At 37.0% G+C, this 72,089-nt stretch overlaps 1 protein-coding gene and 1 long non-coding RNA gene across 2 annotated transcripts; one reads left to right on the top strand and one right to left on the bottom strand.

The window, feature by feature from the left end:
- Positions 1-3,116: 3,116 nt before the first annotated feature.
- On the bottom strand, positions 3,117-4,012 carry LOC121376937. The gene is made up of 3 exons (XR_005958558.1): positions 3,976-4,012; positions 3,558-3,624; positions 3,117-3,183 (listed from the first exon to the last, which is right to left on the bottom strand). It is a non-coding gene; the product is annotated as an uncharacterized LOC121376937 (long non-coding RNA).
- Positions 4,013-39,724: 35,712 nt separating this feature from the next.
- LOC121377572 (veficolin-1-like) lies at positions 39,725-63,478 on the top strand. Its single transcript, XM_041505622.1, has 5 exons — positions 39,725-39,822; positions 44,619-44,683; positions 51,210-51,354; positions 52,313-52,433; positions 63,322-63,478. Exons 2-5 carry the CDS (start codon positions 44,620-44,622, stop codon positions 63,337-63,339), a joined length of 348 nt encoding a protein of 115 aa, XP_041361556.1. The 5' UTR covers positions 39,725-39,822; position 44,619; the 3' UTR covers positions 63,340-63,478.
- The last annotated feature ends 8,611 nt before the right edge of the window (positions 63,479-72,089 follow it).

Raw genomic sequence — 72,089 nt, 5'->3', positions numbered from 1 at the left:
ATTTGACTAATAATTATAATAAATTTACAAAGCAGTTTTAAAATATATTAATACAATTATTAAGTACCTCGACTTACCAGAGTCCCATGCTAAAATGGTATTCGATACTGATCCGACAACACCGTTTACATGTCGGTTGAATACTTCAACAAAATAATTTAAATTTAACATATAAACATGGGATAATGATCGAAGCCAAAATGATAGTGCGAGCAATGACTGTCAACGTCCTCCCCCACTGCCCCCCCCCCCCCCCCCCCCCCCCCCCCCCCGAATCGTAGGTCACGTAAAGGCTGGTTCAGTCGAATTGTTAATAACAAATATATGCGAATGTGACCAGTTTAGTGTCATTGACAAGGCATCAACCCATAAACCTGTTATTTTTTTTTATTATTATTTGTTTTTTTAGCAAGATATATATTTTTTAATTTCTTCAATTTGTAAAATCAAATTGTCCAATTCTTCCTTGATTTGAGTCAATTGTCTTCTGTCCCTGGAAAAAAAGAAAAAGAAATAGTTTTTCAAATTTGATGCAATAGCTCTCAAAAAAGTTAATATTCCTGAAAATTTCAGCTTAATATATATGTAATAATTACACGATTCTCACTTTAATACCATTTTAATCAATACGTTATAAAATCATGTCTAGACATTGTAGTGGTATAGAGAACATCCCCTCACCCACTCCACCTCCTTAATGTCAGATTAATTCTGACGTCCCTATGACAAATATCAGCCACTGGATATAACACGGTTTTACAAGAACAGTAAGGTAGTGTGTTTTTAGTAAACATATTTACATATCAGTGTTCTGAGGGGGGGGGGGGGGGTGTAAAAGAGCCCTCAGTGTAGGGTATGTAGTGGTGACGGTAGTTGGTGCGGTGGTGGTGGCTGCTGCTACTGCTGTGGTGGTGGTGGCTGCCACATCATTATAAAAGTCGTCACTGGAAATATACAAAAATTACATAAAAATACAAGCATTGATCAAAGCCGTGTATATTGTATCAATAACCGAACATCGTCGTGTGGAACATAAAACATGATGTAAAGTTTAAAAAAATCAACTATGACGATAGTGAGCTATAACAAAAATCTTACCTCCACTGGTCGAGCAACCCCTCGAGGTCAAACTGATCTATTCTGAAAAAGAGAAAAAACATTTATTAGTTTTATCGTGAATGGGATTTTTAAAGTGAACTTTTGATTGAAAAAATAATTTGTACTGGAACAAAACAATACTGATTTTAAAATGATAAATTTTACATGATTTAACTAACTGTAATTTTGCCAAAAATAAAGAATCAAAGCAGTAAATATTTCTTTATATATTAGTTTATCAAAATGTATATATCATAAATAATTTTTAAACTTACGCGTTGTCACTGAAGGTATCCATGTTGATCTGTTGTAACAAAAAAATGTGTTTGAATTTATACCCATCATTGTTCCAGTAACCTACTGAGGAACTAGGTCAATGACCTAGAAACCTTGAATCTCCCTGACCAAATGAGATTTTTTTTTCATAATTACACTTTCCAAGCAGCAACTGGGAGGGGACAAATTATTTATAAATAAAATACAAACTTCCTGTGATACCCTACAATATTATAATAAATTCGAGTAAACCATGGTCCCTGTGACCAGGGCCCCCCCCCCCCCCCCCCCAAAAAAAAGAAGACAGTACTTCGACAGCACCACCCCCCCCCCCCCCCACCCACCCCTGCGTGTGCATTAACCTCACCGTGGTGCAGGGGTGAACATTCTTTTATAGAATGGCCAATAAATGCATAACTCCTCGTATGAGGCACCTTGTTTGCCGTGAGGTGCAACCCGTGAAAATGGATGATGGGATCCTGGGGCCCGTTTCACAAAAGTTCGTACGAACAGTTTTACTCTTAAGAGATAAGGTACGAACAAAATGCGTTTCTTAAAGACAGATCGTATTTGTTAGAGACACTGCAAGACAGTGATTACATTCCAAGATATCGATTTCCTCGGACAACAATATTACAACTGACCGATTTGATAAGAGAGGACATCGTGAGACCGAGTTGCAGAAGTCACCCCATTCAACCACACATTCAGGTAAGAAACGCTGCCGGTGAAATATGAAACTGTTACCTTTGAAAACGTATATATTTATCTCCCTTAGATTATACGGTGCTGTTAAAATTGTGCGCTTTGTAATATTTAGTAACCACATTTGTACTTGAATTCAGTGATTTTTTCAAATGTACTTGTAACGAAAGATACTACACATGTATCACTCCTAACTATTTCTATAATCAGTCATCAAAGTTTATCAGTGAATTATAAGCATTTTCTAACAGCAATTTACAATGAAAATAATAAAATTATATATTTCAAATATTGGTGGCAACATTTACATAACTTAATTGTGTGTGTGTGTGTGTGTGCGTTTGTGTGTTAATTTTTAAATGTGAAGTAATTTGGTTTACTGCAGTATGTTGCGGTAGTAATATATATTATTGAAAACGAGAGAAAACAAATACTGATGTGAAATGCACATAATGAGTAATAAATTATTATTTAAAATCAACAAAAGTTCTATAAACATTGATGTTACAGCTTGTTAATGATTATAACTATATTTTCAACTGGAAATGTAAATGTTTCTTTTAAATATTATGCAATCATTTATATCTACATCGGTTAGTAAATTTTTAATGATGTTGATGGTGATAAATAATGGGATGATCAGTTTATTACATGTTGATTTATTTATTACAGTGTATTTGATATATCACAAAATAATTCAAATATATAACTTTAATTGAAGACATTGTCATGGTACATATTTCAAATTTTCAAATTTGTTTCTGTTAAATTTTAAATTTTAAATTTTAAATTCCTACAAGTATATAAATGACATTTTATGATTATACATAACATAACTTACTGTTTGTTGTATGCTATGCAATCATTTATATGTGAATATGTATTAAAAATGTTCCAATGATATGATTGGTGATACAGAAATGGGCGAGTCGTTTCTTAAATGTTTTTCAATTGATTTGAGTGAGTTCGAAATTTCACACAATAGTTCAATTTTTGTTTGTTCTAATTGTATGATTTTTTCATGATACATCTTCTCATGATACATCTTCTCATTTTCCAATTTCTCTCTCTTCAATTTCAAAATGTCCTCACAGAATTCATTATCTGAAAAAGTAATTTGCAACATTGTAATGTACTTAATACAGTATGAATTACAAGTGTTTTATGACTTTGCATGAATTATCAAAAGATTGAATAAGCATAAAATAAGCAACATCAAAAATTGACATTTTATATTGAATATTGAAATATATTAATATATGACATACAGTTAATGTTGCAATGGTAAGTTAGCCATTGATTTCATCTTCTAATACACTATATACTTGTAAATGAAGAATTGTGAAATTCAAGCAACAATAGAAAGGACTACTTGATTCAAGCTCTATTACAATTTCTGAAGGCATGTAATGATATATAAAATATAATAATAAACATGATGTCATTCCTTTATCATAATTATACGTTTAATAACATACCCATTGTCCTTTTATTCTTTTTTTCCGCTTGAAATATGTGGAACATTTGATTCTGTAGTTGGGTCTCCTGAAAATCAAAATTTCCATCAGTTTTTAATGTATGTAATTTAATATTGAATATAACGAATTATATACTTGTTGCATACATATAATTATGTATATAAACATTACACACTGATAACGTGTCATATGAAAAATTGTATGTAACCTGTATCTATATATTGTAATAATCAATATCATCAATTGCAATACACAAGTATGCAATGGACATTATAATTATAATCATTACCAATTCATAAATAAGAAATTAAGTGACTTTTGTATATATTTGTAAAAAGTAAAATGTCAATTGACATGACATATCACTGTAAAGTATGCAACAAATTCTATGTATTATATTTGAAAACCAAATAATTACCTAATGCATTATCTTCATAGCTGGGCCCGGATTCACAAATGTACACTGTTGTTTCTATATATAAAAGTAATGATAACAATATTAATGTTAATAAATGTAACAGTGTACAAATCAATCAAACCGACAATATTATCACTGATAAATATTACTGTAATGGCAATTAATAATAGTAATTGACAATAATACTAATGACTGAAACAAAATGATGATGACAATGATAATGTTAATGATATTGATGATAATAATAACAATAATAATAAAAATAATAGAAATGATATCAATATTTATATCAATAATGACAGTAATAACAATATATATATCAGTAATATTTATATCAATAATAATAATAATCATAATAATAATAATAGTCAGTATTAGTAATATAAAAACATAACAAAAGCAATAACAACAACATTGTACAACATGGTATCAATTACCTTCCACATTGTCATTGTTGTTGATGTCTGATGGAACAGCTGCAAAGAAATTAATGTAATAAATGAGTACAATATGTTTTTTGGTGTTAATATCATTAGTCAAAGTCTATGAATTAAGTGATTTTGTTGTTATTATTACTATTAATATGACTGTGTGTTCAAAATACCAATGATGCATCATTTGCAGCTAGTGTTATACAAAAATCCAAAATGACTGCTATGCAATAAATTGATGTAAAAGATTATTATCTTTATTTTGTAATTGTCATGAAAATTGACTGAAGGTAAAGTATAACAAACAATTACACAAATTTGTGACAAGTAATGATACCTTGCACTGATGGAACACTTTCTTCACTTGTATCGACAGCACCAGGAATTCCTGATATTGCGGTTGGTGAAAGTGTCTGTAAAATCTGTAAAATGACATTTTGAAGACATTAATAGTACTAATTTTGTACACAAGTGTGTAAATATCTGTCTTCATTTCTTTCTCCATATGTCTGTCTGTCTTTCTGTCTATCTCTCTCTTTCTTTCTATGTCTTCTTATCTTTATCTTTATCTTTATATATCTAACATTGATATATAGGTACGTATATATTTATATATATGTGTTTATATGTGTGTGTGTATATGTATGTGTATGTATGTGTCTCATACTGTGTGTATATGTGAGTTTGTGTATGCAATTTGTTTTTTTTTTTTTTTTTTTTTTTTTGGTGCTCTCACATTTTGTCAAGCAGACATATAAGCTACTCCTACTGCCCTTTTTGTCCAACACTCCCTCCTTACAAACATCCTGCACCCACCCATGGCCCTGCATATGACTGCATTTACTTACTTTTCTGTTATTTTCATCCATACACTCTGTTTCTTTTCATGGGTTAATGAGGAAGAAAATTTCCCTCTGATAATGTTAATGTCGCACACCACAGCGTCTGCTAACACTTCCAATTCATTTTCATTCCAGTTGGCCTTCCTCTTTTTCGTTTCCATTGCCATGTCTGCTGTCATTTAGCTTTACTGACGTAACGCAGCGGCATAATTGCAGACGACAAGTAGAAGGTGCAAAAAATATGCGTTCAGCATTAACGATCGATACTAACGTTTTTGAATAGTTCTTACACGCTTTATTCTGTAGATATGAGTATGCTACAAAGTGTTAACAAAAAGTTACTGACAATACACTACTACCGGAAGTTTACGTTGTCATGAATTATTTTATCTCATCTATATAAGAGTGATAAAAATAAAAAATTCGTAAATTAAGAAGTTCTTAAGATAACAACTTTCTTACGAACACTTTCGTGAAACGCACCGTTTTTCTTATCTTTTTTTCTTAAGTTTGTTTCTTACCTTAACTTACGAAGTTTTGTGAAACGGGCCCCTGGTGATTGAGTTGGGGCATACCTGCGGGTATGACTTCTGACAATACATCACTTTGGCCCGGAGTTCATATAGACGGGTGTTCAGGAAGGCCCGACCTGATCAATCGGCTGGTCACGTCACGGTCGAGGGCATACAACCCTTTGCTTTGTTACATTTCCCCTGCGTGTGCTGTAACCTCACCGTGGTGCAGGGGTGTAACATTCTCTTTGAGAATGGCCAATACAGCACAAATTGAAGTTTAGAGTAAAATTCGGTGTCCGTAAATTTCTGTGATATTTTTATTTGTATTTTTGGACAGTTTTTACACTGTTTTTGTTTAAACCTTGAATTTTTATATTGATGTTGATCATCACTTTATTTATTTGCATTACCATAGTTTGACACCCAGTGGCCGATGTATTTTTCGTGCTGGGGTGTCGTTAACCATTCATTCATTCATTCATTCATTCATTTATTTATTTGCATTACCATAGTTTGACACCCAATAGCCGATGTATTTTTCGTGCTGGGGTGTCGTTAAACATTCATTCATTCATTCATTCATTGTTACATTTCCAAAGAACAAACATTGTTTCAATGGTCATATGTTGTGTTGCTCTTGGGGCGGTGGCTAGGGTCAATCAGGTGATTTATTATTTCTTATTGCCTGAGTATCTCAACCATGTATCCCTGGCATGATTGTCTGCTGGTTATCCGCAGCATCATGTCCCCTTGTTGGACTCCGTGGTGGATGGGGAGCATGAGTGATGAATTATATGAACTATATTATGGCTCAAACAACAACACAAACTTTTGATGGGACCCTGAAAAGGGTCCACACCGAAGTTTCGGACTCTTCATCATCAGATGAAGAGTCTACGACATTGTTTGTAAAGAAATCCAGAGTGATTTCTTCAAAAACCTGGCCACGGTTTCTTGTCATCGGGTCTACTGATGATGAGGCCTTGAAGAAATTGTCGCCTTTTGCGATTCGAAAAGGGCTCGAAGGCTTGGCCGGCGAGCCTAAAAGTGTTAAGAAATTAACAAAAATGGCTCATTGTTGATCGAATGCTCAACAGAGAGTCATTCCAGAAATTTTCTTAAATCAAAACATTTATGTAATATTTCCATCAAAGTCAGTCCTCACGCCAGGCTTAATTCCTCTAAAGGAGTGGTTCGGTCTAGGGATTTGGAAGGAGTCAGTGAGGATGAGATTTGCGAAAATCTCTCCTCACAAGGTGTCACATCAGTCAAGCGGATTAAGGTCCGTCGGAACAATGAACTGGTTTCGACGAACACCTTAATCCTTACATTTAATATGCCAACCCTTCCAAATTCTGTCAAAGCAGGTTATTTAAATATACCTGTCGTGCCGTATATTCCTAACCCTTTACGATGTTTCAAATGCCAAAGATTTGGACATGGACAAAATACATGCCGTAACAGATTGACATGTGCTCGTTGTGGTCAATTTGACCATGACAGCAAGGCATGTCAAAATGATATGGCATGTACCAACTGTAAAGGGAAACACTTTGCGTACTCGCGAGAGTGCCCAAGGTGGAAAGTGGAAAAAGACCTCTCTTCACAGGCTAGAAAGGTTGTGGAAGCATCAACACCTCCAGCAACTGGTAAATCGTATGCCACTGCTGTGAAGGTATCTACAACCAGTATAGCCATTCAGACAGACCTTACATGGCCTAATGGTGAGGACAAATTTAAGAAGATTTCTAATATTGAAAAAGTTCAAAAGCAAACTACAAAAGCTGCTAATAAACAAGTTTCCAAATCATCCCAGGTGTCTTTGGATTCTACCAATCCATCAAGAGGTTCATCTTCTGGGGAGCCAGGTCCCAGTAAGCCTCCGCCACGGAAAGACGTTAAAAAACCCAATAAGGATTCTTCTTCAGGACGTCTGAAGAAATATGAAAAACAGTTGGTTCCGAACAACAATCCTTTTGAAGCTTTGACTGATGTGGATGATCAAATGGATATAATGCCAGATGATTGTCCACAATCACAAAGATCTCGAAAGCCAAAGATAACTCCCGTACTTCCCCTAATGGCTAATTCAGTCATTCAGTGGAACTGCCGTGGGCTTGGGCCCAATTTTGATGAATTAAGTCTTTTAATTCAAAAACATAATCCTCTTGCAGTGTGTCTTCAGGAAACTTTCTTGAAGGACACTGATCATATTACTATGAGAGGATTTAACCTCTATCATAAATTTCAAGAAACTGAAAATAGAGCATCTGGGGGGTGTTTCCATTTTTGTTAATGAAAACATTCCTCAGAGTATAGTAGCATTAACTACAAATTTACAAGCTGTGGCTGTAAAGGTCACGGCTCATAAAACTATAACTCTGTGTTCAGTTTACTTGCCACCTCGAAACCATTTTAGTTTTAATCCTAGGGACTTTCAATGTCTCTACTCCCTTTATTATTATGGGAGATTTTAATGGTCACCACACTTTGTGGGGGTGTGAGGATGTAAATATTAGAGGTAAACAATTAGAAGACTTAATTCTCAAAAATGACTTACTTTTCTTCAATGATAAAAGTCATACATATTTTCATTCTGCAAGTGGTTCTTTCACTTCTATAGATTTAACCCTTTGTAGTCCTTCACTTTTTCTTGATTTCTCCTGGAAAGTTGGTTCAGACCTTTGTGGTGTGACCACTTTCCCATTATTTTGGAGAATGATGGACCACCATCACTTGAAAGGGTTCAAAGGTGGAGGTTGGCGAAGGCAAATTGGGGTCAGATTTGAAACGTTTTGTAGGGAAGCTTTCATCGATAATCATCAATGGGCAACTGACAATGGCTTTCGATTGTATGTAACTTTATTTTCTGTGAAAATTAACAGCATCTCCCAGTGTTTAACACCTGGTGTGGATTGCTCGTTATATGTCGATGATTTTCAGATTTGTTACAGATCGTCCAATATGAGTATCACTGAACGTAAGTTGCAGCTTTGTTTGAATAAACTGACAATGGCTTTCGATTCTCAAAGGCAAAAACGGTTTGTATGCATATCTGCAAGAAAAGAGGTCTCCACTTAGATCCACAGTTGTTTTTGGACAAAAATCCAATTCCATTTGTGGAGGAGACTAAATTTCTGGGGGTTATATTTGACAGGAAGCTATCTTTTGTACCCCATCTCAAATATGTAAAAAAGAAGGGCTTGAAAGCTCTTAATATTTTAAAAGTTATTGGTAATACAGAATGGGGAGCAGACTGCAAGGTTATGCTGCGACTGTATAGATCTCTTGTGAGGTCTAAACTTGATTATGGATGCATTGTGTATGGGTCGGCACGCAAGTCTTACTTGCAGATGCTAGATCCTATACACAATCAGGAACTTAGGCTTTGTCTTGGTGCATTTAGAACATCTCCTGTAGAGAGCGTGTACGTTGATGCACACGAACCTTGTTTGGGAGCTAGACGTGCCAAGCTTTCTCTGCAGTATGCTGCCAAGATTAAATCATTACCAACACATCCAACTCATGATGCGGTGTTTGACAACAAATATATGAAGTTGTTTGATGCACGGCTAAATGCTATTCGTACATTTGGTCTTCGCATTAAGCGTTTTTTGTCGCTTTCCAACATTGATTTAACTGACACTTTGGAAACTCCTTCATATTTTGTTCTACCACCCTGGTGTATTACACCACCTAAAATTGTGTTTGATCTTTCGCATCTAAAGAAAGATCGTACAGATACTGTTGTTTTTAAACAGCTTTTCATGGAAATTCAGGACAAGTACCGTGATTACATTCCTGTGTATATAGATGGATCATGGGATGGGAATTCTGTGGCTTGTGCTACAGTTTTTCCATCAGACACAATACTTTCCATGCGACTTTCCATGCGACTGCCTGACTCAGCATCGAGTGTTCCATGATCCATCGTTTGGTGCAAAAATCATGGTCATAGGTTAACAGAAACTGGGATAAATATTGACCAAGTGTGGTAGAGATTACAAAAAAACTCACCCACTTAATAACGGGTATGACCACCTCTTGAATTGAACACTGCGGTGCATCGCAGGCGCATAGAATTGACTAAAGTGTTGATTTCTGCCTGTGGAATATTGTTTCATTCTTGAATGAGCGCTTGACGAAGTTCGTTGACGTTAGCGGGTGGGTTGGGACGACGCCTCAATCGTCTGTCCAGACTATCCCAGACATGCTCGATGGGGTTGACATCAGGACTTTTAGCGGGCCAGTCATCAATGAAATCAATGTTATTTGTCCTAAGAAAATTGATTATGGATGCATTGTATATAGGTCGGCACGCAAGTCTTATCTGCAGATGCTACATCCTATACACAATCAGGGACTTTGTCTTGGTGCATTTAGAACATCTCCTGTATAGAGCTTGTACGTTGATGCACACGAACCTTGTTTGGGAGCTAGACGTGCCAAGCTTTCTCTGCAGTATGCTGCCAAGTTTAAATCTTTACCAACACATCCAACTCATGATGCGGTGTTTGACAACAAATATATGAAGTTGTTTGATGCAAGGCTAAATGCTATTCGTACATTTGGTCTTCGCATTAAGCGTTTTTTGTCGCTTTCCAACATTGATTTAACTGACACTTTGGAAACTCCTTCATATTTTGTTCTACCACCCTGCTGTATTACATCACCTAAAATTGTGTTTCATCTTTCGCATCTAAAGAAAGATCGTACAGATGCTGTTGTTTTTAAACAGTTTTTCATGGAAATTCAGGACAAGTACCGTGATTGCATTCCTGTGTATACAGATGGATCACAGGATGGGAATTCTGTGGCTTGTGCTACAGTTTTTCCATCAGACACAATACTTTCCATGCGACTGCCTGACTCAGTATCGAGTGCTGAAGTTTGGGCAGTCATTAAAGCCTTAGAAGAAATAAAGGATTCTAGTGCATCCAAATTTATTATTTTTACTGACTCACTTTCGTGTCTCCAAGCTTTACGTAATATGAAGCTGGACCATCCCTTAATTGGGATGGTGATACGAAAGTGTCTTTTTATCTATGGCCAATAAAGACATTGTATTTTGTTGGGTACCCAGCCATGTTGGCATCAGGGGTAATGAAAAGGCAGATTTAGCTGCCAAGTCTGCTTTGGATTTGCCTCATGCCAGGGTTGGTGTACCGTATACTGATTTTAAATATGGTATTAACAAATTTATCTTTTCGATTTGGTAACGTGATTGGGACGGTGAGGTTGCGAACAAGCTTCATGCTATCAAGCCAGTCTTGGGAGAGTGGCAGTCATCCTATAGACAGTGCAGGAAGGGTGAAATAGTCATGTGTCGTGCCCGCATCGGTCACACTTACTTAAGCCATTCATTTATCTTAAAGAAAGATCCTCCACCTCAGTGTGAGCACTGTCAGTGTCTTCTGACTGTGCGACACATTTTGGTGGAGTGTACCCATCTGAAAGCATTTCGAAAAGATATATTTGGACTACGAACTGTGATGGAATCCTTTCGATTCCATCCAGAACTTATATTACAATTTTTACCTGATACTGAATTGTATTCAAAATTTTAATTATATATATATATATCTGTGATATTTGCATTTTTACACAGTCCTTTACACTGTGTTTTTATTTAACTGTTGAATTTTTATATTGAAGATGCTCATCACACTGTTGTTTCATTTTACCATAGTTTGACACCCAATAGCCGATGTATTTTTCGTGCTGGGGTGTCGTTAAACATTCATTCATTCATTCATTATGTTCCATCGGGAGGAAGTATGGGTTTTATCTTTGGCTTTGCTGGTGGTCTTTGTGATCGGCAATGATCTGAAGATGACAGTTTCGTACATATTGCTGATCGGGACCGAACGTAGTTCGATCTTTTTCAGCCGACCTGAAAGTACTTCTTTTGGTTTCTTTGGAGATTTCTTTGTGTCACTGCCTGTCTTAGGGAGACTAGTGCTCGACCTATTTGGTGGATTTGTAGCATGCAGTAACACTTGGGTTTCTATTTGTTTGTGCTGGGGAGTAACTTTTTCTTTTTGTGATGCTTTTTGCATCTGCTTCTGTAGTCTTTTTGACCATGACAGCAAGACGTGTAAAAACGATGTACTTTGTCTTAATTGCAAGGGCAACTACTGTGCATACTCACGAGAGTGTCCGCGGTGTAAACTGGAAAAACGGGTTCAACAGGTAAAGGTACAAGATAAACTATCCTTCATGGATGCCAGGAGGTTGGTGGAGACACCAACAGTGGTTGACAAGTCATATGCAGCTGTGGTTGCTGCCAAAGTCGCCACTAAAAGTGTTGCGGTCAAAACAGACTTAACCTGGCATTGTGATGAAGCGAAATACAAGAAACTGTCGGACATTGAGAAAATGAATGAATGAATGAATGAATGAATGAATGTTTAACGACACCCCAGCATACAAATACACATCGGCTATTGGGTGTGACAAATTTTAAGTATATGAAAATAATAGTTATATATATTTATGTAAAACCACAGTGTAAGGAGCTGTGGGTGAAAAGTATAATACAATACATAAAATCAAGGTAAGTATATATCATTTCTCGTCGGCTTGAGATGATCATACTCCACCAAAATGCCCCTGCGCGTGCTGTAACCTCACCGTGGTGCAGGGGTGTAACATTCTCTTTGAGAATGGCCAATACAGCACAAATTGAAGTTTGGAGTAAAATTCGGTGTCCGTAAAATTCTGTGATATTTGTATTTGTATTTTTGCACAGTTCTTTACACTGTTTTTGTTTAAACCTTGAATTTTTATATTGATGTTGATCATCACTTTATTTATTTGCATTACCATAGTTTGACACCCAATAGCCGATGTATTTTTCGTGCTGGGGTGTCGTTAAACATTCATTCATTCATTCATTCATTCATTCCACCAAAATGTGTTGCACAGCAGTGTACACTGACAATGTTCACATTGATGGGGAGGGTCCTTCTTTATAGTAAATGAATGTGTCAAATATGTATAGCCAATGCGGGCACGGAACAAGACTACATCATCCTTCCTGCATCGCCTGTAGGATGACTGCCACTCCCCAGGACTGCCTTGACATAATGAAGCTTGTTCGCAACCGCACCGTCTCAATTGTCATGCCAAATCGAAAATATATATTGGTTAATATGAAATTTAAAATCACTGTAGGGGCACCAACATGGACACGGGACAAGTTCAAAGCAGACTTGGCAGCAACATCTGCCTTTTCGTTACTCTTAATGCCATCATGGCTGGGTACCCAACAAAATATAACATCTTTATTGGCAATTGATAAAAAAAAACACTTTCGTATCACCATCCCAACTAAGGGATGCTCCAATTTTATGTACTGTAAAGCATGGAGACACGAAAGTGAGTGTAAAAATAATATATTTTGATGCACATGAATCCTACTTAATAAATTGTAAAACATCAACTCAATGCTCCTAGGCTTATGCAACGGTTGTTTCTGTGTTCTGTTTAACGATACCACAAGAGCAAACCGATTTATTAATAATCCACTATTGGATTTAAAATATTTCGTCATTTTAACATATAGTCTTAGATGTAGGAAACCCGCTAAATTTTTCCATTAGTAGCAAGGGATGCTTTAAATATCCACCATCCCACAGACTTGATGATAGCACATAACACGCCCTTTGATTTACGTCGTGATGTACTTGCTAGAACGAGAAATAGTCGATAAGGCCCATCGACGTGGATCGATCATCCCCTGCGCGTGCTGTAACCTCACCGTGGTGCAGGGGTGTAACATTCTCTTTGAGAATGGCCAATACAGCACAAATTGAAGTTTAGAGTAAAATTCGGTGTCCGTAAAATTCTGTGATATTTGTATTTGTATTTTTGGCACAGTTCTTTACACTGTTTTTGTTTAAACCTTGAATTTTTATATTGATGTTGATCATCACTTTATTTATTTGCATTACCATAGTTTGACACCCAATAGCCGATGTATTTTTCGTGCTGGGGTGTCGTTAAACATTCATTCATTCATTCATTGGATCGATCATAGACCAACCTCGCATCAGGCGAGCGCTTTACCCCTGAGCTATGCACCAATATCAAATTATCTTTATTCGATCATCATTTGTTTTGTTAAGTTAAACAAGTTTCCATCTTCAATGGAAAATTAACTGATGTGAGGTGGGTCTGAAGTAATGATTTTTGTTATAAAAGATGAACCTGTTGAAGACCAAGCTTTGCAATGTAAACTCCGCATAACTCCTGTCATGTTAATCGGAAGTAAGGCAAGCAAGGGATGGTAGACAGATTCTGGGATCAATCCGTTCACCAAACATTACGAGTTATTTCTTTTCTGCAAATTTGCAAGGGTGGATCAAGAAAAGGCTTGGTCCACTTGGGTCCGTCCCTAATTCATATACCCAACAACCTCATCTAGATTCGCCACTGAGATTTATGTCTGCTTTTACAAACATCAAAATCTCTCCAATAATATAATTGTGTGAGTGCATTGAAGGGACATTGCTGAGTATCCTGCAATTTTGAAGATGTTATCGACTAACAAAGACTTTTTAACGATTGTAATTACAAATCAAATATATGTTTCTGCATAAAATATTAATGGCTGTATATTAAACGTGCTTCTGATCGTTCTAATATTTGTACTAGGTTAAATTTCAATTTATTTCCAAAAATATAATTGTTTCGTACGTACGAAATTATTTGAAGACAAAATCCAGTTTGGGCTTCTTACAAATATTAAGACCACAAAAAACATATTGAATGTAGACACTGATATTCTAAACCAGAATATATAATTAATATGCAAGTTTAATCGTAGACATATTTTATTAGTTTCAAACATCTTACAATGCAGCAAACTCAGGATTGTCCCTTTAATATGCAAATTTAATCGTTGAAATATCTTATTAGTCGGAAATACCTTACAATATAGTCTGGGGGAGTGCATATTATTCAGAGGGAGTGCTTATTATACATATAATACAGACTGGGAGAGTGTATATTACATGTATAATATGCACTGGTATTCTACGTATAATGTTGACTGGGTAGTGCAAATTATATGTGACACCGGTCTAAGTGGTGTCGTGGTTAAGCCTTCAGACATAAGGCTGGTAGGCACAGGGTCCGCAGCCCGGTACCGGCTCCCACCCAGAGCGAGTTTTAACGACTCAATGGGTAGGTGTAAGACTACTACACCCTTTTCTCCCTCACTAACCACTAACTCACTGTCCAGGACAGACAGCCCAGATAGCACAGGTCTGTTCCCAGAACAGCGTGTTTGAACCTTAATTGTATATAAGCACGAACCTAAGTTGACATACAAATGTCAGTTCGCTATATATTGGATACTTACATTGAAGGAAACACACATCAATAGTTATCGGTGGCTTTTAGCAACAGTGATGACGACAACAACATACTCATTTTACAAATTGTAAATGATAAATAATATAAGACTTTCATATTGTTTTGGGGTGGATACAATGAATTTGCCGATTTTCTTTTTTCAATGACAAAAATCCATTAATTAATTTCAGGTGAGATGCCGTCTTTTTAATTGTATTTACGTTTTCATGCTCCTCAATAAATGTATTTACATCCACTGGAGCGAATCGATTCATGTCAGTATTGAGTCGTTTATAGAGCCGGCGTTATTTTTGTTTGTTTACGAACAGCGGATAGCAGACGTCTCGCGTTATTTAAGAGTTGTCGCCCTTTAAACAAGTCACTACGCGCATGATATCCCATGAGAGATAGAACATTCTTACATAGGTTTCTTTCATGGGGCAGCTCTATCCTACATACATAGGGATGAGAGAATACTTAATATTTATTTAACGTCTGTATTTAATGCACACAATTAAGGGGGCTATTTTTGTAGTTCAACGTGTAGCCAAAAAAAAATGTGAAATTAAAAACAAGTTTATAAATCGTCTTCTCTACATCCAGCAATGATATAACCGAAAAGTCTACATACTTGTATTGGTTAGCATATGGCTGATCAAATGTGTTAATGTCATTAATGCTGGGTCCCCCGTTTGTTGCCATGGCGCAGTTGACGTTTACTATAGTTGTATAGAAAGATGTATTTAAACTGTAGTTTCTTTATAGGTGTATAGAAAGATGTATTTAAACTGTAGTTTCTTTATAGTTGTATTTAAACTGTAGTTTCTTTATAGTTGTATAGAAAGATGTATTTAAACTGTAGTTTCTTTATAGTTGTATAGAAAGATGTATTTAAACTGTAGTTTCTTTAACTTCTTCTCCAAAACGTCTTGACCAATCCCAAACATATTTGGTTTGAAGCTTCCTTGTCCAATGGAGAAATACATTTATGAATTTGGTCAATCTGACCCACCCCAGGGGCACGAGGTGCGGGACACACATGAGGACAATTAAGCTATAACTGGAGGGTGTATACTGCCAAATCAAATCACATAGACGACAATAGTAACATATGTGGCTAAAACGCCTACCTGCAGCGTATCAATCGACATAAACGCCACGGATATAAATACTACCACGCCTCACCCTTAAAGTGGATCAGAAAAAAAATGGGCGTCAAGCCCCTCATTTCTGAGATAACAGGTAGCGTCTATGACTACCCTAGTTCCGCACATAATTCGAGTACCTTTTTTTTTACAGATACCTCATACATGTTTCAAGCACAAGGCTACTTGACACAATGGTACTAGTTGAAATAAAACTGCATTATTTTTGTTTTTGCCCATATGAAACTAATTTTTTTTACAACCAACACACTCACATTTATCACCAATCACAGGACTTGTGGTGTTCACTTCTCTATCAAACGTTGAGTGCACCTCGAACTTTGACTCAGCTGGAAGTTATTTGGTTTAGACTATCTGGATAGTCTTCCTGTATGTAAAGGTCTATAGACGGTTTATCTGGTATGTGAATGTCATATATATTGAGGAGGGAGGGCCGTGTTATATAGAGAATTGCTATTTCTTCATCTTCTCCAAACCCACATAACTAACTTCAACCACATTTTGTGTGAACATTCACTGACCAATGGAGAAACAAATTTATGTATTTAGTCATTCTGGCCTCTAAGGGACGCAACGAGTCGACCCAAAAGAGACAAATGAAACATTTGGAAATAAAAACACAAACAATTATATTTTGATTTAACATTTGGAGGCTGTAACTACTGAACTGCAAACATGATTGCTGATGATATTCCATATTTCGAACTGGTGCACATCTTTTCATATCTTTGATGAAACTTTGCACATTTTGTTTTCATCGTTTTAAATGTGACAGCTGTGGTAGCAATTCTCATGTCAGGTGGCACCGATGATGCAGACTATACTCACTTTTGACGAACACATGCTATCAATACTGTTTTGTGACACTGATTCATGAGTGCATGTCATTACAACTGTACGTATTCTAATAAGCTACGATGTGTCTGTATGGGCACAGCTAACTAGAAAAAGTTATGTTTCGTTAGCAACAAAGTGTCAATACATTATAACAAACCATATAACAAAAGTTGCTGTGGCCATTGTTCCGAAAATAATGTTCTTGATGACATTAAACAGCAGATGGAAAGGAAATTGCTAAACATGGATGACAAATGCCACGAAGCAGATTTTCTCTAGATATTTATTAACTGTATTTAACTGTGGGTTTTTTTTTTCTTCTACAATACCGCAGAATTTGATACACAACGATCTATGCTATGAAAGAAAAACGCCCACCGAATAATTAAGTGAATAAATCGTTTTGATGAATCACCAGTTGGATATAAACATACCTGCCAGTTTTTGTTCTTTTTTCAATTAAATGTATTACTATATAACATCTGTGGTACTGTTCAATTGTTGCATTTTTCAACTTGAGCTTCCTTTCTTTTCATTTCGATTTCTGAATGTAATTGGACACGTTCCCTTTCTTACAAAGTCCAGCCGTCACTTGCCTGACTCAAAGTATGGAGGTTCAGAAAATAAACTTTATAATAAAGAAATATTTACTTATGTTCAAACAAAGTCAAAGAAATTCGACCCTAAAAAGATTTATTCTAGATGCAACTATGCTTTTGTCTTTCGACACTTGTCTAATACATGACACAATCGACCAACTATGAATGGGTTTCATTATACGGGTTTTCAAGACAACAATCAACTCGGTAAACGTTCTACATGTTACATAAAATAGCACTTGTCTCACACAGCTTGCCAGACAACAATCAACTCGGTAAACGTTCTATATGTTAAATAAAATAACACTTGTCTCACACAGCTTGCAAGCAGTCAGTTCAACACAAAGGTGCTTGTCATAATTTGATTATTTTACCAATGTTTGAGTAACGGTAACATAGCAAAATACCTTTTATATATGCAACAGCCGACATCGCCATACTTTCTATGTACAATGTGGGTAACTGTTGACATCTCGCAATAGGTTCATGACGCAGTACGTAATGCGTCTGCAGGATTTGCAATAAGTATACCTCGGTTAGAGTTCCGGAGTGACAGAATATAATAATTTGCAAGCTAAGGCTATCTTATAGTTTAAACAACAACATGACCGTCCCTCACAACTGACTTTGACTTTAACATATTGCTCATGGATGTAGATTAGCAAATGTGACATCAGACCAGGATTTTTGCTGTTACATTCCTTGATCTTTAACCAATTACACAATTACGTTTTAAGATGGTGACCTAAAAACAAGATCGTTACTAACATCACGGCAAAATGAATCCATAGTATGTTTCTAGTTTCGTGACAGATTTACCTGTTACCCTTTTGATCTGGTAGAACATTTACATGAACAAAGACATGTCCAATGAAGATTAGCCTTGCTACATTCCCACACCGTACTGGTTTCAGAGCATATTCAATTGGACTCGGAAGTTTGTGTTGTGCTAACATGCAGCTAGCACAGAAGCCAGCATGTACACTTCCCTGTTCCTGTGCTGTAGAAGTGCATTCTGAGTTGGTGGAATTCTGTCTTCAACTTGGCCTTTTTAGGAGAAGGCTTCCATAGGTGCACTATTTAAAATGGTCAAATTGCTTGTTGTCATACACTATAATAACTAGTCACTCGAGTCCAAATCAACCTGCTGCTAAAAGGTCTGTGTGGCCACAACAACATTTGTGACCGCATCATGTACATGTCATGCTTGCCTCGACCTGCTGAAAGATGCCATTGTGACCGCATCATGTACATGTCATGCTCGCCTCGACATTGATACTGTAATGTGTGTAGTTCTGTCCCACTCCATGGGCTACCAAGAGGTCTACATCCGAGTTAATCTATAAAAGATATTGAAACATACCAGTAATGACAACAACGATGTCTGTGTCCATAGTGCGCACTTGGACCATTTGTTGAACCATTCGCCAATCCATGTGTTCAATGCATCTAATATTTTCTTTTCTGTAAGTCCTAAGTTGAAGAGACTAACTATAACGGGGGGGGGGGGGGGGCGGGACGTAACACCGTGGTAGGCTGCTCAACTGATGAGCGGTCGATCTAGTATCTAACATAGATCCCCCGTTAGTGGACTCGTTAAGTTATTTCTCGTTACAGGCCGTGGTATTTCCTATTCTGTCTGTGGGACAGTGTATTTAAAACATCCCTTCCTACTAATTGAAAAGGTGGCGGATTTCCTCTCTAAGTTTATACGTCAAAATATCCAAATGCATGACATCCAATAGCCGTAAAAAAAATCGTTTCATCTGGGCAAAACATGTATGCACTTTTATTTCATCTAGTACCACTTTGTCAGGTAGCCTTGTGCTTGAAACATGTATGGGGTACGTAAACAAAGTACTGAAATTTTGTGCGGAACTAGGGTAGTTATAGACTCTGCCTTTTATTTCTGAAATGTGTAGCTTGACTCCCATTTTTTATTATTAACTTTAAAACTATGTGGTGATATTTATATCGATGGTGTTTATGTCGATTGATACCCTGTAGCTTTAGCCATATGTTTTAACATATTCAGTGCATAATAAAACAATATTATGATTTTGTCATTTAAATTAATTAAACTATACTGATTGATTAAGTAGCAATCACTCGACCATGCAAGTTCACAATGACCTTGACCGTGACAATAATCAATGTGCTTTGAATGGAGTTTGAATCAAACTTAGTACTAAGTAAAAGTTGGTTTTGGTTTCTTTTACATGGTATTTGACTTGCCATATACAACTGCTCTTCAATATGTTAATATATTTAGGCAACCTGAACTTTGATTTTAATAGAAATTTATTTTTATATTAAACATAACATGTACCAATATTGTATTCACCTGGATTATAAAATAATGCAATAAACTAGATGTTCGCGAAATCATGTCATTTAAAAACAATATAGTTACTAATGGATCAAAAATGTATGTGAAAGCTGGATGATAATCCCAGCTATGACAAATATTTAAATCTCCAACTACAGTAGGCTATACATAAAATATAGTCAGGAATATTTGTGGCTGCCAATGGTGTTTATGTATGGTCCATTATGAAAATCAGCATAGCCGATGAATTTAAAATTCCGACACCTAGTGACTTAAAGACACCCACACCAAGCATACAGGATCCCCCCCCCCCCCCCCCCCCCCAGACTGATGTTCAGGACATTAAGTCATCACTTCATACAGTTAAAGTCGTGCTGATTATTCTTTCGTTCCTCAGACACTATTTTTTTAATCGTGATATTTCTTTGATGTGCCTGTTAAGGTCTTCAAAGTCTAGAGGTCAGTCATGTATACGTGTTTCAATGGAATTCTTTAAAGGAGTTGAGGTACGCTCAATATCCATGTTGTCTCTGCATATATAGCTGAGTAAACACACCCAATACACACTACCTATCTTCAGGAGCATTATTTAAAAAACATTTATATGACAAATTGCATTCGAAAAAAACTGTATACAGTATATACGCTTTATGATGTGTGCATTGTGTGCAGTGCAGAAACAAGTTTCATCTGGAAAAACATGTTTGCAATTTTATTTCATCTAGTATCACTTTGACCGGTAGCCTTGTCCTTGAAATATGTACCGGTATGGGGTATCTGTAAAACAAGGTACAAAAATTTTGTGCGGAACTAGGGTAATAATCAGACGCTACCCGTTGTCTCTGAAATGAGCAGCTTGACCCCATTTTGTTCGGATTCAATTTAAGGGTGAGGGGTGGTAGTATTTATACCCTTCAGTTAGGAGTTTCAACCACATATGTTACTATTGTCGTCTATGGGATTTGAATTGGTAGTATACACCCTCTAGTTTGCCAACTCTCTATTCAATTCATTGCGTAGAGATCGGCCTTGTTGACATTATGGTTTCTTTCCAGTCAGTGCACCACGACTGGTATATCAAAGGTCGTGGTATGTGCTATCTTGTTGGCGGGATGGTGTATATAAAAGGTCAATTGATACAAATTTAAAAATGTAGATGGTTTTGTATATATGTCAAAATTACGGACTGTTTGACATCTACTTCCAGAAATACTATTATTTAAAAGTATTCATATATATATATATAGAAATGCCATGATATGGGACTCGTTTTGAATAAAATATTTACTCGTAAATTAATAATCCTGTGTTCTAGTGTATGAGTGATCCGATGCACAAAATAAGTCATTTTATTTATTAAATGTATCCAGACAGATTCAAGGTATAAATATATGTTTCTTTTATGACACCACTAGAGCACATTGATTCATTAGTCATTAGCTATTTGATATCAAATATGTCACACACACAAACACGCACGCACACACACACACACGCACACACACACAAAATAAAATAAAAACATGATCATTAAAGTATAATGATTTGACTTATATTTGTAATACAATGTAAACTTTGTTTCTGGTCATGGGCTTTGGGGACCAAGGAAGTAATTTATGGACATAGTAGTATTATTAAACGTATATTATAGATTTCCATGTCTACTATTTGTTGCTACATATTAAAATACTGGGTGTAGTCAGTTTTAAGATGTACAAATGCCACAGGGCAAACCCCAATTATCTACACATTTTATGAAACCTTTCGTTAACATAGTTTGGTAATCTGACATTCGAGTGTTGGATCAGCAGTGAAAGATGGATTCTTAATGCGCAATGGATATCAACAACAACGAAAGTATACAATGATCGACAGTAAATTGAGAAGGCATAACTTTATTACAGGAGCTTGCTGATAAATGGTTCAGTATTGAAGACTCTGCTATGAACGACCATATTATGAGTTCTAGTAAGTGATGGATTGACCGTCGAAATTAAAGAAACATGCATTTTCATGCCAAATATACATTCATATATTTCATCAACAAAATTGCATAACTTACTAGCAAAAGTAGTTATGTTTTGTTATAACAAAGGTTGCCTTGGCCTTTGTTCCAATAAAATTAAACACCAGATGGAAAGGAAATTGCTGAACATGGATGACAAATGCCACGAAGCAGATTTTCTCTAGATATTTATTAACTGTGCTTAACTGTTGGTTTTTTTATTTTATTATTCCTACAATACCGCAGCATTTGATACACAAAGAGCTATCCTATGAAGGAAAAACGCCCACCGAATAATTAAGTGAATAAATCGTTTTGATGAATCACCAGTTGGATATAAACATACCTGCGAGTTTTTGTTCTTTTTTCAATTAAATGTCTTACTATATAACATCTGTGATACTGTTCAATTGCTGCATTTTTCAATTAGACCTTCCTTTCTTTTCATTTCGATTTCTGAATGTAATTGGACACGTTCCCTTTCTTACAAAGTCCAGCCGTCACTTGCCTGACTCAAAGTATGGAGGTTCAGAAAATAAACTTTATAATAAAGAAATATTTACTTATGTTCAAACAAAGTCAAAGAAATTCGACCCTAAAAAGGTTTATTCTAGATGCAACTATGCTTTTGTCTTTCGACAATTGTCTAATACATGACACAATCGACCAACTATGAATGGGTTTCATTACACGGCCCCTGCCTGTGCTGTAACCTCACCGTGGTGCAGGGGTGTAACATTCTCTTTGAGAATGGCCAATACAGCACAAATTGAAGTTTAGAGTAAAATTCGGTGTCCGTAAAATTCTGTGATATTTGTATTTGTATTTTTGCACAGTTCTTTACACTGTTCTTTACACTGTTTTTGTTTAAACCTTGAATTTTTATATTGATGCTGATCATCACTTTATTTATTTGCATTACCATAGTTTGACACCCAATAGCCGATGTATTTTTCGTGCTGGGGTGTCGTTAAACATTCATTCATTCATTCATTTGTCTTTGAACAATTATCTGATACAGGACACAATCGACAAATTACGAATGAGTTTGTTTTCAAGACAACAGGCATTTTTGAAGTGCCAACGTACCACTCGAACAACGTTCTATATGTTAAATAGTATAGTATAGTTTATTTGCTTTAAACCTTGAGGCTCATAGGCAGAAAGTATACAATTTTTGAAGTGCCAATGTACCACTCGAACAACGTTCTATATGTTAAATAGTATAGTATAGTTTATTTGCTTTAAACCTTGAGGCTCATGGGCAGAAAGTATACACTGATTCATGAACAGAAATATATACATGAGACATTGTGTATTTGCTTTAACCTTGAGGCTCATAGGCAGAAAGTATACAATGATTCATGAAGAGAAATATATACATGAGGCATTGTGTATTTGCTTTAAAACTTGAGGCTCATGAACAGAACCCCTGCATGTGCTGTAACCTCACCGTGGTGAAGGGGTGTAATATTCTCTTTGAGAATGGCCAATACAGCACACAATTGAAGTTTTGAGTCAAATTCAGTATCCGTAAAATTCTGTGATATTTGTGTTTTTGTACAGTTCTTGACACTGTTTTTACACTGTTTTTGTTTAAGTCTTGAATTTGTATATTGATGTTGATCATCACTTTATTTATTTGCATTACCGTAGTTTGACACCCAATAGCCGATGTATTTTTCGTGCTGGGGTGTCGTTAAACATTCATTCATTCATTCATGAACAGAAATATATACATGAGGCATTGTGTATTTGCTTTAAACCTTGAGGCTCATAGGCAGAAAGTATACACTGATTCATGAACAGAAATATATACATGAGGCATTGTGTATTTGCTTTAAACCTTGAGGCTCATAGGCAGAAAGTATACACTGATTCATGAACAGAAATATATACATGAGGCATTGTGTATTTGCTTTAAACCTTGAGGCTCATGGGCAGAAAGTATACAATGATTCATGAACAGAAATATATACATGAGGCATTGTGTGTTTGCTTTAAACCTTGAGGCTCATAGACAGAAAGTATACGATGATTCATGAACAGAAATATATACATGATACATTGTATATTTGCTTTAAACCTTGCGGCTCATGGGCAGAAAGTATACACTGATTCATGAACAGAAATATATACATGAGACATTGTGTATTTGCTTTAAACCTTGAGGCTCATAGGCAGAAAGTATACAATGATTCATGAACAGAAATATATACATGAGGCATTGTGTATTTGCTTTAAAACTTGAGGCTCATGAACAGAACCCCTGCATGTGCTGTAACCTCACCGTGGTGAAGGGGTGTAATATTCTCTTTGAGAATGGCCAATACAGCACAAAATTGAAGTTTTGAGTCAAATTCAGTATCCGTAAAATTCTGTGATATTTGTGTTTTTATACAGTTCTTTACACTGTTTTTACACTGTTTTTGTTTAAGTCTTGAATTTTTATATTGATGTTGATCATCACTTTATTTATTTGCATTACCGTAGTTTGACACCCAATAGCCGATGTATTTTTCGTGCTGGGGTGTCGTTAAACATTCATTCATTCATTCATGAACAGAAATATATACATGAGGCATTGTGTATTTGCTTTAAACCTTGAGGCTCATAGGCAGAAAGTATACAATGATTCATGAACAGAAATATATACATCACGCATTGTGTATTTGCTTTAAACCTTGAGGCTCATAGACAGAAAGTATATAATGATTCATGAACAGAAATATATACATGAGGCATTGTGTGTTTGCTTTAAACCTTGAGGCGCATAGACAGAAAGTATGCAATGATTCATGAACAGAAATATATACATGAGACATTGTGTATTTGCTTTAAACCTTGAGGCTCATGGGCAGAAAATATACAATGATTCATGAACAGAAATATATACATGAGACATTGTGTATTTGCTTTAAACCTTGAGGCTCATGGGCAGAAAGTATGCAATGATTCATGAACAGAAATATATACATGAGACATTGTGTATTTGCTTTAAACCTTGAGGCTCATGGGCAGAAAATATACAATGATTCATGAACAGAAATATATACATGAGACATTGTGTATTTGCTTTAAACCTTGAGGCTCATAGGCAGAAAGTATACAATGATTCGTGAACAGAAATATATACATGAGGCATTGTGTATTTGCTTTAAACCTTGAGGCTCATGGGCAGAAAGTATACAATGATTCATGAACAGAAATATATACATGAGACATTGTGTATTTGTTTTAAACCTTGAGGCTCATGGACAGAAAGTATACACTGATTCATAAACAGAAATATATACATGAGGCATTGTGTATTTGCTTTAAACCTTGAGGCTCATAGACAGAAAGTATACGATGATTCATGAACAGAAATATATACATGATACATTGTGTATTTGCTTTAAACCTTGCGGCTCATGGGCAGAAAGTATACACTGATTCATGAACAGAAATATATACATGAGGCATTGTGTATTTGCTTTAAACCGTGAGGCTCATGGGCAGAAAGTATACACTGATTCATGAACAGAAATATATATATGAGGCATTGTGTATTTGCTTTAAACCTTGAGGCTCATAGACAGAAAGTATACGATGATTCATGAACAGAAATATATACATGAGACATTGTGTATTTGCTTTAAACCTTGAGGCTCATGGGCAGAAAGTATACAATGATTCATGAACAGAAATATATACATGAGACATTGTGTATTTGGAGGACGAACATTCAAATGAATCGAGATGGCAGACATGTTGCCTGTTTGAGATGTTTACCAAGATTACAGATTTTTTTTTCCTTTTGAACAGATAGCAATGGTACACGAAAATTTGTAATTAGTGTTTCATATCAGTCAGGAATTGATATTCTACGGTAATATTGTAAACATAAAGTGTCTGCCAACTGTTTATGTATATGCCATTGAATAAACTGATAATGTTAAGAATATTTTAAAACATCTTTAAAAATACCAACAATTTCTACATATTGACTAAACTAAACATCTCCAAAACCTGTAGATACTAGTAGAAAGCTAACCTGATAAAGCCAGTTATAGGTGTCCATATGTTCTAACATATCTTCATATAATGCTTTCAAAATACAATTTTTGGTTTCTAGCAGTTTCACCCAATATTTAACTATTGTGATTTTACGCAGACGTTCTTCCTGTTTCTGTTAAAACAACCAATATTTAACTGTTGTGATTTTACGCAGACGTTCTTCCTATTTCTGGTAAAACAACCACATTTGTGCTACCTTTTTTAGCATTCAAAATTCGTTTACAAAAATCCATCTGCACATGTTCAGTATCATGAGCGGATTGAAAAACCCACACTTCACATCCATAATTTAAAACACTGGACACATAAGTGTCAAAAACATATAAAGTATTACACTTTCTTAAAATATGATCAATACATTTTCTACCCTGTGATGTAATAATATACTGTGTTTTAATACATTTGTCATTAAATTTCCGTGTCAGTCCAAGATAGTTGAAGAAATCAACAACTTCAATTAAGTCACAATTATACATCCAGGTTTTTTTAACAGCCAATTTTCCTCTATTTCTGAATACAACAATTTTCTTGTTCTCTATATTAACATCAATATTACATTTACTATTGTATGAAGAAAGCACGTCAAGTATCTTGAGACTATTAGTTAATATATGTTTGCAAACCGTCATACATCGATTTTATAATATTATACAGTGTGCCGTGCAGTATAGCTATTTTATAATCTACAAAGCAACAATACAATTTCCTTTTTCTCGCAAACATTTTAATTTGAACAGCGTGAAGTGCGACAATAGCATACGTTGTGCTGTAGCCTGGTTTAAAACCAAACTGGGCATCTGATGTAATATTATATTCCTCTGACCATATCAATAATCTGTTATTTTAAATAGCAGTTGTTCGCAATGGCCTACCAAGCGTAATGCCTCTGTAATTATCTATATTATTTACAGCACCTTTCTTAAACAGACGAAGTATGATACTTTCAGACCAACTCAATGGGAATGTACCACAATTGAATATAATATTAATAAGTCGAGACAACATAGGAATAAACATGTTGTGAAACCAACAAAATATTCATTGAGTAAATTATATTTTCCAGGAGACTTTCTTAATTTTATGGCTTTAATTACATACTAGATCTCTTCCTCGGTGATTGGGTAGTCAGGCTCCGAGCAAATGCATTCATTATGTTCTTCTACTGCCTGCGGAGGGACATCTGCGATATTGCTTAAACATTTAACATGCTTAAAAATCATCCATAGGTAGATTAGATTTCTTTATACATTTGAGTTTTTCAAATAAACTACAAAAACTGTCTAGGATTACTATTTTGCTAATGTAACCAATTCTATTGCCTCCAAAGCTTTGGTATTTTCTCTTAACTCTACGTTGATAAGATTTGCATAGTTGTTTAGCGACAATCAATGTTTGCACTTGTCGCACACAGGTTGCAAACACTCAGTTCAGCACAGAAGTGTTTGAAGTAAGTTAATTATGTTTTGCAATATTTGAGTAATAGCTAACATAGCAAACTACCTTTAATATATACCCCTGCGTGTGCATTAACCTCACCGTGGTGCAGGGGTGAACATTCTTTCATAGAATGGCCAATAAATGCACAACTCCTCGTATGAGGCACCTTGTTTGCCGTGAGGTGCAACCCGTGAAGATGGATGATGGGATCCTGGTAATTGAACCGGCTTCGGTGGCGTAGTGGTTAAGCCATCGGACTACAGGCTGGTAGGTACAGGGTTCGCAGCCCGGTACCGGCTCCAACCCAGAGCGAGTTCTTAATGGCTCAATGGGTAGGTGTAAGGCCACTACATCCTCTTCTCTCTCACTAACCACTAAACAACTAACGAACTGTCCTGGACAGACAGCCAAGATAGCTGAGGTGTGTGCCCAGGACAGCGTGCTTGAACCTTAATTGGATATAAGCACGAAAATAAGTTGAAATGAATGAAAATGGTAATTGAGTTGGGGCATGCATACCTGCGGGTATGACTTCTGGCAATACATCACTTTGGCCCGGAGTTCATATAGACGGGTGGTCAGGGAGGCCCGACCTGATCAATCGGCTTGTCATGTCAAGCTCAAGAACAAACAACCTTTGTTTCTTTCATCTAGCCAAGAACAAACATTATTTAATTTACCATGTGTATTTGTTGTTCTTGGGGCGGTGGCTAGGGACAATTGGGTGATTTATTGTTTCTTTATTGCCCAAGTATATCAACCATGTATCCCTGGCATGGCTGCCTGCTGGTTATCCGCAGCACCATGTCCCCTTGTTGGACTCGGTGGTGGGTGGGGGCATGGTTGATGGAATTATAGATTGATATATGGATCCAAATAAAGATATACCTTTTGATGGGACCCTGAAAAGGGTCCACACCGAAGTTGCGGATTCTTCGTCATCTGATGAAGAATCCCCCCTGCGCGTGCTGTAACCTCATCGTGGTGCAGGGGTGTAACATTCTCTTTGAGAATGGCCAATACAGCACAAATTGAAGTTTACAGTAAAATTCGGTGTCCGTAAAATTTTGTGATATTTGTATTTGTATTTTTGCACAGTTCTTTACACTGTTTTTGTTTAAACCTTGAATTTTTATATTGATGTTGATCATCACTTTATTTATTTGCATTACCATAGTTTGACACCCAATAGCCGATGTATTTTTCGTGCTGGGGTGTCGTTAAACATTCATTCATTCATTCATTCTGATGAAGAATCCATGACCAATGTCACAATTAAGAAGTGCAGAGTAGGGTCTTCTGAATCCTGGCCAAGGTTCTTGGTTGTTACTTCTTCAACTGAGGGAGCCCTGGGCAAACTTTCACCGTTTGCTATTCAGAAAGGTCTAGTTGGTTTTTAAAAAATTGAGGAATGGTTCATTGTTAGTGGAATGTTCCAAAGAGAGTCATTCAAAGTGTCTCCTGAAGTCAACATCCCTCTGCAATGTACCTATTACAGTGACAGCTCATAGTACCTTAAATTCATCTAAAGGTATCATCAGATGTCGAGATTTTGGCAGAAGTTGGTGAAGAAGAAATTCTTGAAAAATTTGTCAGCACAAGGCGTGACATTTGTTAAAAGAATTAAGGTCCGTCGAAACAATGAGTTGATTTCGACAAATACCTTAATTTTAACTTTCAATACACCAACACTTCCAAGAATGATTAAGGCTGGGTATCTCTGTGTACCTGTTGAGCCTTACATTCAAAACCCTTTACGTTGTTTTAAATGTCAGAAATTTGGGCATGGTCAGAATACATGCCGCAATAAAACTACATGTCCTCGTTGTGGTCAGTTTGACCATAACAGCAAGAACTGTAACAATCACATTAAATGTACCAACTGTAATGGGAATCACTTTGCATATTCGCGAGAATGTGCAAAGTGGAAATTTGAAAAGAAGGTTCAGCAGGTCAAGGTTGACAGACACGTATCATTCCAGGAAGCTAGGAAAGTGGTGGAAACATCAATATCTCCAGCTACTGCAGATAAATCGTATGCTGAAGTAGTCAAGGTTTCCATGATTAGTGTTGCTGTCAATACTGATCTTACTTGGCCATCTGGTGACAATAAGTATAAAAAGTTGTCTGATGTTGAAAAAACTGAAAGGCAAGTGGCTAAAGCTGTCAAAAAAAAAAATGAACGAAGCAGTTATACAACAACAAGTATTGGCTTCTATCTCAAAACTGTCAGATTTGTCTTTGAGTTCTGTAAACCCATCAAGTAGGTCGAGTACTGGTCAGCCAGGACCCAGTCTCTCTCAGTCAGGAAAAGGCAAACAGACAAAAAATTCAAAATCTGGACGAATCAAGAAGAGTTGCATTCCATCTCAGTCAGCAATCAATATGATCCTTTGGTTGTTGATATGCTTGATGAGATAGGTGATTCATCATCACAAGATTTTTCGCACTCACAAAAGGTTTTAACAAAATCTAAGGGAAAGTCTAAATTAACCCCCATACTTCCTCCCAATGGCTAATTCAGTCATTCAGTGGAACTGCCGTGGGCTTAGGCCCAATTTTGATGAATTAAGTCTTTTACTTCAAAAACATAATCCTATTTCAGTGTGTCTTCAAGAAACTTTCCATGAGACGATTTAACCTCTATCACAAATTTCAAGAAACTGAAAACGGAGCATCTGGGGGTGTTTCCATTCTTGTTAATGAAAACATTCCTCAGAGTTCAGTAACACTGTCTACCAATTTACAAGCTGTGGCTGTAAAGGTCACAGCTCATAAAACTATAACTCTGTGTTCAGTTTACTTGCCACCTTGTAATCATTTTAATTTTAATCCGAGGGATCTTCAAGGTCTTCTTGACCAGCTCCCTACTCCCTTCAATGTTATGGGAGATTTTAATGGTCACCACACTTTGTGGGGATGCGAGGATGTAAATATTAGAGGAAAACAATTAGAAGACTTAATTCTCAAAAATGACTTACTTTTATTCAATGATAAAAGTCATACATATTTTCATTCTGCAAGTGGTTCTTTCACTTCTATAGATTTAACTCTTTGTAGTCCATCACTTTTTCTTGATTTCTCCTGGAAAGTTGGTTCAGACCTTTGTGGTAGTGACCACTTTCCCATTATTTTGGAGAATGATGGACCACCATCACTTGAAAGGGTTCAAAGGTGGAAGTTGGCGAAGGCAAATTGGGGCAAGTTTCAGCATCTGTGCAGCACTCGTCTGCAACAATTTGCCATTACTGATGTTGATGATCCCATGTCTTTGTTCACTTCCATCTTGAAGGACATTGCTGATGAAACTATTCCTAAGACTTCGGCAGTACCAAAGCGTTTCAATAAACCATGGAAAGATGCATTCAAAGAGCGAAACAGGTTGCTTGAGGGGTTCAAACGTGAACCTACAGCAGACAACCTGGATGCATTTCGTATTGCTAGGACTAAGGCTCGCAGAGAGATTAGACAGAGTAAGAAAACATCTTGGAGAACTTTTGTCTCCAAGTTGAACTCACAAACATCAGTGAAATCTGTCTGGAATAGGATCCGTAAAATCAAAGGTAAAGAATCCAGTAATACAGTTCATCATTTGTCTGTCAATGATACGGATGTCACGTCTCATCATGACATTGCTAATACATTGGCAGACAACTTTTCTCATAACTCATCTTCTGCTTTCAGTACAGATGCTTTTACATCTGTCAGAACTAAAGCTGAAAAGCAGTCCATTAATTTCTCATCTGAAAATGCTGAAGTGTACAACAGGCGTTTTTCTATGGAGGAATTGCAGGATGCTCTTCGTAGAGCCCATGATACTTCAGTAGGTCCAGATGAAATTCATTATCAGTTATTAAAACATTTACCTGAATCATCTTTGATGGTTCTTTTGAATATTTTTAATAACATCTGGATTTCTGGTGACTTTCCTTCTGATTGGAGGAAAGCTATTATCATTCCTATTCCCAAGCCTGGTAAGGATCCAACCAATCCTACTAGTTATCGCCCTATCGCTTTGACAAGTTGCATTTGTAAAACCATGGAACGAATGATCAATCGTAGACTTGTCTGGTATCTTGAATCTCACAAATTGCTCACTAACGTGCAGTGTGGGTTCAGATCTAGACGTAGCACGGTTGATCATCTTGTTAGATTTGAAACGTTTTGTAGGGAAGCTTTCATCCATAATCAGTACTTGGTTTCAGTGTTTTTTGATTTGGAGAACGCTTACGATACCACGTGGAAGTATGGGATTTTAAACGACCTCCATGGCATGGGACTAAGAGGTCGATTCCAGTTTTTATATCTCAGTTTTTAAGAGATAGATCTTTTAAAGTCCGGGTGGGGTCGACTTTGTCCGACATTCACCCACAGGAGATGGGTGTGCCTCAAGGTAGTATCCTGTCTGTAACTCTATTTTCTGTGAAAATTAACAACATCACCCAGTGTTTAACACCTGGTGTCGATTGCTCGTTATATGTCGATGATTTTCAGATTTGCTAAAGATCGTCCAATATGAGTATCATTGAACGTAAGTTGCAGGTTTGTTTGAATAAACTTCACCAATGGGCAACTGACAATGGCTTTAGATTCTCAAAGGCAAAAACGGTTTGTATGCATATCTGCCAGAAAAGAGGTCTTCACTTAGATCCACAGTTGTTTTTGGACAAAAATCCAATTCCAGTTGTGGAGGAGACTAAATTTCTGGGGGTTATATTTGACAGGAAGCTATCTTTTGTGCCCCAACTTAAATATGTTAAACAGAAGGGCTTAAAAGCTCTCAATATTTATATTAGAGCTTGTACGTTGATGCACACGAACCTTGTTTGGGTGCTAGACGTGCAAAGCTTTCTCTGCAGTATGCTGCCAAGATTAAATCTTAACCAACACATCCAGCTCATGATGCTGTGTTTGACAACAAATATATGAAGTTGTTTAATGCAAGGCTAAATGCTACTCGTACATTTGGTCTTCGCATTAAGCGTTTTTTGTCGCTTTCCAACATTGATTTAACTGACACTTTGGAAACTCCTTCATATTTTGTTTTACCACCATGGTGTATTACACCACCTAAAATTGTGTTCCATCTGGCGCATCTGAAGAAAGATCGTACAGATGCTGTAGTTTATAAACAATTGTTCATGGAAATTCAGGACAAGTACCGTGATTACATTCCTGTGTATACAGATGGATCACGGGATGGGAATTCTGTGGCTTGTGCTACAGTTTTTCCATGAGACACAATACTTTCCATGCGACTGCCCGACTCAGCATCAATCTTTAGTGCTGAAGTTTGGGCAGTCATTAAAGCCTTAGAAGAAATCAAAGATTCAATAGTATCCAAATTTATTATTTTTACACTCACTTTTGTGTCTCCAAGCTTTACGCAATATGAATCTGGACCATCCCTTAATTGGGATGGTGATACCAAAGTGTTTTTTTTATCAATTGCCAACAAAGATGTTGTATTTTGTTGGGTGCCCAGCCATGTTGGCATCAGGGGTAATGAAAAGGCAGATTCAGCTGCCAAGTCTGCTTTGGATTTGCCTCATGCCAGGGTTGGTGTACCTTATACTGATTTTAAAAATAATATCAACCAATTTATCTTTTCGACTTGGCAACGTGATTGGGAAGGTGAGGTTGCGAGCAAGCTTCATGCTATCAAGCCAGTCTTGAGAGAGTGGCAGTCCTCCTATAGACAGTGCAGGAAGGATGAAGTAGTCTTGTGTCGTGCCCGCATCGGTCACACTCACTTCACCCATTCATTTATCTGAAAGAAAGATCCTCCACCTCAGTGTGAGTACTGTCGGCGTACTCTGACGGTACGCCACATTTTTGTGGAGTGTAAGCATCTTCATGAAACTCGAAAAGATATTTTTGGCCAAAGTAATGTGATGGAATCATTTCGATTCCATCCAGAACGTATTTTACAATTTTTACGTGACACCGAGTTTTATTCTCAATTTTAATTATATCTATCTGTGATATTTGTATTTTTACACAGTCCGTTACATTGTGTTTTTATTTAACTGTTGAATTTTTATATTCATGTTGATCATAAAACAATTGTTTTTGCATTTACCATAGTTTGACATCCAATAGCCGATGTATTTTTCGTGCTGGGGTGTCGTTAAACACTCATTCATTCATTTTAATATATACAACAGCTGACATCGCAATACTTTCAAATTGAAAGTTGGGCAACTGTTGGCATTTCGCAATACGTTCATTACGCAGTACATAATTGTTCTACAGTCTATGTGATGTTTATGCTTCGCCCAGGTCTTTACATTTCATTTTAATTGTATATAGAATGAATGAGTGAATGAATGAATGAACGAATGAATGTTTAACAACACCCCAGCACAAAAATACACATTGGCCATTGGGTGTCAGAAAAAGTAAGTATATTGAAACATTATTTATACAATTATGTAAACCGACAGTGTAAAGAGTTGTGGGGGCAAGTACAAAACAATACAAATATCAAGGTAAAGTATATTTTTAGAACTTTACATGAATCAAAGAGTTTTGAAACTTTAATTATTTTTTTACGTCTAGCGCAAAAGCATTATGCGAGCACACGCGGTAGCCGAGGTCCGTCACAGTGACCAATCCGATACTCACCTCACCACGCACACCACACTCAAGGACCTGATTTCACATAGATGATCTGAATGAATGAATGAATGTATGACACGAGGTAGCCGAGATCCATCACAGTGACCAATACGATCCTCACCTCACCACGCACACCACACTCAAGGACCTGATTTCACATAGATGATCATAATGAATGAATGAATGAATGAATGTATGACACGCGGTAGCCAAGATCCATCACAGTGACCAATACGATCCTCACCTCAACACGCACACCACACTCAAGGACCTGATTTCACATAGATGATCATAATGAATGAATGAATGAATGTATGACACGCGGTAGCCGAGATCCATCACAGTGAACAATACGATCCTCACCTTACCACGCACACCACAGTCAAGGACCTGATTTCACATAGATGATCATAATGAATGAACGAATGTATGACACGCGGTAGCCGAGATCCATCACAGAGACCAATACGATCCTCACCTCACCACGCACACTACACTCAAGGACCTGATTTCACATAGATGATCTGAATGAATGAATGAATGTATGACACGAGGTAGCCGAGATCCATCACAGTGACCAATACGATCCTCACCTCACCACGCACACAACACTCAAGGAACTGATTTCACATAGATGATCATAATGAATGAATGAATGAATGAATGAATGTATGACACGAGGTAGCCGAGATCCATCACAGTGACCAATACGATCCTCACCTCACCACGTACACCACACTCAAGGACCTGATTTCACATAGATGATCATAATGAATGAATGAATGTATGATACGCGGTAGCCGAGATCCATCACAGTGAACAATACGATCCTCACCTCACCACGCACACCACACTCAAAACCTGATTTCACATAGATGATCATAATGAATGAATGAATGTATGACACGCGGTAGCCGAGATCCGTCACAGTGACCAATACGATCCTCACCTCACCACGCACACCACACTCAAGGACCTGATTTCACATAGATGATCATAATGAATGAATGAATGAATGAATGACACACGGTAGCCGAGATCTATCACAGAGAACAATACGATCCTCACCTCACCACGCACACCACATTCAAGGACCTAATTTCACATAGATGATCATAATGAATGAATGAATGAATGAATGAATGAATGTTTAACGACACCCCAGCACGAAAAATACATCGGCTATTGGGTGTCAAACTATGGTAATGCAAATAAATAAATCAACATCAATATAAAAATTCAAGGTTTAAACAAAAACTGTGTAAAGAACTGTGCAAAAATACAAATACAAATATCACAGAATTTTACGGACACCGAATTTTACTCTAAACTTAAATTTGTGCTGTATTGGCCATTCTCAAAGAGAATGTTACACCCTTGCACCACAGTGAGGTTACAGCACACGCAGGGGTGATCATAATGAATGAATGAATGTATGAATGACACAATAGCTGATGTGTTTTTGTTTTGTGTCTGTTGGGAATCATTAGACTTTGATTATTTCATTCGTTTGAACTACTAAACAGTAGCCAGCATCACCTGAATTAATACAACATTTGGTAACTTGGGGGGGGGGGGGGGGGGGGGGCAAGTGTGTGTTCATTGCTTTATGTTTTAGTACAATTGAATAAGAGTGCTGGAGTGACAGAATATAATAATTTGCATATGATATATTTATATTTCCAAACAACATAATAACAAATAACAAAATATTCTGTTTTCTGTCCATACAGTTACAACACGATTACATGATGCAGGATAAAAAACATGTCTTTTTCATATTGCAATATACTTTTAACAAATTAATATATTTAATGGCTTAAAAGACGCAACATATTTTGGAGACTATTTTTTTATTGATCATCCATGTTTTATTGCAGCTGTAGTGCGTATATTCTGTTTTCTGTTCATGCAGTTACAACAATATTACATGGTGTGGGATCTATAATGTTTTTTTTGTTTTTTCATATTGCAGTACACTTGTAACATAATAAATATACTGAACGGCTTAAAAACGCAGTATTTTTAGGATACTATTTTGTATTGATGAACCATGTTTTGTTCATGTTGCAGTGCGTGGTACAAATCCTCAATAATGGTGTTTATTTAATTCTCACCCCAATAATTAGAACAATGTAACACCAACTGCAGGGAATGTTGTTGTCAACATGTGTTACAGTGATGGCCAAAGGATTGCGTACCCACCTCCACCCCACTCTAAAACAAATCAACCAGAAAAAACCCGAAAAAAACACGATTTTTTTAATCAAATGTTTTAATAACAGTTTAAAATCTCAACGTTTCGTCGGGAGAAAACTGAAACAAAATTCCTCGATTTACTGAAAATGAACGGACAGAATGCCTCGATTTACTAGCAATTAATGGAATCAGGTGCGTGGGATGTTACGTGCTGACTTATCCATAATTTAAGGAACAAGACACTTCCGGTACCACCCATCAACTGTTCTGATACGTCTGAATAGGGTACAACAGACATGGGTAGCCAGTGACTGCCCAAAACCCGTCCAGCCAAGGATAGTAATTCAACGCCAGGACGTGAAAACTCGTTTCATGAGTGCAACTTCTAGTGTCAGGTGGATTAGCAACTTTAGTCTTACTTGGCAGAAAAAAGTATCGCATTTGGCATTGCGTATCGTATGAACCTATCAGTTTATTTTAGCTTAGGAGTCATCTTGATCGTTTCCGATTTTCCAAGATGGTGGCCAAAATCCAAAATGGCCACCAGCGAAACTGAAATATCATATATCTCTGGATTTAGAAGTCACAGATTGACGAATGAGGTATCAAATGAGGAGTTTTGAGGTCACTGAAACAGATTCCGGGCAAGGTACCAACATCCAATATGGCTGCAACAAAAAACGTAAATATTAGATTTTTCACCTTCGTTATGGAATTTTTTTATTTTTTTTTAAATGGGGTATTGTTGGTCACTGATCCAGATTCTTAGAGGGGTAGGTACATTGCTAATGTGACTCCTTCTCCATCATCCATACGTCCACTGTTTATATCGACCAAATCGCTTGTTTTGTCATATACTATAACTAGTCGCTCGAGCCCAAATCAACCCTGCTAAAAGGGATGTGTGGTCTGATGTTTAAAAGCATTTGTGACCGCATCAGATGTAGGCCATGCCTGCAAGAATGATTTCTTTCCCGTGCCTCGAAATACTGACGTGGTATCATATCCGGATAAAGCGTGAAACATGGATAGAGGCCTTGATTTAGGTTCATCGAGGCGTGCACAGATGACCGTGACACTGTAGTGTGTGTAGTTATTTGTTATCTGAGTTAATCTGTTTGTGTACATAGTGCACACTTGATCATTTGTGAACCATTCTACAATGTATGCTTTCAGTGTATCTACTGTTTCCTTCTGTGTAAGTCCTAAGCTGAGTTAATCTGTTTGTGTACACACTACACACTTGACCATTTGTGAACCATTCTACAATGTATGCTTTCAGTGTATCTACTGTTTCCTTCTGTGTAAGTCCTAAGCTGAGTGAATATGTTTGTGTACATAGTGCACACTTGACCATTTGTGAACCATTCTACAATGTATGCTTTCAGTGTATCTACTGTTTCCTTCTGTGTAAGTCCTAAGCTGAGTTAATCTGTTTGTGTACACATTGCACACTTGACCATTTGTGAACCATTCTACAATGTATGCTTTCAGTGTATCTACTGTTTCCTTCTGTGTAAGTCCTAAGCTGAGTGAATATGTTTGTGTACATAGTGCACACTTGACCATTTGTGAACCATTCTACAATGTATGCTTTCAGTGTATCTACTGTTTCCTTCTGTGTAAGTCCTAAGCTGAGTGAATATGTTTGTGTACATAGTGCACACTTGACCATTTGTGAACCATTCTACAATGTATGCTTTCAGTGTATTTACTGTTTCCTTCTGTGTAAGTCCTAAGCTGAAGAGGCTAACTATAACGGGGGGTGGGATTTAGCCCAGTGGTAAAGCGCTCATCTTCCGGTGAGCCCATTATAGTTATTTCTCCTTCCAGCCAGTGCACCACGACTGGTATGACAAAGGCCGAGTTATGTGCTATCATGTGAGACAGTGTGTTTAAAATATAATTTGCTACTAATGGAAACATGTGGCGGGTTTCCTCTCTAAGACTATACCAAATGTTTGACATCCAATAGTTGATGATTAATAAATCAGTGTGCTTTAGTACTGTCATTGAGTCATCACTTGAAAGGTTATTCTTGTTTTCCGCGCTACCAATAATGTTATGAAGTGGTGACGATTGTTTTTTGTGTTGTTGTTTTTCGTTTGTTTGGATGTTGTTTTTTTGTTGTGTTTTTTGTTTGTTTTTGTTTTTGTTGTGATTTTGTTGTGTTTTTTTGTTGATGTTGTTTTGTATTGTTTTTTTTTGTTTGTTTTTTTTGTTTTTTTTTGGGGGGGGGGGGGGGGGGTAGGAAGAAGCTGTAGCCTTGTCTGTTGGTAATTCCGGGTCGGACGAAACACCGAAAGGGACCGAAATGGGCCAAAATAACACTGAAATGAGACTAAAAATCATAACGGATTTGATAGTACAGTTTAACTTTTACATATTATGTAATACAATGTTAATTGTTTGCATAATATTAATGTACTACAATACAGTAATTGCATAGTGTGGAATTACAATTCTGGGTAAAAGTTAAGCTGTTATGATTTTTAAAGTCTCATTTCAGTGTTATTTTCGGTCCTTTTTGGTCCCTTTCGGTGTTTCGTCGGTCCATTTCGGTCCTTTTCGGTCTTTCGTTGGACCGGGTAATTCCCACACTAACAGAAACAGTGGACATTATTATCTGTGTCCCCTGCGTGTGCTGTAACCTCACCTCTCTTTGAGAATGGCCAATACAGCACAAAATTGAAGTTTTGAGTAAAATTCAGTATCCGTAAAATTCTGTGATATTTGTGTTTTTGCACAGTTCTTTACACTGTTTTTGTTTAAGTTTTGAATTTTTATATTTGATCATCACTTTATTTATTTGCATTACCATAGTTTGACACCCAATAGCCGATGTATTTTTCGTGCTGGGGTGTCGTTAAACATTCATTCATTCATTCATTGTTATCTGTGTGGTATAATCTGCTGTATGATGGGTTTGTGTTAAGTCCACGTTTACCTTCTACCTAATATATTTTTAGATTAATTTCCTCCAAGGGTTCTTGATAAATATCACATACGTGTTTCCCAAGTTGTTAATAATCAAGTTAAATTCATCAACTAATTAAAATAATGTTAGATTTATGTGACACATTAATAGACAGGATGTTTACGTAGATGTTTTTGTTCAAAGTTTGGAGAGCGATCAAACTCGAAAAAAACGCACATGAACACACATATTACTATATTGCCAAGTCCATCGATTGCAAGTTCATTGATGTGGGGCAAATATCAACATGTGTTCAGTTTAATTAATTTGTTTCGCTGACGTACGTCTGTCATTGCAATATCGGTCTATAAAATAAGACACCCTGTGTCATTTTGTCACCATATTCGAAATTCATAGAACATGAAGCTTTATTTGGTACTCGTCCTGTCTGCGGCCATTTGTCTTGTGTGCTCCGGCCACTGGGGGTGGAGACACGGTGGAAGTAATCCCTGGAGACGGTTTCAAAACAGGTAACAACACATCTTAAAATAATAAGGGGGAGGGGAGAACACTGTGTCTTATGTGTTTTGGCACAGTGACTAATAGCAACCAGTTTGTGATTGTATGGTAAAAATCTGTGAGTACGAATTAGCATCACCAACATTATCATCACCAACGCTGTCATCATCCTCATCACAACAAGCACGGATTTTATATTTGCTGATACTTTATCTTCTGTTTAGGCCTGGAAAAGGGAATCAAGCTATTTGGTTTATTCCTCTGTGGTTTTTTTTTTTTTTTTTTTTTTTTTTTTTTTTTTTTTTTTTTTTTTTTTTTTTTTACCTGCATTCTTTCTTTCTTATACGTTCTATTTGTGTAGGCATTCACATGTATGTTATATGTATCTTTTGTCATTGTCTTCCTGTTCTCCATTGAGACAAGCTTAGATTTATGTTATTTAAACATCATCACCTGTTATTCCTAAGTTATATATTAATGTTCGGTATTGGGTCTGAAAATGGTTTTCGAATATTCCATGCAAATGACGAGCGGATATTCGAATACTGTAAACCGAATTAATATTGCGATGTGGGTTTTTGGATTTTTTTCGCGAATACGCATGTTTGCGATGTTTAAATGTCATGAATAACCGTTCGCATATTGTCTGTATTGGCCTGTATGATTGTTATAAATTAATACAGTGTCCGGAAATACAGTGGATCAGAAATTTGAGGTTATGAATATTTATAAATAATAGAAAAAAAATATCATCTACAGTTTTGTAAATGGATTTTGACGGTAAAAAAAGTACTCCAAATTTCATGGTATATGGAGAATTAGGAAGGTCCCGTTTAGAAATACAAGTAAAGTTACGAATGGTGTCATTTTAGAGTAAATTGGTTGAAGACAAAAATAAACTTAGTAGTATTTTATAGAAAGTAATGTTTACTTTAAACAATGGTGAAACACGAGAATGGTTTACATCTGTATCAAATCAAATTAACGATTTCAAATGCTATAAACAAGAATTAAAACAAACCCTCTGCGACAGTGGTGTTCGGACATTACAAACTCTTTTACGAGTCAATGTTATATATTATTTGAAACAGAAGCTTAGTTTGAAACCTATTTGTCGAGATTATCGTACCAAAATAGATGCTGAATAACTAAATTGCATACGTCAAATTTAAGGTTACTAATCGAAACTGGCAGATGGTTTAACGTTCCTTGGCAGAATAGAATAAGCAAACTTTGTAATACTGATATTGGAGATGAATATCATTATTTAATCAATCATATAAATGATAATATCTAAAAACAATTAGAAGAAAATATATAACATAACATTTTAGGATTAGACATGGCGTTTTTAATACGAAAGGTATACTGTCATTATGCAATGCACAATTATTAAACAAAAAACAAAAAAACTAGCTACTTTTATCAAACGATTATTTAGTCTTGTGAACTGACGTTTCTTGTGTTCGGATGTTAACTGACGTTTCTTGTGTTCGGATGTTAACTGACGTTTCTTCTGTTCGATGTTAACTATAGATACTTCTGTGTTGACGCCTATTCTTGTCGTGTATTTTAATTATGTATTTGAATTGTCCTCTTGTTACACATTGTAATGTGTCTGATTTTTGTTTAATAAATCTTGAAAACAATCTTGAAAAGTGGTGTTTCCTATTACTCGACATCAAACAGTTGTCTCTGGAACCGAGCGAAGAAGATTACCCACCAGGTGTGTAACAGGACAACAGCTCACGTCTGGACAACGAATGAAAGGTGTAAAATAAAAATAGTGTTATTACAAATAACATTACAATTAAAGGAGAATATAATAGAACATGTGCAATTTTACTTTGTCTCTATGTAACATTGACATCGGTGTCACAGTTTTTGAATATTTTTAATATATATATTTAACTAAATTACACAAATCTTTAATAGTATTTGTACTTGGCAACTGTATTAATTTGAACATAGATGGATGCACCCAGTAATATTTCATAATATATAAAACTCTTAAATCTTTAAACAAAATTGACAACATAATACACAATGAAACTCATCTTCAATCTCTTTAAGTTGACAAAATACGCAAACTCTATTACGTCTATCAATGGGTTGACAAAATACGCAAACTCTATTACGTCTACCAATATTATAACGCAAACTCTATTACGTGTATCAATATTAGTACAACGCTCACTCTATTGCGTCTATCAATATTATTATAACGCAAACTCTATTACGTCTATCAATTTTATTATAACGCTACTCTCTTACGTCTATCATTATTATTATAACGCAAACTCTATTACGTCTATCAATATTATTATAACGCTCAACTTCAGTAGCTAAGCTATGTGAAGACAATCGAATTTTTGTGATGCATATTTCATTCAAATCTCGAATATATTTCATAAGGTAGTTCTGTAAAGTCATATATTTTACTAAGTATTAAAGTATTTATGAAGATAAGAACATATAGTTTGTAATATATATGTCTTTGTTGTTTGTTGTTTTCTTAATTGTAGCTGGTTTTAGTTTGGGTTTTTTTTGTTTTTTGTTGTTGTTGCCTTGGTGGATAGAGGTTGGTTTCACTGAACGACCCACAACTAGAATTACTTTTATAATTCCGTTTTTTGTCCCTCAGTTGACTGTTATTTTATAAAAATAGTTTAACATTTCAATACAGTTTTGTTTTTATAATATATAGTGTTATGAAACAAAACTATACCACATTGTTTACACGTTCAGTCATAAGACACCTGAGGCTTGGGTAGAATGGCGGCCGCACTAATTAGTAATCTTCATTGCCAAAATGGTTTATGTCGATAAAAACGTATCTAGAATGTAATGTTGTACTCGCCGATATATACCCAGATTCTGCGAATGTAGGATACTGCCTGCCTAGTAAAGTTTAAACACTTCATGGAGAGATATTTCCTAAGGAATCGGTTTTGTGAAAAGAAACTGTTGTGTTGTTGTACCCAGCCAGCCGACATTGACCTTCCGACTTCAGTTTTTTAGCCATGATCACATATGAATATTTGGATTTATATTAGATGCTTATAGGCCGTTTAAACTACATTGTTTACTAATCTTGAAAATATCGCAAGTTGTTGCTCATGTTTTAGTAAAATATCACTCAAGACAGCAGCCTAGAAAATGAGCGAGAAGCAAGCACGTTTGAACGAAGGTAAAAAGAGGTAGGAGAGGGACAAGGACAGAGCAGAGTATAGCAAAAATGGAGCAAGAGAACGTGAAATCAAACGAGAAATAAAAAATGAGACAGGACTTGGTATGCTGAGAATGCAAAACCCAGATTTTAAAGAAATAATATAGGACATTTACAATATGTGCCTTATTCCCATCGATGAAGCATTTCGTTTATCTCAGTCATTTTGTAAAGCATAAAGTGGGTGCAGTGTACACTTGGGAATTGCAAAAAAAGAAGAAGAAAGAAATCATTACACTTCCAAACACGATGTAATCTTAGGTTGTTGTGTCATTGTTGACGCACGTATGCCGGAACGTTCTGGGAGGTGGGGGGGGGGGGGGGGGGGGGGGGGGGGGTGGGGGGGGGGGGGGGGGGGGGGGGGGGGGGGGGGTCAAGATTGCAGGGATTTGGTTTTAATTTTTATTTATAGGATTTGAAATCGACATTTTGAACCCAATTCCTGTGTTATAGAATATTGTTTGTATGAATGTCAGCCACCCACATGAGACGCCACTACTAATACACTATTTAGAAACTCCAGTCATGCTTTATGTTGAACCCAATTCCTGTGTTATAGAATATTGTTTGTATGAATTGCAGCCACCCACATGAGACGCCACTACTAATACACTATTTAGAAACTCCAGTCATGCTTTATGTTGAACCCAATTCCTGTGTTATGGAATATTGTTTGTATGAATGTCAGCCACCCACATCAGACGCCAATACTAATACACTATTTAGTAACTCCAGTCATGCTTTATGTTGAACCCAATTCCTGTGTTATGGAATATTGTTTGTATGAATGTCGGCCACCCACATCAGACGCCAATACTAATACACTATTTAGAAACTCCAGTCATGCTTTATGTTGAACCCAATTCCTGTGTTATGGAATATTGTTTGTATGAATGTCAGCCACCCACATGAGACGCCACTACTAATACACTATTTAGAAACTCCAGTCATGCTTTATGTTGAACCCAATTCCTGTGTTATAGAATATTGCTTGTATGAATTGCAGCCACCCACATGAGACGCCACTACTAATACACTATTTAGAAACTCCAGTCATGCTTTATGTTCAGGACTGATCGCATGTAGCAAGCAGCATACAGAACCTATCTTTAAATTCAATTAAACCACATTAGCCATCTCATGTAGTCATTTTTTCCCATACGACCTAAAACCCCAGATTCAAATATTAGAAAATTATATTCTAACGTTTCGAATAACACATTTGTGAGCGGATATTCGAATTTTGGAATATATGCACGGGGAAAAGTAAGTTAGATGATATGTTTCCTCCTTATTATTGGTAATTCTATGCCTTCCATTCAAAAGGTCCTGGTGTTTTCCGACTACCCAGGAATGGTTTTACATATTAAATGAATAAAGGTAAACACAAACGAGAGCCTGTGGAAATATAATAATCCACAAGTAAAGAATATGTTTGAGAAATAAATGAAAGTATGAAGTGTCATCTTATAAGTAAGAAAATGTAAAACCAATTGTGGAGTATGCAGTCTTATAAATGAAACACTATTTTTAATAATTATATATAAAGGAGCATATATTTTGCTTCATTTATTCCAGAATGAAGTGTTTGACAGAACAAAGAAACAAGTTAAAGAAGAAATTGGACCAATGTCTGTCATCATGTGCGTAAATGTTAACCAAAATTTCAGTTTTACACATTTATATACAAACCTAATGCCAAACTCAATCATGTCCTTTGATAAACCTCAGAAAATGACGGCATTATATAAAATGACATTGGAAAGGACGTTACAAACTGATTTAGGTGTGTGTTTATGTTTGCAGTTATAACAATAGTTTGACATATTTGTGAATTTATCGAAGTATAATAAGAATTTATGAAGTGAGTTTGGAATTTTTTTTATTTACCGAGCGAGAGCTAAGAGTACAACAAAAATTCAAATGACTTTCATTAATTTCGTATGGTACTCCCGCGAATGTTATAATTTATTTTTTTACCCACAAAGTTAATTTTATAACAAACGTTAAATGTATGGAGAATAATATACAAGTGGCCGTTGGTGAGATGCATGGTATGTAACGGACACGAATGTATTATTCTATTTCTTACATATCCTCAAAAACCAGGTTATACGTAGTACTAAACCAAATAACTTCTGGCCTGGTCAAAGTCCGAGGTGAATGAATGAATGAATGAATGAATGTTTAACGACACCCCAGCACGAAAAATACATCGGCTATTGGGTGTCAAACTATGGTAATGCAAATAAATAAAGTGATGATCAACATCAATATAAAAATTCAAGGTTTAAACAAAAACAGTGTAAAGAACTGTGCCAAAAATACAAATACAAATATCACAAAATTTTACGGACACCGAATTTTACTCTAAACTTCAATTTGTGCTGTATTGGCCATTCTCAAAGAGAATGTTACACCCCTGCACCACGGTGAGGTTACAGCACGCGCAGGGGAAGTCCGAGGTGTACCTTTGATAAGGATGTTAACACCACAAGTCCTGTGATTGGTGATACATGTGAGTTTTGATTGTATAAAAATAGCTTCATTCACTTTAAGGTTGAGGGGTGGTAGTATTTATATTCGTGGTGTTCATGGCGATTGACACGTTGCAGGTAGGAGTTTTAGCCACTCAGGTTACTACTGTCGTCTATGGGATTTGATTTGGTAGTATACAGGGTCGGGACATAGTCGCCCAGTGGTAAAGCGCTCGCTTGATTCGCGGTCGGTTTAGGATCGATCCCTGTCGGTGACCCCATTGGGCTATTTCTCGTTCCAGCCAGTGCTCCACAATTGGTGTAACAAAGGCTGTGGTATGTACTATTCTGTCTGTAGGATGGTGCATATATATATATATATATGGTCCTTAACCATATGTGTGATGACATATAACCGTAAATAAAATGTGTTGAGTGATTAAATAAAACATTTCCTTCCTTGGTAGTATACACCTTTTTAAGCAAATTGTTACATATTTTTCGATTACACGATATTTACAACCCTTTGCACTTGTAGCTGACTTACGTGTCACAGACGCGGATATGGACATGTGAAAAACAGTATTGTGAATGCAACTTTGACAGTTCATATCCATATTGGCATCCTTTAGTTAACATTTTAGGCCCTAGGTGAAATATTGTTAACATAGCAGCAGATTCAAAATGCACATAAAATAATGCCACGTTATTTGCACTTATTGTCCCCCCCCCCCCCCCCCCCCAATAAAACCATGTTTCTACAGAATAGTGTAATTACCATTTATGTACAATTAAAGTTTACGTTACGATATGTACGTCAAGTGTCTGTCGTCAACCTTAAATAGTTGTTATTTCTTCTGTATTTCCGTCTGGTACGGACTTTCAACGTCACGCCCTGTTAGCGTCACCAATTCTGCTCAATGTTTGCTTGTTCAATAGACAATTCAGTATTTATTTTTGCGAATTACAACACTTCATATCAATTGCTGATCCAGTTCGCTCGAAATTTGCAAGTAGTAGCTACCGACATCAGCTTACGTACGTAGTTGCTTGGTAATACATAAAATATACTCATTTACCTTCTATGCTATTTAAAACACACTCGTCAGATAGCAACTCATATCATGACAACGATATGCCAAGAAAGCTTGTTTAGTACCTCTCTTTCTTACACATCCATTTGAGGAAAACATCATGCATTATGTTTGGTTAAATATGGTCCTTAACACATGTACGTGTTAACAATTTCAAAACATACGACCTGCTGCTCCTATGTGATGACCACGTAACCAGTGCCATACAACCAACGACAAGCTACACGATGGAAATCGATTAGACTGTGACGTACAGTTAACCTGTCATTCATGTGACTGTGACGTACAGTTAACCTGATATATGTGTCTGTATCGTACAGCTAACCTGACATGCATGTGACTGTGACGTACAGTTAACCTGACATTCATGCGTCTGAGACGTACAGTTAACCTGACATTCATGTGTCTGTGACGTACAGTTAACCTGCCATTCATGTGTATCTGATGTACAGTTAACCTGACATTCATGTGTATGTGACGTACAGTTAACCTGACATTCATGTGTCTGTGACGTACAGTTAACCTGATACTCATGTGTCTGTGACGTATAGTTAACCTGATATATGTGTCTGTATCGTACAGCTAACCTGACATGCATGTGACTGTGACGTACAGTTAACCTGACATTCATGTGTCTGTGACGTACAGTTAACAGGACATTCATGTGTATGTGACGTACAGTTAACAGTACATTCATGTGTATCTGACGTACAGTTAACCTGACATTCATGTGATTGTGACGTACAGTTAACCTGGCATTCATGTGACTGTGACGTACTGTTAACCTGACCTTCATATGTCTGAGACGTACAGTTAACCTGCCATTCATGTGTCTGTGACGTACAGTTAACCTGACATTCATGTTTATCTCACGTACAGTTAACCTGACATTCATGTGTATGTGACGTACAGTTAACCTGACATTCATGTGACTGTGACGTACAGTTAACCTGACATTCATGTGTCTGTGACGTACAGCTAACCTGACATTCATGTGTATCTGACGTACAGTTAACTTGACATCCATGTGTCTGTGACAACAGTTAACCTGATATTCATCTGTCTGTGACGCACAGTTAACCTGACATGCATGTGCCTGTGACGTACAGTTAACCTGACACTTGTGTCTGTATCGTACAGATAACCTGACATTCATGTGACTGTGACGTACAGTTAACCTGACATTCATGTGTATGTGACGTACAGTTAACAGTACATTCATGTGTATCTGACGGACAGTTAACCTGACATTCATGTGACTGTGACGTAAAGTTAACCTGACATTCATGTGTATCTGACGTACAGTTAACTTGACATTCATGTGACTGTGACATACAGTTAACCTGACATTCATGTGTATGTGACGTACAGTTAACATGACATTCATGTGTATGTGACGTACAGTTAACAGTACATTCATGTGTATCTGACGTACAGTTAACCTGACATTCATGTGACTGTGACGTACAGTTAACCTGGCATGCATGTGACTGTGACGTACTGTTAACCTGACATTCATGTGTCTGAGACGTACAGTTAACCTGACATTCATGTGTCTGTGACGTACAGTTAACCTGACATTCATGTTTATCTGACGTACAGTTAACGTGACATTCATGTGTATGTGACGTACAGTTAACCTGACATTCATGTGACTGTGACGTACAGTTAATCTGACATTCATGTGTCTGTGACGTACAGCTAACCTGACATTCATGTGAATCTTACGTACAGCTAACCTGACATTCATGTGTATCTGACGTACAGCTAACCTGACATCCATGTCTCTGTGACTTACAGTTAACCTGACATTCATGTGTCTGTGACGTACAGTTAACCTGGCATTGATGTGACTGTGATGTACAGTTAACCTGACATTCATGTGTATCTGACGTACAGTTAACTTGACATTAATGTGTCTGTGACATATAGTTAACCTGACACGTATGTGTCTGTAACGTACAGTTAACCTGACACTTATGTGTCTGTAATGTACAGTTAACCTGACATTCATGTGTCTGTGACGTACAGTTAACCTGACATTCATGTGTCTGTGACGTATAATTAACCTGCCATTCATGTGTCTGTGACGTATAGTTAACCTGACAGGCATGTCTCTGTGACGTACAGTTAACCTGACATTCATGTGTCTGTGACTTATAGTTAACCTGACACTTATGTGTCTGTGACGTACAGTTAACCTGACACTTATGTGTCTGTGACGTATAGTTAACCTGACATATATGTGTTTGTGTCGCGTAGGTTTGCTACAAGAGCAATGGCTGTAAATAACTTTTAGTAAAAGATGTTAAAATGTCCTTGGAACCTGGTTTTTGAGGATATGTAAGAAATAGAATAATACAGTCGTGGCCGTTAGATACCATTTATCTTACAAGTGGTTAGTTAGCAACGAATCAAACTCGCTTTCGCATGTTAGATACCATTTATCTTACAACTGGTTATTTAGCAACGATTCAAACTCACTTTCGCATGTTAGATACCATTTATCTTACAACTCGTTATTTAGCAACGAATCAAACTCGCTTTCGCATGTTAGATACCATTTATCTTACAACTCGTTATTTAGCAACGAATCAAACTCGCTTTCGCATGTTAGATATCATTTATCTTACAACTCGTTATTTAGCAACGAATCAAACTCGCTTTCGCATGTTAGATACAATTTATTTTACAACTGGTTATTTAGCAACGAATCAAACTCGCTTTCGCATGTTAGATACCATGTATCTTACAACTGGTTATTTAGCAACGAATCAAACTCGCTTTCGCATGTTAGATACCATTTATCTTACAACTGGTTATTTAGCAACGAATCAAACTCGCTTTCGCATATTAGATACCATTTATGTTACAACTAGTGTGTCTGTGACGTACAGTTAACCTGTCGCATGTTAGATACATATAAAAGCCCTCGATAAACGAGATAAATGCGATAAATGCGATAAATGCGATAAATCAGATAAATGAGATAAATGTAATAAATCAGATAAATGCGATAAATCAGATAAATCAGATAAATTCGATAAATCAGATAAATGAGATAAATGCGATAAATGAGATAAATGCGATAAATGAGATAAATGAGATAAATGCCATAAATGCGATAAATCAGATAAATGCCATAAATGCGATAAATCAGATAAATGAGATAAATGCGATAAATCAGATAAATCAGATAAATGCGATAAATCAGATAAATGCGATAAATCAGATGAATCAGATAAATGCGATAAATGCGATAAATGGTATCTAACGATCATTTATCTATTATTCTCTATTTATTACATACCTGTGCGAGATAAGCGAGTTTAATAATAAAATCGTACTCATATTATGAGATACCGTTTTCTTTAACAAAGCTGGGATATAAACGTTAACGCGATTGGCCAACATCACATCAAGGGAGAATGGGGTGAACACAATGTGACGTAAGATGTTGTATATTTCTTAGTGTGTGCGTGTGTGTGTGTGTGTGTGTGTGTGTGTGTGTGTGTTTGTCTGTGTGCAGATGTGAGTATGTTTGTGTGATGACACCCAATAGCCGATGTTTTGTTCGTGTTGGCGTGTCGTTAAACATTCATTCATCCATGTGTGTGTGTGTGTATGTGTGTGTGTGTCTATGTGTGTGTGTGCCTATGTGTGTGTCTATGCGTGTGTGTGTGTGTGTGTGTGGCTATGCGTGTGCGTTTGAGTGTGTCTCCCCTGCGCGTGCTGTAACCTCACCGTGGTGCAGTGATGTAACATTTTCTTTGAGAATGGCCAATACAGCACAAAATTGAAGTTTTGAGTAAAATTCAGTATCCGTAAAATTCTGTGATATTTGTGTTTTTGCACAGTTCTTTACGCTGTTCTTTACACTGTTTTTGTTTAAACCTTGAATTTTTATATTGATGTTAATCATCACTTTGTTTATTTGCATTACCATAGTTTGACACCCAATAGCCGATGTATTTTTGTGCTGGGGTGTCGTTAAACATTCATTAATTCATTGAGTGTGTCTGTGTGTGTGTATGTGTGTGTGTCTATGCGTGTGTGTGTGTGTGTGTGTGTGTGTGTGTGTGTGTGTGTGTGTTTGTGTTTGTGTTTGTGTGTAACATAGTATGCTCGTTCACACTGTATAAGTATATTTACGATGTGTTTCTTTACATGTATTTAAAAGGGAACGCCTCGTTGTCTATGTCAAAATCAGTGACGTTCTATACCTCATTTTGTGGTCGAGTTAATTATTATACCATTATATTATGGTAAAGTTTTTCACTAAACTGTAAGTAGTAAATAATGAAATGAAAATAATCTGGAGTCATCGAGGACCAAACTATGCGACCCTCAGCACAAGGGCAGGGGCTCCCAGACTTGTAGCCGTTTAAATATTTTATAAATTAATTTAAACTACAGAAACCAGCCTGACTTTCGATTTTAAAATAATGGGGTAACACGTTGTCCTTTGTTTCATCTGGCAGTGATAACGAGTATAGCTAGACGATGTTGTTGGTTTATTCTAAATGGTTAAATAATACAAATAATACGCAAGGAAACAATTTAAATTTTCCAAATGATTTCTATGTATGTACTGGTAGCGCCGATTAGCGACTGCTGGGATGTGAAGACACGCCAGAACCAGAACTGTGACGGCACGTACATGATCGACTCACCAGCCGGGGGAAAGATGAAAGTCAGGTGTGACATGACCACGGACAATGGCGGTTGGCTCACCTTCGTCAGGTATGAAGATGACAGAATTGTATGTTAGATGTCTGTCTGAGAATCATGCCGATATTGTGAAGTTAGCTAAAACTATTTATATTGTTTTCCTTATTTCTTTAATTTCAATTTGGGGTTTTATTTGTAAACATATGCACATGATATGGATAGCTCGTTAATAGTATGTTTATTATTATTATTATTATTATTATTGTTATTATTATTATCATTGTTGTTTTTGTTGTTGCCATTATTATCACATTTGTCCCATTACCTTTTTACGTTCAAACTTGTTTATGTCCACATCCTAGTTCTTGTATTTCAAAGACCGTGGTATATGCTATCCTGTGTGTATATCCATTCGCGATATGTATTTGTCGTTTGTGGTCGTCTGTATCACACAGCTGTCATTTTGATTTTGCTGTGGCCTTAGAGTGAACACTCCAGGCAATAATGTTTAACGACACTACTAGAGGAGATTAATTATCAAAGATAATGAACGGCAATCATTTCGTAATTCCAACACGTAGTCTTTTATGAAACCCGCTACCTTTACCCACTTGCAACAAGGTGTCTTCAAGATTGACTTTCCATGAGACTGGACAGCACATGCCGCAGCCTTTGATATATCAGTCGTCGAAAGCGTTCAGTGCTTACTTCAAACACTCTAGTCTATTATTACCAGTAATTGTTGACGCTTTGAATCAGCTGACCAGTTACTAATTGTGTTGATGTTAACCATATTGAAAATAAATGAGATTAACAGGCAATTCACAGGTTGGTATCAGCTTCAGAAGTACATAAGATAGTTAGTCCCGTGAGTCAGAACTGTGCATATTTAATTTTGAAGATAAAGAAGATTAACAGGCAATTGCAGGGTGGTGTCATCTTCAGCAGGAGATTTGATAGATAGTGCCGTTGGTCAGACTGGTGATTATTTACTGTTGAACATAAATCAGATTAACATATTGTTACACAGGCGGGTCAAGGGTGGTGTCGACTTCAACAGGCCGTGGAAAGACTACAAACACGGATTTGGCGACCTCGCAGGAGATTTCTGGTTGGGAAATGATTTTCTTCACATGTTCACGGCAGCAAAGGTAATAAACTTACAATAGCAAAACTAACACATTTTGTTTTGTTTTTAAACGAAAGTCTCCATAGGCGCGTCTGCTCTCATGACTATAACAAAAAACAAAACTTAAAATTCAAATGAAAATGTTAAAAATGAGATGATAACTTTTTATGATTCTACATATACTGAAGTCCATGTATATTCTAGTCATCACATATGTCTAACTATATTCTTGATATGACGTTACGTCCGAAAGCAATATTCCTAAATATAGCCTACTTTGGACGTCTCCTATATTTATGAATATTCTTGAATATAATGATGTTGAGACCAGAGACGTATTTGTGAGAGAGAGAGAGAGAGAGAGAGAGAGAGAGAGAGAGAGAGAGAGAGAGAGAGAGGTGGAGTGGGGGCTGTTACCCCGAGGGTGTTTCGGTATCGTCAATATTATATATTAGCAAGAAAAAAATGTATTTTTTTTATAATAAAAGTTTCATTACATTCATTACAATATGACGTCATCCCATTGGTCAGACTTAGCAAAGGGAGTTTGTTCATTTCTCGATGAATATAACATTTTTGTATTGGTTATTTGTCGTACTGAGTGTTATTGTTTTAACAAAATGTAATACTATTGACATATCAAATACGGTTCTGTCCAATGCGTACTGATCCACATCAGGAATCGCCGTTCACTCACCGCCGCTGAATGCAGATCAAAACAGTTCAATCCATTTTGGACCAAGACACACCAAATACGTTTGTGATAAGTCGTGTTGTGGGGGAGGGGGGATATCGTTTTACAATATATGACGTCATACATTCTACAGGGTTGTGGGGGAGGGGGATATCGTCTTACAATATATGACGTCATACATTCTACAGGGTTGTGGGACACTCGGGAGTTTATTCTCGCTTTAAAAATATAACGAGTGACGAGGCACTATCCAACTCGAACATGTCGATAACCGTTCCATTTTTATATGAGCAACCTTTGTCGTCGTGTACAAGCTTGTTTTCTAAAGGGTGTTTATTTTTTGTTGATGTATTGCTTCCTTGTGGTATTGTTATGTACAAACAAATAGTAATTTTCCACTGCACATTTTCTCTATTTTGCAAATGAAATGTCACATGACTTGCACCATGTGATCCAACCGAACTGAACTGACCCGTTTTCGCCAATGTTCCGCTGACACACCAGAATCCAAAACCGTATCGACCTGAAAGCGTGCTGTTGAATCCACATATGATTGAAACGGTTTGGTACACGTTTTTGGTGTGTCACGACCCGTATCCTATCCGGATGACAACGGATTGATCCTTTTTAAAATTTGGTGTCTGAACAGTATAATTCAAAATGAAATATGAACTTTTAATGTTATTATTAGTAGGTTTGTTTCAAATTAAAGTATTGTTTGTTATTTGTTTATAATATTTGTTTATTTGTGTATCTGGTATGCAAACAATAATCTGCAAACTTATGTAAGAACGCCGATTCACATAATTTGCGGATTGTTTTTGTTCATACCCCGAGTAAGAGAAATAACAGACAATCCTTAAATACATTATTTTATATATAAGAGACTTTGATTACACTGGATATGCTAGTGTTACGGGTGAACCACCACAATAACAAACATAAATGACTTTATTATATACACAGCAATGAAATGTATAGATCTACGGAAACCATAAAAGTGATATCCGGTGAAAAGTCGTATTTTCACTGTATTTTAGCTACAGTGAAAATATAGAAATCGTATTTACTTTTTTTTTAAAGTGCATGATTAAATTATCTCCCTTTGTCTCTTTGTATTTAAATTTGATGATTACCAATGCATCTGACCGAATGTAAAACATAAAATATGTAATTTATAAAAAGGATACGAAGTTCAATTACGACAAAATATCTAAAACGAATTGAATACGAAGCTGCATAATAATGACACAATGTAGTGTCATCGAGTGTAAGTGTAAGAATTTAACGGCGTTCGACTCGTTTTGTTTTTGTGGGAGTTTTTAGAGGATCGCTTTGTCAGGTATGTTTGCGCCGCAGTATTGTTAAATAAATGGTAATGTGCTCTAGAGGTGTCGTTAAACAAAACTAACTTTTTTATATAAACTATTCAAACGATCTAACGAAGAAAAACACTTGCCACATTTAGATGATTTTTATACATTTTTAAAACATTTATATAAAGACGAAACGATGACAATGAAATAAATGCACATAGTATAGACGGAGGAAATAGTTTAAACCAACGGTTGGAAGAAGGCGAAATAACAAAGGCAATAAAACAGTTGAAAAAAGTGAAAGGCACATGGAATTGACAACATCATCAATGAGTATGTTAAAACTACTGCGGACATGATGTTGCCAGTCTATGTAAATCTGTTCAAAATAATCCTGGAAAACGGCGTTTTTCCTAGTAAATGGCTAACTGGAGTTATTAAACCCATTTTCAAACATAAAGGATGTCGTCTATTACCAGAAAACTTTAAACCAATAACGTTACTATGTTGCTTTTCAAAACTGTTTACAACGACTTTAAATAACCGATTGAACAAATGTATTGAAGACAACGACCAAACTGCTTTTCAACAAGGTTATTCCACTACAGACCCTCTATTTAATATACATTCACGGATAGAAATTTTAAAGAAAAGAAAAAAGAAACTAATCTGTGCTTTTGTTGACTTCCAAAAGGCGTTTGATTTTATTTCTAGAACATGTCTGTGGCAAAACCTATTAAGCAATAACATAAATGGAAAATTCTTTAAAATCATAAACCAAATGTACCAAGGAATAAAATCATGTATTTGTACAATCAATGGAACTTCGGAACAGTTCCCATGCAACACCGTCATGGAACAAAGTACTTGTACATATAATTTAGTGATTTTGTAATTAAAATGCTTCGCTGACTTTAGAGCATCAGTGCTAGTAGTAAGACATATGAATTCAGTATTATTTCCATACTATAATTTAGTGAGTTTGTAATTAAAATGCTTCGCTTACTTTAGAACATCAGTGCTAGTAGTAAGACATATGAATTCAGTATTATTTCCATACTATAATTTAGTGAGTTTGTAATTAAAATGCTTCGCTTACTTTAGAACATCAGTGCTAGTAGTAAGACATATGAATTCAGTATTATTTCCATACTATAATTTAGTGATTTTGTAATTAAAATGCTTCGCTTACTTTAGAACATCAGTGCTAGTAGTAAGACATATGAATTCAGTATTATTTCCATACTATAATTTAGTGATTTTGTAATTAAAATGCTTCGCTTACTTTAGAACATCAGTGCTAGTAGTAAGACATATGAATGCAGTATTATTTCCATACTATAATTTCTTAAATAGTCCAGTTTTCAATAATTTACTGTGGAAATGGACACCTTGATTTGTAAAAATGCTATTACGTAAATTAATATGGTCCTGTTTTCAGTAATTTAATATGAATAAAGTTTGCTAACTTTCTTTAACAAGATAGTAGTCTTCTTTTTAAAATGATGACAAAAATACAACACTTATTTGACAAGTTCTTAAAATTGTCCATTTCGCTAAATTTTGACGTCAGACGTAAACCACGTCTTTATAGACTACATCTGTACAATACACTTATTTCAAACCAAGCGGGTGTTGTGGCCGTTTTAAAAATACAAAACGATCGAAGACCAGCGACAAGTATTGAAAATGATTCGTCAGAGATGGCGAAGCACTTTTATGGGACATTGTCAGGAAAGACTGTTGCAGTATGCATTGACCAATTAGATCAATATTATCTTCTCAAAATACTACAAACGCCAGAGAAATTAAAAGTGCAGAAAAGTGAAGACTGGTGAAATATATTTCCACAAAATTCACATGTTATGCGTTGCATGAATTATTACAAAACAGGACACCTTTCATATAATTATAAACTAATTACAAGAAAGTGCACTCTCATCTATATAAACTCATTGATGTAGGCCTATTTTATAAACGAAATTCAGCCTTTCCACGACATATGTTTCCCATATGTTGCTGATATACAAGTATAACAAGTATAAAGCAATGTTTGTTTTATTACAAACTAACTATACAATATACTTCTTCTGTTTTCATAGGTTCAGTTTATTTAAATGCAATTTGATTTTTACTCTACTCGCTTGGCATATTATATATAGGAATCTCGTCAAATAGCCACTCATAACAATAGTTATGACACAATTTAAATACCTCAATGACATATGAAATTAGCGCCAAGCAAAATAACTAATTAAAACTGTTATAATTTATATAACCTGTACATCTTTACTCATTTATTTCTACATTTTGACGTAATGTTCGTGTTACTAACATTGGACGTTACGTCATACTGCTAAAACGAAGTAGGGGATATTTTATTTCAAATATCAATACTTATAGAATGAAATGCGATATAAATCTCAAAATAAGTACACAGCGTGCGATAATATTACCACCGAAAGGGCATACAAAAACGCGCTAATTGTTTTGATCGTGAAACACATGACGTGACTTAGTTTGTGTGTACTCTGTGTGTACACTGTGGCAATATTTTTTTCTTGTTTGTTACTGGAACACTACATCATAACCTTGCTGTCACATTCTTTACAGCATTGTGTAACGTTTCAACAATGCGACGTATCCAACGGCAGGAACATCTCAGGGATGTAGGCATGCTCCACGTTGGCAACCCCCAGTCACAATAAGTTATTAGCCGATTTTGGGCCACATATCATCAAACCAGAAATGTGCATGATTGTCCCTATTTAGGACGGCCAAAGTCCCGAAACTCCAATACAGGACCACTTCATTAGGACTTACATGTTGAGGAATCGATGTCAATCAGCCAATCAAATCACCAGAGAACTAAGTATTACAACTAGCGCTACAGTGTCTGGTCAGACTATTCGTAACAGACTGCATAGAAGTAACATTCATGCATGTCGACCCTACGTAACCCCATATTTGCTGCGATACACATTGCTTCCAGACATCAACGGTTTGCACGTCGTAACAAACATTGGGCTACCAGGGGGCGTTGGGCTCAGGAACTATTTTCAGACGAGTCCAGATTCACACTAGACTTTCCTGATCGACAATAGCACGTCTGGCAACGTCCCAATATGTTAATGGACGTTTAATCAGAAGCATGCCACGTTAAATTCGTGCGCGTTTGGCGAACCGCGGGGTTTTAGCCAGTTACTAGTGCAAATATTGAAAACATCAAATTGACCTGCATCGACCCTGTTGCCTATCCGTGTCTCCACCTGACCTACATCACTATCCTGGTTATATTATTTAATGCCAATCCCTTGTCGCATGAGTGCTTGTGTTTTACCATTAATTAATATTGCAATAGCAATTAATGTATCTGTTATCTTGTGTTATATATGAATATACACTCCTTATTTTGAACATTATAAATAAAATATGCTGTGACGTCACCAATATTAATACATGTTTCCCTAATCCTAGTTATATCTTCAGGTCATCGATATTATGTCATATGACTAAGATACACGGTGATGTCATATATATATATATATATATATATATATATATATAAAAGAAAAAGTCAGAAGCCTTCTTTAAAAGGCATGTATCCCTCTTTAATTCAAATTTTCGCCTGCCCAGGCTTCATCGGGGAAAGCTGCCGACAAAAATAAAATACAAACATACAACCACTAGCAAAAGCAGAGTTAAGGCTATAACTATAATAATAATAATAATTAATAAGTCTATATAAGACTACTTAAAAAAGGTTAAAAACTGCAGCAGAACAAACTACTGGTCAAGATTAAAAGTATGGTAACACTAAACCTACCATATGATTGAGGTAAAAAGAAGTGTGGGGAAGGGGATAAAATATGCATATAATTAAGAATAAATAAATGAATGAATGAAACAAAGAACAAAATAATAATGAACGAATAGATAAGCCAATAGCAAATACAGTCTAATAAAACAAAAGAAATGTACCCAAGTAATAAAGACGAAAGGTTACTTAATTATATGTGTAAAAAATATAACGTAACTTTAGATAAAAAAATATTATTAAGCTAACTCAACTAATAATAATAATAATAATAATAATAATAATATATATATATATATATATATATATATATATATATATATATATATATATATATATATATATAACGTTAAAAGAAACTTACTTTAAAACTAAGCTAAAAGAAGTCAAAGCACCCTGCATGAAAACATCACTGAGGTATACAAACACTGTCTAAAAACAAGCCACGAAGCTAAGAAAGTAGGAGTGAGTAAAACTCATGTAAAGACTACAGAGTGAACTACTGGTCGGAGATTACAGGTCTTGTCATACTAACAAAGGTCATACATTGGTGATACAAAAGGGGGAGGAGGGGGGGGGGCTTGGTATGGTGGGTGGGTGAATAAATAGTGCGAGCGATTTAACTAAATTAGCAAATATGAATGAATGAATGAATGAATGAACCAAACAATCGATCAATCAAAAGAAAAGGCTATTCATTCATGTTGTCATGCAGTATGGTTTGACTTCTTTTAGCTTAGTTTAAAGTAAGTTTAATTTAATGTTTTAAGATTATTTTATTTTATTTAAATATAAATATATTTTATTATTAGTTCAGCTAGCTTAATAAAAATTTTTTATCTAAAGTTACATATTTATAGTCTCACAGCGGAAGCCACGACATATTTTGCCGTTAGTTGCACCATCCCACAGACAGGACAGCACACACCACGACCTTTGATATACCAGTCGTGTTGTGTCCGGACTGGAATGGAAATAGCCGAATGGGCCAAACAACGATGACCGGTCCAAGACCGACCGCGTATCAGGCGATCACTTTACCACTGGGATACGCCCCCCCCCCCCCCCCCCCCCCACCCACCCAGGGCAGTGTGCGGTACATACAAAACAGTCAAATGAGCGATCCTATAAAATAAATAATTATTCCCGTTTGCACAGACGGACCACTGGATTGAAATTCTGTATCTTTGCTAGACATTGTGCATCAGACAAAATAATTTCCATGAAATTGCCAGATTCAGGATCAATCTTTACTGCTGAGATTCATATGCATCCAAGTACATTATTTTAACAGACTCACTTTCGTGTCTCCAAGTTATACAGCTAATGAAGTTGGAACATCCCTTGGTTGGAACGAAGATATGAACGTGTGCCTTTTTATCTATTGCCAATAAACAGGGCATTAAGGGCAATGTATTTTGCTGCCAAGTTTGCTTTGAATTTATCAAGTCGGCTTTGGTGTCACCTACCATGCTTTTAAATATCATATCGGTCAATAAATATTTTTTATTTGGCAAGATGATTGGGACGGTTCGGTTGCGAACAAGCTTCATTATGCCACTTGGGCCAGTCCTGGGAGGGTGGCAGTCCTACAGGCGGTATTGTGCCGTGCCCGCATCGGTCATACGCATTTGACGCATTCATTTATTTTATAGAAGGACCGTCCTCCTCCGTATGAACATTGTCAGTGTACACTGACTGTGCGCCACATTTTGGTGGAGTGTGACCATCTCAAGCCGATGAGAAATGATATATTGGCAACAGAAATGTTTTGGAATCTTTTTAAATTCCACTCAGAATTAATTTTCAAGTTTTTTCAAACACTTTGATTTTTATACAAAGTTTCAAAATATACTTTCCTTGATAGTATACTTGTCCCCACAGATCCTAACACTGTGGTTTTACATACTAATATAAATACTATTTTGATATACTTATCTTTTGTGAATGTCGTTAAACATTAATTTACATTATTATGGGATTCTATTTCGTACAGTGCAACCTGCCAGTCTACCGATTCCGGTCACATTGCCCTGCGAATCAAGAGCTGCTATTGTGATCACGGAACAGGTAATCTGATTGGCTGTTGGTTACACCACGCAATGAGATCGGTCTATGTGTGTGTAGTGGCAACAGATGTCTCCACTACTGTGGCCAGCGTCCACACACGGCCCTTTTTAACAGTGCCACTACTAGAGACCGAGTTTTAAAACAAGTCGCATCTCTATTTCGGAGAGTGTAGCATTTCAGGCGACGGCCTTGATTCGTTTCAAATCGAAACTGCCACTGGCATCCACCCAATCTATTTGGAAATTCCCAAAAGGTATTTTTACACACGTGTGTGTGTTATTAACAAAGGCGTTAATAACGTGTTACTTAACACGAACGTAACACCAGGCTTTTGGGCCATCCCCAGTAGCTGACGAAGAACCGACAGGAAATTCTTAGACCCAACTAATAGCTAATAGCCCACAGGAAGGATTTGATGAAGATCGTGCCATGACAGGTGAAACTGTTGATTGTCTGGACGTCGAAGACCACGTGGATTCTGGTCTAATGAGTGACACCGAAGATGGTGACCACTACTGTTGCTGATGATGGTGATGATTGTGGTTATGATGGTGATGATGATGATGATGGTGGTGGTGGTGAAGATGGCGATAATGATGATACTGACCATTATGATCATGCTGGGGGTTTGCTTGATGCTGAAGTGGACATTCCACATTTATTAGTATACATGTACACACCCTATTCATTATTATACATATAATTTATACGCCAGTTGCATTATCATACACTTCACATTTATTATATAATCTGCACTCCACATGATTTATTATACACATGATTTACACTTTTCTTTATTATACATACACTCTGCATCGATCAATATGACTTAACTATATGTCTGACGCCATATAACCGTAAATAAAATGTGTTGAGTGCGTCGTTAAATGAAACATTTCCTTTCTTCATCAATGTGAATGTATTCTGTATTTCATAATTATATATATAGTCGAACACCGTTGTGTCGATATCGTGGGGATCGCACATAAATATCGAGTTAACCAAATATCGACTCAAACGTTCAGTCAAGTATGTAAATAAAAAATTACAAACAAAAGATGTCAAATTTAAAAATGAAATATAATTTATTTGTTTAAATCAAATCAAGAATTTCATTTAATTTCACAATAACATAATGTAACACAAAGAAAACTGTTCTGAAATTAATAATAACAAAGTAATCAATCAATACACCAATCAATAATACCGATGTGCGCAAGCTTACTGAATCTGTTAAAAGTTTTTATATATTGTGGAATTAAAATGACTGTGGATATGGAGACAATTAAAAAAATAAAAAAAATGTTAACATATTATTATAAAGGATTAAGAACAAAATGCAATTATACAAACTGGAAGAACAAATAACAATCACAACTATCACACCACTTAATTCACAAAGTCTGTTAATAATGTCTGTCGCGCATTAGAACAAGGCATGAAAGCTACTGAGCTTAGAAAGTTTGTCAAGTCCCCAATAGCACCGACATCGCTTCTTTGTTAATTAACACACAAATAACCGACCACCACAAATTAATCCTACTTTAATCCGAGTCCATTTTACCAGTCCTCAATTTATGAAAGCCATAAGTCACGTGACTTGCTGCATTCTGTAACAATCATTTCATCTGCTCGATTACCGCGTTTAATTTTAAGATCGGTTAAGCCATTTATTACCTTGATTACGGTTTTAAACAATTTCACTCATTGATCTCACATGTGAACAGTAATTACAAATCATATCAAATTACAAACATCAACAGAAATACCGGTCTGGGTCAAACATCCAACAACAGAGTGGTGACGGTTTTCAACAACTGGAGTACATCAAAGTCACCGCTGAGGAGTAACAGCGATACTGCGAGTTCCCTGGATGCCTTATGGATGCGTCGCCGCGCCTTACACCTGCATCTACCTCCAGTTCCTGTCCCGCTCCTCCGCCACAGCTCACCACGAGCTGTAGTGAGAATTCAGGGAAACTTCAACCTGTAATCTCGCATTCAAAACACTAGAATACACTTAAGTTCACAATCCTAGAATGCACTAATTCCACAATTCTGGAATAAACTAGCACGATTATAGAATACACTAAGTTCACAATCCTAGAATACCAATGGCGATGAGGTAGTCGTTGCTGCTGATTACTGACACTGAGACATTACAAAGTACAAGAAAGTAAGGGGTTCCCAGATGCTAACATATTTCAAAACAATATCACACATACACGCTGAACATCTACTATGCTATGCGTCTTAAGCTGCGTTATTCTGCGTCCCATGCGTTAACAAAGCGTTCAATGCTGCATCCCAGGTGTAATAATATTGACTTGTGGATATTTGTATATAATTATTGTTTTATATTAATGCATTGGTTTTATTTGTTCTCATGTAATTAATTAGTTTATTTCCATAAACAGGTAATGAATTACAACAGATTGCGTACCTTTAATTATTTTATTCTTAATGACAAGTTGATTACTATTTTCAGGTATCTTGGCTTGTTACAAATTGCACAAGCATGTATGCCACCTTGCACAACTTAGTAACAATAGCACTATCACCCATGCGCCTCGTCTGTCCTATTGTTTCCAGCTTGGGTACAGTGTAAGCTAATGTGGTTTTAGTGTTCTTGTCTGAAGTGGTAGCTTATTACAGTTCACTGTTTCCTTAAATACTGGTGTACGTCTGGTATTGTGGTCCACATTATAGTTTGCTCTTCTGGAGTTAACACTTCATGTTTGCTCAATTTATTGGAAGATATTTCTAGAGAAGATTTAAGGTTAGTTATAGTTAGGTTATTTATTGTTTGGTTACACTATAATAACATATACTTTAATGTAAATGTAATTGACTAAATCATGCTTTATAACAAGTAATTATTATATATTTCTGTATAACGTTATAAACTGTACAGTGTAATATTAATTCTTATTAATTCAGTAATTTGATTAATCTATATCTAAATATGTGATATACATAATTTAGTTTTTTATTATTGTAATTCTTTTATGCAGATACGTCAATCCTTTTAAGTGTGACCAGTTCCATTTGCCCTGGTGTCACATACTTGGTATGTAATATATTTGTATATGTATTTTTATAATATAATTCTTATTTCAGGACATGTATGTATTTCACATGATTGAGAATATCTTGTGTATTGTAATTTGTTATAATGTTAAATCATTATTTGGACATGTGAGTGATAATGTATATTATGTATGTATGTATTATAATTATGTCTGTTGTAATCATAAGACATATTTTGTATTATGCATTAATTACTTTAATATGTCATGTCATGTTAAACACTATTATTTAAATGATGGAATATTATGTATTGTGTATCCTGAGATTTATATATGCATAATGAATGTATTGTTATATTGTATTTTAATTATATTGTTACAGGGTGATATAAAAATGGAATCTATTGTCAGCCATTAAAGAGCCTTTAACCCAAAACAATGCAGTTGTCATTTGTCCCAAACGATGATGACTACTACGCATGCGTTAACACTGCGTTGTTCTGCGCTCCTTGCGTTAGCACTGCGTTAAGCCGCGTTCCTTGCGTTGCGCTGCGTCCTTTGCGTTGTGCTGCGTTCCTTGCGTTAACACTGCGTTGAGCGTCGTTCCTTGCGTTAACACTGCGTTGTGCTGCGTTCATTGCATTAACACTGCGTTCCGTGCGTTGTGCTGCGTTCCTTGCGTTAACACTGCGTTGTGCTGCGTTCCTTCCGTTAACACTGCGTTGCGCTGCGTTCCTTGCGTTAACACTGCGTTGTGCTGCGTTCCTTGCGTTAACACTGCGTTGTGCTACGTTCCTTGTGTTAACACTGCGTTCCGTGCGTTGTGCTGCGTCCCTTGCGTTAACACTGCGTTGTGCTGCGTCCCTTGCGTTAACACTGCGTTGTGCTGCGTCCCTTGCGTTAACACTGCGTTGTGCTGCGTTCCTTGCGTTAACACTGCGTTGTGCTGCGTTCCTTGCGTTAACACTGCGTTCCGTGCGTTGTGCTGCGTTCCTTGTGTTAACATTGCGTTGTGCTGCGTTCCTTGCGTTAACACTGCGTTCCGTGCGTTGTGCTGCGTTCCTTGCGTTAACACTGCGTTGTGCTGCGTTCCTAGCGTTAACACTGCGTTGTGCTGCGTTCCTAACGTTAACACTGCGTTGTGCTGCGTTCCTTGCGTTAACACTGCGTTCCTTGCGTTAACACTGCGGTGTGCTGCGTTTCTTGTGTTAACACTGCGTTGTGCTGCGTTCCTTGCGTTAACACTGCGTTGTGCTGCGTTCCTTGCGTTAACACTGCGTTGTGCTGCGTTCCTAGCGTTAACACTGCGTTGTCCTGCGTTCCTAACGTTAACACTGCGTTGTGCTGCGTTCCTTGCGTTAACACTGCGTTGTGCTGCGTTCCTTGCGTTAACACTGCGGTGTGCTGCGTTTCTTGTGTTAACACTGCGTTGTGCTGCGTTCCTTCCATTAACACTGCGTTGTGCTGCGTTCCTTGCGTTAACACTGCGTTCCGTGCGTTGTGCTGCGTTCCTTGCGTTAACACTGCGTTGTGCTGCGTTTCTTGCGTTAAGATTGCGTTGTGCTGCGTTCCTTGCGTTAACACTGCGGTGTGCTGCGTTTCTTGCGTTAACACTGCGTTGTGCTGCGTTCCTTGCGTTAACACTGCGTTGTGCTGCGTTGTGCTGCGTTCCTTGCGTTAACACTGCGTTGTGCTGCGTTTCTTGCGTTAACACTGCGTTCCGTGCGTTGTGCTGCGTTCCTTGCGTTAACACTGCGTTGTGCTGCGTTCCTTGCGTTAACACTGCGTTGTGCTGCGTTCCTTGCGTTAACACTGCGTTCCGTGCGTTGTGCTGCGTTCCTTGCATTAACACTGCGTTGGGCTGCGTTCCTTGCGTTAACACTGCGTTGTGCTGCGTTCCTTGCGTTAACACTGCGTTCCGTGCGTTGTGCTGCGTTCCTTGTGTTAACACTGCATTGTGCTGCGTTCCTTGCGTTAACACTGCGTTGTGCTGCGTTCCTTGCGTTAACACTGCGTTCCGTGCGTTGTGCTGCGTTCCTTGCGTTAACACTGCGTTGTGCTGCGTTCCTTGCGTTCCACTGCGTTGTGCTGCGTTCCTTGCGTTAACACTGCGTTGTGCTGCGTTCCTTGCGTTCCGTGCGTTGTGCTGCGTTCCTTGCGTTAACACTGCGTTGTGCTGCGTCCCTTGCGTTAACACTGCGTTGTGCTGCGTCCCTTGCGTTAACACTGCGTTGTGCTGCGTTCCTTGCGTTAACACTGCGTTGTGCTGCGTTCCTTGCGTTAACACTGCGTTGTGCTGCGTTCCTTGCGTTAACATTGCGTTGCGTGCTGCGTTCCTTGCGTTAACATTGCGTTGTGCTGCGTTCCTTGCGTTAACACTGCGTTCCGTGCGTTGTGCTGCGTTCCTTGCGTTAACACTGCGTTGTGCTGCGTTCCTAGCGTTAACACTGCGTTGTGCTGCGTTCCTAACGTTAACACTGCGTTGTGCTGCGTTCCTTGCGTTAACACTGCGTTCCTTGCGTTAACACTGCGGTGTGCTGCGTTTCTTGTGTTAACACTGCGTTGTGCTGCGTTCCTTGCGTTAACACTGCGTTGTGCTGCGTTCCTTGCGTTAACACTGCGTTGTGCTGCGTTCCTAGCGTTAACACTGCGTTGTGCTGCGTTCCTAACGTTAACACTGCGTTGTGCTGCGTTCCTTGCGTTAACACTGCGTTGTGCTGCGTTCCTTGCGTTAACACTGCGGTGTGCTGCGTTTCTTGTGTTAACACTGCGTTGTGCTGCGTTCCTTGCATTAACACTGCGTTGTGCTGCGTTCCTTGCGTTAACACTGCGTTCCGTGCGTTGTGCTGCGTTCCTTGCGTTAACACTGCGTTGTGCTGCGTTCCTTGCGTTAAGATTGCGTTGTGCTGCGTTCCTTGCGTTAACACTGCGGTGTGCTGCGTTTCTTGCGTTAACACTGCGTTGTGCTGCGTTCCTTGCGTTAACACTGCGTTGTGCTGCGTTGTGCTGCGTTCCTTGCGTTAACACTGCGTTGTGCTGCGTTCCTTGCGTTAACACTGCGTTGTGCTGCGTTTCTTGCGTTAACACTGCGTTCCGTGCGTTGTGCTGCGTTCCTTGCGTTAACACTGCGTTGTGCTGCGTTCCTTGCGTTAACACTGCGTTCCGTGCGTTGTGCTGCGTTCCTTGCATTAACACTGCGTTGGGCTGCGTTCCTTGCGTTAACACTGCGTTGTGCTGCGTTCCTTGCGTTAACACTGCGTTCCGTGCGTTGTGCTGCGTTCCTTGTGTTAACACTGCATTGTGCTGCGTTCCTTGCGTTAACACTGCGTTGTGCTGCGTTCCTTGCGTTAACACTGCGTTCCGTGCGTTGTGCTGCGTTCCTTGCGTTAACACTGCGTTGTGCTGCGTTCCTTGCGTTCCGTACGTTGTGCTGCGTTCCTTGCGTTAACACTGCGTTGTGCTGCGTTCCTTGCGTTCCGTACGTTGTGCTGCGTTCCTTGCGTTAACACTGCGTTGTGCTGCGTTCCTTGCGTTAACACTGCGTTCCGTGCGTTGTGCTGCGTTCCTTGCGTTGACACTGTGTTCCGTGCGTTAACACTGCGTCCCTTGCGTTACGCTGCGTCCCTTCCATTACGATGCGTCCCTTACGTTAACACTGCGTCCCTTGCGTTAACACTCCGTCCTTTGCGTTAACACTCCGTCCCTTGCGTTACGCTGCGTTGTGCTGCGTTAACAATGCGTCCCTTGCGTTAAGCTAGGTTCATACTTCTCTGCCGACTCTGGTTGGCGGCTACTCGTCACACTCCGTCGTTATTGTGTTCATACTCGGTCCGCTTTCCTAAACACCACCGTTCAACAAACGAGTGCATTTCGGAATTTTCACGTGCGTTTTTTTACGGCTGACAATTCATACTTTGCATGTTGTCGTGATCCGCGTTATAAATGGATTCATCATCAGATATATATATATATATATATATATATATATAGACAATATCGTACGACTTACGAGGAATTACGGATTATCTGTCACAACATTAATATCACGGGACAGATAATCCTAATTCCGAGTATCGAGTGGGTTATTGTATTTATTACCCATAGTGTAAAGAGTTTAGAAACCTAAACTTTAAACTTTTTACATGACACAAACTATATAATATACAAGACGAGAAAGTCTGAGGAAACTGATGACGTCATGAATGAAAAGCAATGACTTCAAAAGGTACACAAATCAAATGTAAGCAAGAGAGGTCACATTTCTAGTGGAACTGATGTTTCTAGTGGGAAGTGAATGAAATTAGTTTAGAGCATGTTTAATTGTTAACAAGAACAAATTGCTTAAACCATTTCAACAAAAACTGAACACTGGTGGAGCTAAATGCTTTGTAAAATCTCATCAACGAGAGACGACAGTCAGGAAACCGATTACGTCACCAAATTAACATCATGGCATCAGCGGGGAACTATAGCTTCTAGGGAAAGATATAACATATATTCGCCCGCATCTCACAGCCCATATGAGTAATATATATATATATATATATATATATATATATATATATATATATATATATATATATATATATATATTATAATATAAATTTACTAGACCTGACCTAATGTCAACTAGACCAAACTGCTGAATGACAAAATATACCTAAGCAGGGCTAATTCGTTTTCATATTGTTCTTTAGATTTTGCCTTATTCTTTCTTTTCTTGGACAAGTCAGTTTCAGACGGGTCTTTGTCAGATGAAAACGACCGTAACCACATGTAAATAATTCGAAAACGAAATCAATTGTATATTTGAAAAACCCGAAAAATTTATATTCAAAGAACGTACACTATTGTATGTTTTGCATTTTTATTACCTTATTCGATTTATTGAAAAAAAAATGTACCACAATATCAAGTAGAAATAATAATACTGTTTTTGCTGATAGTATTTACAACATAGATCTATGCGCACTAAATTTAGCAAACGCACACTCTTTATTCGACAAACCTCGGTCGATTCCGGTATCAATGGAATCGACCGAGTTGTGACGAATGTCACCCTCTACAAACTGTCGTTCTCGCGTCGGGCATACATATTTAACCCATTCATTTATCTTAAAGAAAGATCCTCCACCTCAGTGTGAGCACTGTCAGTGTCTTCTGACTGTGCGACACATTTTGGTGGAATGTACCCCTCTGAAAGCAATTCGAAAAGATATATTTGGACTACGAACTGTGATGGAATCCTTTCGATTCCATCCAGAACTTATTTTACGTGATACTGAATTTTATTCAAAATTTTAATTAGATATATATATATATATCTATATATCTGTGATATTTGCAATTTTTACACAGTCCTTTACACTGTGTTTTTATTTAACTGTTGGATTTTTATATTGATGATGCTCATCACACTGTTGTTTCATTTTACCACAGTTTGACACCCAATAGCCGATGTATTTTTCGTGCTGGGGTGTCGTTAAACATTCATTCATTCATTCATTCATTCATTCCCTCTACAAACATTTCCATATCAGATTCGTCAGCGGTTAGCACCAGTCGGGATTGTTCAGTTATTCAATGCCCACTGCATCACGTCTAATTAGAATACCTGGTATTTCCGTGTCGATAGTTTATTGGAAAATATTAATGTTTGTAGGATCACTGGATAGCAAATTAATTCACCGCTCATAAATTATCAACACGACCAGTCAGGCTACTCAGAAACACTTATGACTAGACCGAACCAGCTGTTTACTAGACAATGTCGTTCGGACGTACCTTAGTGTCGAAGCCTGATATATATACATACATACATACATACTTACATATATTATTTTTTAACCTACATGTAATATTTGTAAGACATGTGAATGCTTACCGACATTTTAATATACTTTTACATACCTAAACAATTTAACATGTATGCTTAATGACATAGATGTGCAACGTTTGTCATTTCAAAGGGTTTTAAGTAAGCAGTATTATATAATATTATACAAAAACTATTATTTATGCAGGGAAATAAGGTGTGATTGGGGCGTCAACAGTAGAATTGTCACTAACTGCACGGTAGTTTCATACGAAAGGGCTTAAGTTACAATTCATGACTGAACTGTAAAATAGAATTTAGATGTTATATACCTGGATAGGTTCCCATGTTTCTTTATGTTTTACATGGTCGGATAGGAAACTCAGTAGGTCGTATTGATCCCACAAATACTTTGCCTCCACGATCTTTATTTTCAACAATATTGCCTACAGCAATCTACGATTGTTCTGTCCGTCCATGGTCCCTGTATTCTAGTAAACTGGTATCATACAGGTTTGGATTCTTACACACTTCGTTAATGAGAAGTTCGTCTTCTATTGAAGAAAGGGGAACTTTTTTAATCCCAGCCATCTTTATTTTTACCTCAACAAAGCAGAAACGCAATGCGCAAAAAGATAAATAAAATTCATCTCGGGCGGATTGGAAACGGGATCACCCGTGCGAACGCTGAAAACATGTCAGTTTCACTCGCTTCGCTACGTCATCTTGCGTGCGCCTTCCGCGCGAGTTTGTTCGACGGATTTTTGTTGTCGGCAACCTTGCGGCGACCTAAATTTCCGTTCCGTATGGAGGTCGGCGAGTGAAGTATGAATCAACCTTTACGCTGCGTTGTGATGCGTTCCTTGCGTTAAGACTGCGTTGTTCTGCGTCCCTTGCGTTAGCACTGCGTCCCTTGCATTCTGGTCTCCACTCTGCGGTTGTTGGTTCCAATCTTCGGAGCTGGGTAAAAACCTCAAGCCCCCGTTACAGCGTTACATTTCATCTTATATACCCCCAACCCAACGTCATTATTTTCCGAGTTTCTACACAATCGGCAGGCGACGTCAAAATGCAAAAGCCGGAAATAGTTAAAATTCACAATTAAAATCCATCTTTAATTTTAATTATAGAATTGTTTGATATTTCTTATTTTATAGTCTACAATTTAATGTAGAGATGCTGTTCTCTTTAAGTTGATAAAGACAATAATAGTTTATTCTTTATATCGCCAATGTCAAATAACATATAAACAAAACCAAAAATGTATAGTTAACAACACTTTAAATCGGCTTACATTTTACATGCCTTTACAAGTGTAAAGAACGCCAAAGATAATTTAGTAATAATACGAAAAGATTCTGGGTAGATAAAGAAATAAGATATTTAAGTATAAATCGTTGTGAACTCTATAACTTCTATAGAGGATATTATATGAGTGTCCATGACAGACGATGTTTAGTGCCTAAATTAACATATTTCCCGAGCGAGAGGAAGGGAAATGCGATAATTTAGCCACGAGTGTCGTAAACATCGTCTGTCATGGACACGAATGTAATATTCTGTTTATTACCGTAGAACTGTCTTGCTAAATGAACATTCCAGTCATTGGTTACAAACTAACGTTTCCTTAACGGCGGAGTAATGTTTGTTCATTGATGTCTTGAAAACCAAATCACAACCTGTTCTAAAATTATGTGATATTTATATGCCCATAAGTAAAGAGTACACATGTATCAACAGCTGTAAATTGTAAAGCATGTGAGAGGAGCTACATTACAGACAGGTGATAGAGTACTGGTTAAGAGATTGGCGTTTGAAGGTAAACACAAGCTTTCGGATAAATGGAGCAGCCAAATTCTGATATACCAGTTTTTGTTATTGATAGAGAGGATGGAATTGGCAAGAAACGTACCTTGCATCGAAATGTCCTTCTTCCTATTGGAGCTGTTCCAGAAACAGTACCAGTAGTCCCATCGGTTCCATTAGTGAAACCGAGAAAGCGAACGGTGATGATCCCTTCATCAGTTTCTGTCAGAGATTCTGATGAGGATGAGTCAACTGAGGAGGAGGAGGAAGATATCTTCATGTATATTGACAAGCAGCCTTCACCTTTAACTGTGGATGACAGTGTTCCAAACGATGATGTTAGCGAATCCATTGAGGGAACAGAGGTATCTGTATTTGGTGGTGACGACCCCATGTTGAGTACAGATGAGGTTAGTGAAGAGGGTGATGGTGGGCTTGAAGAAATATCAGAACAGTCAGATGGGATTAGTGATGATGAAGCATCGGTGCAGCTCTCTGGTGCGCAAGATGAAGAGACTGGAGTAAATGTTGTTGGAATTGACATTTCAACAGTACAAACCAGTACACCGCCTACGGCTCCTCCTCGTGTGTTATCAAGAACACCACCAGTACCACCCAGACTTCTCCTCGTGTGTTATCAAGAACACCACCAGTACCACCCAGACTTCTCCTCGTGTGTTATCAAGAACACCACCAGTACCACCCAGACTTCTCCTCGTGTGTTATCAAGAACACCACCAGTACCACCCAGACTTCTCCTCGTGTGTTATCAAGAACACCACCAGTACCACCCAGACTTCTCCTCGTGTGTTATCAAGAACACCACCTGTAACTGACTTTCTGTAATTATAACATGGTAACTTAGTTTTGTATTTCATTCCCATAACTTCTTTTCTTCAGTATATTTCTTTCTGTACTTGGCTTGTGTGGTCAATTTCAAATTGCATGTTTTACCTGTGTGGGCAGTGAATACCTGTGACATATCTTTGTTTCTTATAAGGACTATTTTCATGTGCTGTCTGTGAAGACAGTGTTTTTAGTTTTGATTGGGCTGCTGACCATGACATGATCAGCTGATGTTAGAAGGTAGCCATTCTGCATTTATTGAGTTATACTGGATGGTGGTTTCTTT

Source organism: Gigantopelta aegis, chromosome 7, assembly GCF_016097555.1.
Source record: "Gigantopelta aegis isolate Gae_Host chromosome 7, Gae_host_genome, whole genome shotgun sequence".
Taxonomy (NCBI): domain Eukaryota; kingdom Metazoa; phylum Mollusca; class Gastropoda; order Neomphalida; family Peltospiridae; genus Gigantopelta; species Gigantopelta aegis.
The sequence above is the reverse complement of the archived record's forward strand: the minus strand, read 5'-3'. Positions and strand labels throughout refer to the sequence as shown.

Coding starts and splice junctions, on each gene's coding strand:
- LOC121377572 (XM_041505622.1), top strand. CDS start 44,620: ATGAAGTGTTTGACAGAACAAAGAAACAAGTTAAAGAAGAAATTGGAC. Junction 44,684..51,209: donor GGACCAATGTCTGTCATCAT/GTGCGTAAATGT, acceptor ATGTACTGGTAG/CGCCGATTAGCGACTGCTGG. Junction 51,355..52,312: donor GGTTGGCTCACCTTCGTCAG/GTATGAAGATGA, acceptor ATTGTTACACAG/GCGGGTCAAGGGTGGTGTCG.